The following is a 72,089-nucleotide window of genomic DNA, read 5'->3' as shown; positions in this document are numbered from 1 at the left end:
CGGCGACTAATAACGAGGATGGCGCCTTCGATCCCCGTTAACACTTCGGCCCGCTTACTCGGACTTGGCAGGTGGCGTATCGGTTTTAGTCGAAAGCCGAAAGAGAGACAAATGCAGACACGGAGAAGGTAACTGCGAAGAAACCTTGGCTATCATCAGAAATGCCTCAGATGATCGATGGCAGAAGGAGATACAAAAACGTTCATGGGAAGGTCGCGATATAACAATGTAAATCACTTACGGATGAGATAAATAATAAAAGCAGTGAAGCCGAGGTAAAATGGTTGCTGGAAAAAGTGAAGGAATAGAAAAAAAAAGGTCATCGGAAGAACTGATTAAGCGAATACAAAAGTCAAAATGACCTTCGGTAATATTAAAGAAAGCAGCAACATTAAGAGTGCAACAGGAATATGGCAAACAGCAGAGGAGAGAGCGGAAAGTAAAAAAGAGGGCATTGAAAGCCTCTGCAAAGGGGAGTATATGTCTGACGTTGTGAAAGAAGAAGAAAGGGAGGAGTACGTGAAGAAGAAGAAGAAGAAGAAGAAGAAGAAGAAGAAGGAGAAGAAGAAATGAGAGTCGATGTGGAAGACATAATACTAAAGTCAGAGTTTAATAGAACTTTGAAAGACTTGCGTCCGTGTAAGGCAGGAGGGACAAAGAACAATCATTTGGAATTCCTAAAATCATTGGCGGAAGCGGCAACCAAACGTCTATTCACGTAGGTGTGTAGAATCTGTGAGACTGGAGACATACCATCCACACAATCTCGAAAATAGCAAGGCAGATAAGTCCGACAACTGTCGCACAATCTGCTTGACAGCGCTTGCATCCAAGTTGCTGACAGGATTAATATACAAAGGTATAAGAAACTTGAGGACCTGTTAGTTGGCGATCAGTTTGAATTTTGTAAAGGTAAGGGCATCAGAGAAGCGGTTCTGACGTTGCGCTTGATACTAGAAGCTTGAGCTAAGAAAAATCAGTATACCTCCATAGGACTCGTTGACCCGTAAAAATTGTTCGACAATGTGAAGTGGTGCAAAATTTTCGTAATTCTGAGACAAATAGAAATAATTTATAAGAAAACACGGATAAAATAAAATATGTAGAAGAACCAAGAGGGAACAATGGTAATGGAAAACGAAAGACGAAATGCTCGGATTAAAGAGGATCTAAGGTAGGGATGTAGTCTTTTGACCTTAATTTTCGGTTCATACATCGAAGAAACAATGGCGGAAGTAAAAGAAAATATCAAGTGTTGGAAAGTTCAGAGTGAATGGATATCAATTGTAAGATCCAATGATGAGGTTGCTATCAGCAGTGAAAATGAGGAAGAATGACAGGACCTCCTGAATGTAATGAACAGTGTAATCCGTACACACTACGGTCTGAGAGTAAAACCCAAAAAGACGAAAGTAATGACGAGTCGTGGAAATGAGATCTGTAGTAAAGTTAACATCAAAATTTGCGACTGAGTAAGCAAAGCAGCACAACGCCTGCAAACTAAGAAGGACATAAAAAGCAGAATAGCACAGACAAAGAGGACCCTCCCGGTCTAAGAGAAGTGTACCAGTATCAAATATTGGCATAAGTTTGGGGAAGAAATTTCCGAGAATGTCTATTTGGAGCACGGTATCGTGTAGTTATGAATCAAGGGCGGTGGGAAAATCGGAAAAGTACGATTGTGAAGTATTTAAAATGCAGTGCTGTAAAAGGATGTTGAAAATCAGGTGGATTGATACGGAACGAGGTGGTGAAGAAAGGAGCGTATGGAAAGCACTGACAAGGAGAAGAGATGGGATAACAGCACGTGTGTTAAGATGTTAGGGAACCATTTAGTGTTACTAGAGGGAGCTGTAGAGGGCAAAAGACGTAGGGGAAAACAGAGAGTGGAATAACTCGTATTGCCTCGTATAGTCTTAAAACGCAAAATACGAGTAACTATCCTTTAAGTAATTCAAATTCAGAGTAATTCCAATTCAGCAAAAGGCTGGCATGGCGCAAAATACTGGACGTTAACTAATATGTGGGAAACATACATCGTTAGTAGTGTTGCTTGATCAAATATCTAGGCGTAACGTTAAAAAGCGATATGAAATGGAATGAGGACGTCAGGTTGCTAGTAGCGAAGGCGAATGCTCGACTTCGTTTTACTGAAAGAAGTTTGGGGAAGTGTAGCTATTCTATCAAGGAGACGGCGTGTAGAACGCTAATGTAAACCACTATCCCCGCCAGGACAGACTAAAGGGGTACATCGAAACAACGCAACTCAGATGCGTGCTGCTAGATATGTTACCGATATGTTCAACACGCGAGTATGATGGAGATAATTCCTGAACTGAAATGAGAAGCCATGGAAGGAAGAAGTCGCTTCTTTCGTGGGGTACTACTGCAGAAATTTAGAAAACTGTCATTTTGAGGCCGACTGCACATCGACCCTTCTGCCGTCAATGAACATTTCCTGTAAAGGCCATGACTACAAGACAAATTAGAGCTTGTGCGGAGGCACATAGACAGTCGTTTTTCCATAGCTCTGTTTGCAAGAGGAACAAGAAAGGGCATGGCTAGTATTGGTACGTGGTTCCCTACACCATACACCCACCTCGCGGTGGCTTGCCAACTATGTACGCAGGTGTAAATATAGATGGACGGACAGAGAACTTTTAAAAAAGCAAAAGAGTTCATATATACATGTGGTCATTTTTTTAATTTTCTTAGTGGCAGTCACTTTTTTGTTGTTACATGCTTGTTTTGTTTCTGCCTTTTCACTGTTGTTGCGGTGTTCAGTCCGACGATTGCTTTGATGCAGTTCTCCACGCTACTGTGTCCTGTGCAAGCCTCTTCATATCCGAATAATTACTGCAACATACATCCTTCTGAATCGGCTAACTGTATTCATCTCTTGGTCTCTCTACGATTTTTACCCTCCCCACCCCACACTTCCCTCCAGTACTAAACTGGTGATCCTTTGACGTCTCAGAATGTGTCCCATCAGCCAATTCCTTCTTCTAGTCAGGTTGTGTCACAAATTTATTTGCTCATCAATCCCGTTCAGCACCCCCTCATTAGTTTGTGATCTACCCATCTAATCTTCAACCTTCTTCTGTAGCACCACTTTCTGTGTTAAATATTTAATGTAAGATTATACCTTTTAATGAGTAGATTATGACATTTCACATTTTTAACTTGGGTAATAATAGCGAGAAATACTGAAAATCATGTTTTTATTATCGCTCACTGTCGCTAACTTGGCAACCTGCAACAAGCGCGTCACCGTTTTAGCCGTTTAATAATACAGGTAATCACGCCCCCTCCCCCCCCTCCCCACCCATCCCCCTTTTTCCCCGCACCCGAGTCTTGTCTGCGTGTGTATCGCCTCTGTTTTGGGAACTGCCTAGTGGAAGGGCCGGAATAGCATCGTTGAACAGAGTGGGATGCTGCTTGTGGCGTGTGTGGACAGGGAGAGTACTGTCTCGGCTGCCCGCCCTCCAGCTTGTGGACAGCTGGAAAGGGCGGCCTGTGTGACTGAAGCCGCGCCCGTCACGGTCGGACGCGCCGCGGCTGATTCGGCAGCCACACACTGGGGAGCCGCGTCACAGAGGAGCGCCGCGCGTGCTGTCACCAGATGACCCGCTAGACGGCGCGTAGCAACGCAACAGCTGCCCTCTGCCTTCTGCTCGCCGCCCGCTAGGTAGGCGGCGACCCCAGCCGCGGCTCTACTGTGCGCAGTGGCGCGGGACAGCCCGCGCGGCCCGCCCCGCCGCATCCACCGCACCAAAGGCACCCGCTAGCCACACACCACCTGGCGCCACTGTGTCACAGGGCGCGCGCCGCGTCCAGCACCGCCGGCCAGCGAGGGGGCGCAGCGTCACACACACACACACACACACACACACACACACACACACACACACACAGTACAGGGTTAGACAGTGAAACGGGCAGATTGGAGATGGCCTTGACAGCTGGAATGTGAGTGGTGGGGGTAATGGTGGCCGGCTCCGTTCTACCTGCATGTCCCGCCATTTAGTTGCGATGCATCGTTGGACGGGTGAACATCGTGGCTACGCGGTTAAAGCGTATTATACGAATGGTGAGAGTTTGGTGAAAATGCGACTTGCTTTTCGACGCCATTTCAACATACCGCGCAGCAGGCCCGTTCCCTCGGCTAACGCAATTCGTTCGTGGATAAACAACCTCGACAAACTGGATCGACGTCTAAAAAAAGAGGTGGGAGTGCAAAATCGTTCGAACTCATCAAAACATGGCTGCTGTTCAGCAGGCAATGCTCACAAGTCCACGCCGATCTGCGAAATAACATGCTCTACGTCTTGGAATAAGTAATACTTCGGTGAGAAGGATTCTTCGTCAAGATTTACATTTTCACCCATACAAAATACAGATTGTGCAATCTCTCAAACCAAGTGACTATCAGATACGATCATAATTTTGTGAGGAAATGGCCAGAAGACTTGAAGAAAATGACGACCAAGTAAACCACTTGTGGATGAGTGATGAGGCGAATCTCCACCTCTCTGGTTTTGTTAATAAACAAAACTTCAGCTACTGGTCAGATGAAAACCCTGGTGCACTTCATGAAATGCCTCTTCGCTCTCAAAAAGTGACAGTTTGGTGCGCAATGTCGGCAAGAGGAATCATACGCCCATTTTTCTTCGAGGATATCAATGGAAGTGCTGTGACTGTTAACTCTGCGCGTTACATTGCAATGATCCAAAACTTTCTTACGCCAGAACTCGCCCGTTTTCCAGTGAATGGACACACAATGTTCCAACGAGATGGGGCAACTAGCCACACTGCAAGAGTTGCCACGAATGCTGTGAATGCTTTGTTTCCAGACGGCGTCATTTCCCGAAGCGGGGATATCCCTCGGCCCCCTCGCTCTCTCCAGATTTGACAACCTGCGACTTTTTTCTATGGGGTTACTTAAAAACAAATGTTTTTCAGAACTATCCACCCAGAACTATCCCAGCCCTAAAACAACGAATTCGGGACGAAATTGAAGGAATACCAGTCAATATGGTGCAAAATGTCACGGGAAACTTCCAGGCCCAGCTGCAGAAGTGCATAGATTCCAATGTAGGACATTTGGCAGGTGTTATATTCAAAAAATAATTTTTTCACTTATTGTACAGTAAATGGCTACCTTTGTACTTTATATTTATAACCATTAAATTAAAAAAAAAATGTTCTTAAAGAATTAGTTACTTATTTAAATCTTCCCGTTTCACTGGCTAACCCTGTACATCGAGGCAGAGGCTGCGGCGCAATGTTCAGCGCTCCCTACGGTCACTCGCCGCACGTATTACAGTGAAGAGCCAAGGAACCTGGTACACCTGCCTAATTTCGTGTAGGACCCCCAAGAGCACGCTTAAGTGCCGCAACACGACGTGGTATTGATTCGACTAATATCTGAAGTAGTGCTGGAGGGAACTGACACTATGAATCCCCTAGGGCTCTCCATAAATCCGTAAGTGTAAGAGGGGATGGAGATCTCTTCTGACCAGCACACCGCAAGGCATCCCAGATACACTCAATAATGTTACCGTCTGGGGAGTCTGGCGGCTAGCGGAAGTGTTTAAACTCAGAAGAGTGTTCCTGGAGCCACTCTGTAGCAATTCTGGACGTGTGCGGTGTCGCATTGTCCTGCTGGAATTCCCGAAGTCCGTTGGAATGCACAATGGACATGAACGGATGCTAGTGACCAGACAGGATGCTTACGCACGTGTCACCTTTCAGAGTCGTATCTAGAGGTATACGCGGTTCGATATCACGTCAGCTCCACTCGCCTCGTATCGTTACAGAGCCTTCACCAGGTTGTCTCGATACTCTTACACGTCCATCTGTCCGATACAATTTGAAACGAGACTAGTCCGACAAGGCAGTAGGTTTCCAGCCACTAACAGTCCAGTGTCAGTGTTAATAGGCCCAGGCGAGGGAAGAGCTTTGTGTCGTGCAGCCATCAAGGGAACAGGAATGGGCCTTCGTCTCCGAAAGCCCATATCGACGACATTTCATTGAATGATTTTCACACTGACATTTGTTGACGGCGAAGCACTGAAATCTACAGAAATTTGCGGAAGGGTTCCACTTCTGTCACGTTGAACTATTCTGTTCAGTTGTCGTTGGTCCCTTTCTTGCACGATCTTTTTCCGGACGCAGCGATGTCAGAGATTTGATGTTTTACCGGATTCCAGATATTCATGGTTCACTCGTGTAATGGTCGTAAGGGAAAATCGCCACTTCATCGCTACCTCGGTGATGCTGCGACCCATAGCTCGTGCGCCGACTATAACACCACGTTCAAACGCAACTAAATCTTGTCGAAGCAGTTACCGATCTAACAACTGCCCCAGACACGTGTCTTATATAGGAGCTGCCGACCGTGGCACCGTATTCTGTCTGTTTACATATCTCTGTATTTGAATACACATCCCTATACCAGTTTCTTTGGCGCTTCAGAGTATTAGCCGCCAAGTTTCGTACGGTCATTCTGCAGTTGTTCTGGAAGCTAGTGACCTGCTCTACGGTTTTGTAAGCTACACAACTGTAGAATTTCATTCCGCAAACCAGCCGTGTGTTTATGATATAAATGCACATACGCGTCTGGAAAAGAGACTGAAGATTGCTGTACATGTTTTTTTTTAACATGTGTTCTTTAACAGTGGTGTATTTTTGGTACAATGATATAATAAAGGTTGATGTAATAAAGGTTGTGTCATTCAAGCTGTCCTTGACATAAACCTTAAGTCGAGGCCGGCCACTGCGTGGCAAACGTGACTCGTGCAACGAGTGCGGGCCACAGGCGTACCAGAACCTGGCGTACCACTCGGGTTTTCTGGGTCCTCCTTGGAAGTACCAGGAACAGCGCGACATGTGATTTAGTTTTCACTGTGGTGCGGCATTTTTCGTTCTGCACAAGACTCCAATTTCGTCAGAATCGTGTTGTCAGCGCTTTTACCCTTAGCTATTTGTTCGCGACATGGAGGACATAAGGACATTCATAGGTACAGTGGCTGTTTGCACAAAAAGAGGCAGTTTACCGACCTGTCGCCACAATCCTTTAAAACTGGATGTGAATGACAGAAGAGATGGATGAGAATTCTCAGCTCACATGAGCGATGGAGACTGGTTATTTGCTGTGAAACGAGATTACTGTACCACACAGAGAGAATTTAAAAGTTTTGATGACAATGAAACAGGAAAAAATTACATCGATCGACAGACGGGATTCATTGTTCTGTAGTCTGGGTTAAGTTTTCTGTATATCAAGAAACACTTTGCGCAAAATTTGCAGGCATAGAACGCTTGAAGAAATTGGTGGTACGAATAGTAAAATTCTTAAAGTCGCGTCCATTGTTCCAGTGGCAGATGCAACAGTTTTCAGTATAAATGAACGAAGAGTGTGGAGAGTTCATGTGTTACTGCAAAGTACGTGAGTTAAGTCAAGGGGCATGTCTGAAACGATTTTTCAGTTTTAAACTCATTATCGTTGAATTTATGAAAGAATAACGAGTGCAGGAACGAAAATTAAAATATCCGGAATGGACTGCAGACTTCACATTTTAAGTGGACTTGGCACTGCGCACAGTAAAACATTGCAAGGTAACTTCTTTCTGATTTGATAGCGATGCATTTAAAAAGAAAATAGCGTTACAGAAGAGACACATTCTAATAAAGACAGTCCAGTTCCCTAAGCTCACTGGTGTTAAATAAAGTGCGAGGTTTGAAGAATTCGTGGTGGCCTTGCAAGAATTAAAAGGATAGTATGATAAAGGTTTTGAGCGCACTGTCAGGCTTGCTTCTCGTTTTGAGATGCTTTGGAGACCGTTTGCCGTTTCAGCTGAAAGTGTGCTGTGCATGTGTAGATGTAACTGAATGAACTGCAAGGTAAATCCAGTTTCAATGAAAAATATTGAAATCTGGTTTCGCACGACACAGCGGATCAGGTTGTGGAAAGGGGCCCAAATCTGTTGCTGTTAGTTCCACAAATACACAAACTTTATTTTGCTAAATCACTTAATCACACATGCCCCTAAAAGAATTCAGAAACAATACGGCTGAAGGCCCGAACACAAGTTATCAAAATTGCCTTAAATAACACACATGGCTGAAGGCCTTAGTTACAAAATTTAAGAACTGAGGGCTTAAGGCCTGGATAAATGGAATTTCAAAAAAAAATTTTTAGAAATTTTAATATAAGATAGCTGAGGGCTTTATCTTAAAATATTTTACGTAAAACTTCGGCTGAAAGCCACACACTGAACATTAAAACAAACTACATTAATACCGGCTTAAGGCCTCGTACTGTACTAGAGACTAAAAGTAAATCACAATCCAAAACAACAGAACAGCGGTGCTCAGAAGTGTTCAAAGGCTCGACCAGGGAGGAAACTCTAACATTAGGTGAGACAGGCAGTCATGCGTAATACTAAATAATCGGATGGCAACACGTCCTAGGGACGGCTGAAGGACCAACCAACAACCTAATCAATTCCCTTCCACCTGACCAAAGGCACGACAACCGAAAATATCAGCGAAGACAAAGATACTAGGAGTACTACACCTTGACAATTGGTGTCTAAATACAGTCAAGGCACAATAGCCCCTCAGAAAGGTACGAACAACACTGCCCAACCAAGGCTGTCGAACTACACACCATGCTTGACAGCATGAACACGGTGAGGAAAATACACTGCCGGAGAACTACCCTAACGACCAGGGCAGGTAACCGGAACGTTAACGGCCACAATGCAGAAGATACCACTGGTGCACTTCACTAATAAGTTACAACAATTCAATAGTTAAACATCATACAGGGAGACGGCTGCAAAATTTTGCTGACTCCAGAACACCATACATTGCTGCCTGCTGGGACGACCCAGAAGCAACAACCGGCAATGGATGAAGAGATGTCACAGCAGTTGAGGTTTCATAACTGGTTAACTGGTTACTCAACTGCAGTAACCAGGTTCGGTGGCCGACGAACCTTGCAGCTGTCGCAGCTAGTGCCACACAGATCCGACCGTGTGTGCACGATGCCAGTGGCCCCGGCGTCGCCTCGCGCTGCGGAGACTTCCTCACTGCTGGGTCGCAGCCGACCGACTGCCTCACACACACCACCACAGGGAAATATAGCGGTCACACCTGCTGCTGCTGCTGCTGCTGCTGCTGCTGCCGCCACTGACGGAGGCAAGTCAGAAAATCGTTATGGTAATAACTCAGGGAGCAATATGATGCCACTAGAATGTGATAAAATGCCAAAGAAGTAACGGCATCAACGCGAGCCGCCCACGGCTCAAATCTTTTTACATTAAAACTGTCAATGACATCTACATTGCTTTCCTCAGGTGCGGGAGTGCTACAATATTTCGATCGACATATCTGTGTGACGTTTTCAAAATGGTTCAAATGACTCTGAGCACTATGGGACTTAACATCTATGGTCATCAGTCCCCTAGAACTTAGAACTACTTAAACCTAACTAACCTAAGGACAGCACACAACACCCAGCCATCACGAGGCAGAGTAAATCCCTGATCCCGCCGGGAATCGAACCCAGGAACCCGGGCGTGGGAAGCGAGAACGCTACCGCACGACCACGAGATGTGGGCTGTGACGTTTTCTGGATTATGATGCTAAATAAGTCACTATTACGTGACAACTTGAGTGCAAAGTTCTGTCAAATTGCCTGCCGATAGTTTGTACAAAAAAAAAAAAAAATGTTAATGTGTTCAGTGTGCCAAAAGTAATTAATTACTACTATAAACTTGATATGTTGTTGAGAAATGTGAAATATAACAACAAGTTCCATGCAGTGCGATTGAACTGCCATTTAGATGCTGCGCATTCGCTGTTCTCCTCTCTTTCCCATTCTCGTACTCAGACAGCGCGTCGTGGCGATGAGAGAATATATAGCGAGGCTGAGAGCTTTGGCACTCGGGCCCGGCCACGTCCCGCGAGCCGAAATTTTGTCCAGTCCTGCCTTAGCCCATATTATACTCCTACTTGATAAGGGCGTCGATCATATTTTGTCAACTTCACGGATATTCAGGAGCATACAATTCTATGTTTCTGTGTTGAGTGAAAAACTGCCTATTGGCTTCTGTCTTGAGTTCTTCGGCCGACGTTCGTCAGACGATTTTACTGACGTTTCGCCAGCACGAGTAGCTGGCATTCTCAGAGCTTCGCCCTCCATTGCCGGCAGTGAAATGGAGCCGAGCTCGCAGCCGCAGACTATGTGCCTGGCGCACCAACGTCCGAGGGCTTCTCCGAGGTAATTTCCGATGCGATTCTCCTCTTGCTACCTGCGACGGTCGTTCGCTGCAGCACAGGAAGCCAGGATCCATTTACCTTAAGGCTTTTTTCCTTTCTTGTTGAAGCTATTTCCGTGTTTTTGTACTGTATTTGTATAGATTGTCTGAACAGGCGGGTGTGATAGTGCTTCTCTACAGCCAGAACTTCCGTGTTGGCGAATTTTATTACGCGGTCGGTCTCTCTCAGTGCGTGCTCTGCCACGGCCGATTTCTCCACCTGCCCCAACCTGCCATGTCGCTCATGTTCTTTGATCCTGGTGTTGACTGATAGTCCAGTCATTCCGACATAAACTTTTCTGCATGTGCATGGTATGCAGTACATATCTGAGCCGTGGTGCGCCTTTTCTGGCACACCAGCTCTTTGGCACGACTATCGATTACGCGGCTGTACTACGATCTTTGCCCCTATTGTGATCTCGCGGCGAGATTGCGGTCGTGGATTTGGTCGTCGGACTGGCTACGAGGCGCTAGGACGTGGATGAGGGGACGAAGGAGCAAAACACGCAGGCTCGGCCAGCAGCGGCGCGGCCGGTCTACCTTGCAGGACGGTCGCGAGTTTGTGGTGCACCTGCCTGATGATGGCATTATTGAGATGCCGAAACTGCTTGCCTAGTAAAATGACTTCTCAAAACCTATGGCTCTTTGACAATTTTACTCGGAAAAGACGTTACAGTTGTTGCGCACCCATCATCTTCAAAAGAGTACTGGCGCATAACGCCACTCAACGACGTGGGGCACCATTCTGCTGCACTGTGCGAGCTTGTGTAGGATTTTGCTGACACCATCTGCGGAAATTCTGTTTACTGACAAGGCCACTGGTGCGAAAGCGAGCTTCGCCGACATCCACAGGCTGTTAATGGAAGCTTAGACGTTGTGCACTTCTGCTAACATGAGTTCAGCATACTGTACTTGCATCAGGACATCGTTAGGTTGAAGTAGCCGAACGACCTGCACCCTGTACGGATGGGACTCTAAATCCACTTTCAGTATTCGTTGAACTCTGACGATGCAACTGTAGAGAGACTGCGTGACGTCGAACGGCGCCCTGTGGGCCTCTTACGGAAGCTCTTCACAAATCAGATTGCTTCTTCAGTGCAGAACCCGTTTCTTCAAAATTGCGGGGCCAGCTGTCGATCGCGTGCTCTGAGGAAACACGATTTTGAAATGAAGCCTAAATTCTCGACGCGCAGCCTCCCACAGTTCCATTCTTGTAATACGCTTTTACCACAAAGGCACGCTGAATGTTTACGGTTTACTAAATGGCAAGACAGTACTAGGAGCATTGTACGTCATTCGGTGCCACCTATCTTGCAGCACTGATATAATACGTTCCAAATTTTTTCTTTATTTTGAGTCACCCTGCACCTGTGTTCATCAGACAATCTTGGTTCTGACTGACGCACAGCCTTGATGGAGTCATTGTCTTCTACCAAGATCGCAGCCATGTGTAATATTGTCCAAATGGCTCTGAGCACTGTAGGATTTAACATCTGAGGTCATCAGTCCCGTAGAACTTAGAACTACTTAAACATAAGGACATGACAGACACTGATGCCCGAGGCAGGATTCAAACCTGCGACCGTAGCGGTCGCGCGGTTCCAGACTGAAGCGCCTAGAACCGCTCGGCCACACCGGCCGGCCGTTTGTAATGAGGACCGCACCCTGCATAGTCCAAATTCACGTACAAATTTAGTTATATACTAGCTCACAAACCCCACATTGCACCGGTATTCATTGTGCCAAACAGAAACAGAAAATGAAGTGTGTTTGTAGTATAATATTGAAAAAAATTTATTTCCATGTAGTCATGAAAACACCTTTGACATTATAAAACAGTAGTACAAAGAAATATGTATATTATAAAATTGTACACACATCAAAAAAAGGTTTGCAGCATCCCACTTCCCAGGACTCCTGAAGACAGACGATGACTGTGGATGTTGCATCACAGACACAGTCCCTTTGACTGTTCAGAGTTGTCACTAAACCCGCCCAAAGATATAAACAACCATGCATGAGCAGCGCCTGTTAGACGGAGAGGGTCCGACAGCCGATCAGTTCCCGTCATTTCACCAGGAACGAGAAACCCGGCTCCTGTTGTTTGTAGTTCAACCATGCCTAGACGGTCAATACCGCGGTGCGATCGCGTCCGCATTGTTACTTTGTGCCAAGAAGGGCTCTCAACAAGGGAAGTGTCCAGGCGTCTCGTAGTGAACCAAAGCGATGTTGTTCGGACATGGAGGAGATACAGAGAGACAGGAACTGCCGATGACATGCCTCGCTCAGGCCGCCCACGGGCTACTCTGCAGTGGATGACGGCTACCTACGGATTATGGCTCGGAGAAACCCTGACAGCAACGCCACCGTGTTGAATAATGCTTTTCGTGCAGCCACAGGACGTCGTGTTACGACTCAAACCGTGTGCAATAGGCTGCATGATGGGCAACTTCACTCCCAACGTCCATGGCGAGGTCCATCTTTGCAACCACGATATGGGCACAGCGACATGCCGAATGGACCGCTCAGGATTGGCATCACGTTCTCTTCAACGATGAGTGTCGCATTTGCCTTCAACAAGACAATCGTCGGAGACGTGTTTGGAGGCAACCCGGTCAGGCTGAACGCTTACACAGTCCAGCGAGTGCAGCAAGGTGGAAGTTTCCTGCTGTTTTGGGGTGGCATTATGTGGGGCCTACGTACGCCACTGGTGGTCATGGAAGGCACCGTAACGGCTGTACGACACGTGAAAACCATCCTCCGACCGACAGTGCAACCATATCGGCAGCATATTGGCGAGGCATTCGTCTTCATGGGTGACAATTGGCATTCGTCTTCATGGGTGACAATTTGTTCCCCCGTCGTGCACATCTTGTGAATGACTTCCTTCAGGATAACGACATCGCTCGACTAGAGTGATCAGCATGTTCTCCAGACATAAACCCCTATCGTAGCATGGTTGGGATGGATTGTAAAGGGCTGTTTATGGACGACGTGACCCTCCAACAACTCTGAATGATCTACGTCGAATCGCCGTTGAGGAGTGGGACAATATGGACCAACAGTGCCTTGATGAACTTGTGGATAGTATGCCATGATGAATACAGGCATGCATCAACGCAAGAGGACGTGCTACCGGGTATTAGAGATACCGGCGTGTACAGCAGTCTGGAAAACCACCTCTGAAGGTCTCACTGCATGATGGTTCAACACGCAATGTGTGGTTTTCATGTGCAATAAAAAGGGTGCAAATAATGTTTGTGTTTGTCTCTATCCCAGTTTTCTGTACAGGTTTCGGAACTCTCGATACCGAGACGATGCTAAACTTTTTTTGATGTGTGTATTAATACAGCCTGTAGCACCTATTTTCGACATATTTTGTATCTGTATCGATATCTATGTCCGTTTGTAGTGTTGATTATGTAGAGTGTTGCATCTTTTATGGAAATTCTCTGGCTATGTATTAATATTTCAGTTATGTGAACTTTTGAACGATGTTGTTTAAACTGTGCTTGTGGATTTAAGTAACTGCTGGAATGGTTCTTACATAATTTACTGTAAATGACTTTGTCGATAGTTAGGGAACGTAGCGTTGAATGTAAAAGATGTGAGGGAGCCTCACAGCTACGGAAGTAGCCTGGAGGAGTGGAGAAGGTGTGGTTGGCGTGTAAGTGGCAACTCGACCTTCGTGACGGGTAAGGAGTCTGGGCTGAGCGGTGCTGTGGTTAACACCTCGCTAGCAGTAGCGGATCATTGTGGCTCATATTCTTGGAGTTTTGAGGCCAGAGGAGTTTAAGAGCAGTGTTTAACTGGCCTCGGATGCTGCATTTGGTGGTACTATTACCATGGCGTGGTTTTTGGTCCTGTAGAAACATTATTCCGACGCCAAGAATATCTGCAACAGAGCGAGGTCAACAGTACTTTGCCGCCAGATTAAGAGCCGCTGCAAACTGCGCCACCGGTACCACCACCCTTCCACTAAATTGTTTATATTTGGCACTCTGTAAATGGACCAGGTATTTGTGACACTTGGTTGATTTTAATAATAATCGTGATGTTGCTAAACACTCTCTTATACCTGTGGTTATCCCAAATCACAAACCTGAACACGAATCCTATTCTAGTGAATTTAATTCTGAGTGTCCTAGTTTAGTATGGAAAAACTTATTCGGCAGTTGTAAAAATGATTGTGATTGCTTTCTAATGTGTGGAGTTACAGTGTTTAAAGTCCAGTTTTATAGTTTGAGAAATACTCCACTTCCAGTGCATTTTTAAATCAATCTGCAGTCATTTTCTTAAATAATTTACCTTACTTAAAAAGCTGCCTGAAAATAGTGAAGTTGTCAGTTAAAAGAACAATAATATTCATCTGAAGTGAAAAAGATTATTAATTGTTGCAGTTGTGCACTTTGATCAGAATTACAAGCAGTGTTCATTTCATGAGAAAGTGTTTGAAGTTGAATTTAATGTTGTGTTGGCATTTGCTTGTCTCACTATATTTCGAGTACGTTAGAAGACTGCTTAAAAAAGGACATTTGTTATTTAAAGAGTTAGAGTTCGTTGTGCTTTACTTAATTAATAATCGTTGATGAGAATACTTACCATTTCTCATACATACTTGTGTAGTTTTGTTAATGAGCATGGTTCTTCAAACCATGGAAGTTTAGGGAACTTCATGCGATAGGCTAGTTAGTTAATGAAGCAAAGCAAAGGCTCCTTCAAAGTCAGTGTAGTTACTTTTGCGTTCTGTTTAATAGATTCTAACTGAGCTTAAGAAAGAAATATTTATTGTGTTAGCTATTCTACTGCAAGTTGGTTAATGCACAGGCATAGAGATCCTGTACTAAGCAATGATATTATACAGTATGATCATTGATAGAGCCCCAGATTTAATTCATTTCATGCTCTTCCCTGTTTAGTACTGCTATTAGTTTCATGTGTGTTGGTGATTGGTTCTATAAACTGCCGGACCTAGTTCATTTAAAGTACGTGTTGTTGAGAGGCATACGTCACTGCTTGCTACCTCATTGGCCATTTCTTTATCTGACTTCCAAGTTAGTAGTACATTTATCTGCAAGGTTAGGTAACTGTGTTGTAGTGTGAACGGATATAAAGAAAGAGTTTAGTGTGTATGTCAAGGAAGGTTAGGTTAGCCGTAGCAGTGTCTTGTGCTTTGTTACATTGCTTGACCAAAGAATGCCTAATTAGGCTGGCGACCGATATTAATACGTAATATTACAACTTACTTTTGTGCTGGGAGAACGTGTGTTCCTGACCCACCTGTTTACTGTCGGTCATACTCTGCTGTAGTGTTTCGGAAACGAATCCCAGTCTGATTGTCCTGTTCCCATTAGATTACCTCATGGTTACAAATTTCTCCAAAGTTCCTCGGCGAGGTTTAACGTTAGCACTGATTGCCGTTTAACGTGGTCGGTGTTACAGTTACAAGCTGCTTCGCGTGTCTACTACGCGATTTTGTAAACATCTCTATGGCAACGCCTCTTCATAGCTCTACAGACGGCTGTTGTTTTCGCCTGCAGCCGTTTGCATCTTGCAGTTGGAAGCTGTCAAAAGCGCTGCTAGGTGTCATGTATTTCCTTAAGCAGACTCCACTGAGAGGTAAAGAATAAATATGTTAAAACTTCACACATGATGCGGTATTTTTTTCACCCACCTAAGTGTTTATGACGTCATATCTCTTGAACTATGGGTCGTACAATGATGTATTTGTGTAAGTTCATTCAGCAGCACATGTGGTTTCTGTCTGAGAAATTTATTGCGAATAGAGGTAGTAGCACAGAGGTAATAATAAATTTAAACGTCGTGCATGATGTGCACCTACTTTTTATAACGTCACATCTCCTGAACTGTGATAAGTAGGTGGTTCTTACCCAAACAGCGACTGTTGTCCGACTGTAAGGGATGGTTTAGGAGGACATGTGGAAAACACACACACACACACACACACACACACACACACACACACACACACACACATCCATTTTCATAATTTTTATGGAACCCTTCTACTGCAGTGTATACGCACAACAAGTACTGGGAAAGAAAGGAATGGGGGAAAGAAATACAGTAGAAGAAGAATGGGTAGCTCTGAGGGATGAAGTAGTGAAGACAGCAGACGATCAAGTAGGTAAAAAGACGAGGGCTAATAGAAATCCTTGGGTAACAGAAGAATTATTGAATTTAATTGATGAAAGGAGAAAATATAAAAATGCAATAAATGAAGCAGGCAAAAAGGAATACAAACGTCTCAAAAATGAGGTTGACAGGAAGTGCAAAATGGCTAAGCAGGGATGGCTAGAGTACAAATGTAAGGATGTAGAGGCTTGTCTCACTAGGGGTAAGATAGATACTGCCTACAGGAAAATTAAAGAGGCCTTTTGAGGGAAGAGAACCACTTGTATGAATATCAAGAGCTCAGATGGCAACCCAGTTCTAAGCAAAGAAAGGAAGGCAGAAAGATGGAAGGAGTATATAGAGGGTTTATACAAGGGCGATGTACTTGAGGACAATATTATGGAAATGGAAGAGGATGTAGATGAAGATGAAATGGGAGATAAGATACTGCGTGAAGAGTTTGACAGAGCACTGAAAGACCTGAGTCGAAACAAGGCCCCGGGAGTAGACAACATTCCATTAGAACTACTGATGGCCTTGGGAGAGCCAGTCATGACAAAACTCTACCATCTGGTGAGCAAGATGTATGAGACAGGTGAAATACCCACAGACTTCAAGAGGAATATAATAATTCCAATCCCAAAGAAAGCAGGTGTTGACAGATGTGAAAATTACCGAACTATCAGTTTAATAAGTCACAGCTGCAAAATACTAACGCGAATTCTTTACAGACGAATGGAAAAACTGGTAGAAGCGGACCTCGAGGAGGATCAGTTTGGATTCTGTAGAAATGTTGGAACACGTGAGGCAATACTAACCTTACGACTTATCTTAGAAGAAAGATTAAGAAAAGGCAAACCTACGTTTCTAGCATTTGTAGACTTAGAGAAAGCTTTTGACAACGTTAACTGGAATACTCTCTTTCAAATTCTGAAGGTGGCAGGGGTAAAATACAGGGAGCGAAAGGCTATTTACAACTTGTACAGAAAGCAGATGGCAGTTATAAGAGTCGAGAGACATGAAAGGGAAGCAGTGGTTGGGAAAGGAGTGAGACAGGGTTGTAGCCTCTCCCCGATGTTATTCAATCTGTATATTGAGCAAGCAGTAAAAGAAACAAAAGAAAAATTCGGAGTAGGTATTAAAATCCATGGAGAAGAAATAAAAACTTTGAGGTTCGCCGATGACATTGTAATTCTGTCAGAGACAGCAAAGGACTTGGAAGAGCAGTTGAACGGAATGGACAGTGTCTTGAAAGGAGGATATAAGATGAACATCAACAAAAGCAAAACGAGGATAATGGAATGTAGTCAAATTAAATCGGGTGATGCTGAGGGGATTAGATTAGGAAATGAGACACTTAAAGTAGTAAAGGAGTTTTGCTAGTTAGGGAGTAAAATAACTGATGATGGTCGAAGTAGAGAGGATATAAAATGTAGACTGGCAATGGCAAGGAAATCGTTTCTGAAGAAGAGAAATTTGTTAACATCGAGTATAGATTTAAGTGTCAGGAAGTCGTTTCTGAAAGTATATGTATGGAGTGTAACCATGTATGGAAGCGAAACATGGACGATAACCAGTTTGGACAAGAAGAGAATAGAAGCTTTCGAAATGTGGTGCTACAGAAGAATGCTGAAGATAAGGTGGGTAGATCACGTAACTAATGAGGAGATATTGAATAGGATTGGGGAGAAGAGAAGTTTGTGGCACAACTTGACTAGAAGAAGGGATCGGTTGGTAGGACATGTTTTGAGGCATCAAGGGATCACAAATTTAGCATTGGAGGGCAGCGTGGAGGGTAAAAATCGTAGAGGGAGACCAAGAGATGAATACACTAAGCAGATTCAGAAGGATGTAGGTTGCAGTAGGTACTGGGAGATGAAGAAGCTTGCACAGGATAGAGTAGCATGGAGAGCTGCATCAGACCAGTCTCAGGACTGAAGACCACAACACAACGACAAGTACTGTACATTGGGCAAAAATTTTCATTGTGATCAACCAACTACTCTAAAGCGTCAAACTGACTCATGTAACGTTCGTCCCACAAATTAATAAACACGCTCATTGTATAAAACTAAATGTTATCTTCCTTCTCATTATCATTGTATGCAATAACTGACATAATGTCCTCTGAGATGATCTAGTCACTAGCTCTGAAACAGATTTTTTTTGTCCGTCTTGATTGCTTCGACTGCTTAAAAGGGCTAGTTCCGGTTCAACACGAACATCCTCATATCCGATTATACGATTACAAGAATAACCCACCTACCTTGTGAACGATATTCACGTGATACGTCACAGGACTTTTTTTTACTGTTTCTGTGACGCAGCATATAAATTTTGCTGATAAATTGGGCGGGTTACTCTTGGAACTAATACAATCAGATCTACGCATGATTCAAGTTGCAAAGAACCCGGTAATTTAAAAAAATTGAAACTATTAAGAAGGACAATAAAAAGTCTGTTTAACTACTTCGACTTTTTTTCGAAAAGGAAGCGGGAAGTGTGGAACCTCTGCACTGGTACGCTGAAATGTTTTTTAAATTATAAATTACTATAGAACTTTGAAACTACCAGTGAAAATTTTCCACGTCAGTGAACTCATTTTGTCTGAAGACTACATAAAATGGTCGCAGGAGTTGAATTATCTGCGCTACAGAAGGTAATGAATAGTTACGCTGTGCAGCAGAACTAATTATCAGGGGTAAATGTCAGCTAATTAAAGAGTTGCCATTAATTGGAGAGTGACGCGTTTGCAAGCAGAAAGTTTTTCGCAGCTCGCTATGGAACGACAGGAACTGCCCGGGTCGCTGTTTCAATTTTTACAATTTCAAAAAGCAGTTACGTTTACAGAGTGTGACGTGCAGTGCTTGGATCAAGTGATTTAGTTTTATGCAACTTCGCAATAATTCATTTATTTACTTTTTTACTTTGGGACTGACATCGTATGAACTTTAAGTCAACATCAACTGTCTGTGTTTGCTCCTCAAACAGAAGACGACGTTTTCCTTCTTCGAAAGCTAGAAGGTTTCTTTTCAAGCATGTAAATTTATTTTTGAAATTGGTTTTGTTTTCTTGGTTACTGAACTGGTTATGTTTTGGAATACCTTGTAATTGCCCCTATACAAAAAAAGCCATTTTAACTGGCCGGATAAGGCATTTCGTAAGCCGGAGGAAGGTGTGGGCTTAGCATCTTTCAGGTTCGCGCCAGAATCTGCATTACCAAATGGCAAAAGTGGTCACTCAGTCACATGGTTCCAGTTGCAGGTTACTTATCTAACGGCTTCCAGAGAAAACAAAAATTTGATTCTCAGTATTTCATATAATTATTGACGGAAATTAAGAGACTAAAATGCTGTCATAATCCACCCATTAAGAGGTATAACCTTACGTTACAACAGGTTTAACATAAGAAGACAAGAATTAAAGTTAGAAACTATGTACGATGCAACTTGAGGCAGTTCGACTCGCAACACGTCAGTATTTGACAATGATAGGACTTTACAAATAATTTAAAACCTTTCCTAAACCTTTTCTGGACTACATCTCTCACATAATAAAGAAATGAAATGTTTGTTTACTACACAGGGTATACCGGTATAAGCGCAGGTATTTCTGTTCGTCACTAAGGACGGTGTACTGATCAATATTATATATTAGTATTTACGTCATTCACAGCCTAAGAATTATAGCTCTTACAAGACATATGTTTTTAGGTTGGTTAGTACCTCCAGGTACATGTGGCACAAGCAACCTATTAATGCTTATTTTCTCCTGGGCAGCAGGTTGGTTGGTTAGTTTGGGGAAGGAGACCAGACAGCGTGGTCATCGGTCTCATCGGAATAGGGAAGGATGGGGAAGGAAGTCGGCCGTGCCCTTTCAGAGGAACCATCCCGGCATTTGCCTGGAGTGATTTAGGGAAATCACGGAAAACCTAAATCAGGATGGCCGGACGCGGGTCAGGTATTGAAGTGTGGACGGATTAACGCAAAACGGATTATCTGTACTGATACGTGTAGTCCATTTAGTGGCGCAGTTAACGACCATGCAGAAAACGTCAGCTCGTAAAGTTTTTGATGTGTTGTTCGTTGGAAGAGAGTTAGACGCAGAGAAAAAACAGCCAACACAATGATCTGTGTGCATATTAAAGTACCACATGTATATGCACATACACCCGTTCCTCCCAATATTTCCGCTGTTCATGCAGAAAACTTTATCATCTGGTATGACTTTTTAATTTACTTCTTCTTTACTGCTAAATATATTCGGAACACGTTTTGCAAACAGTATCCACGTGTATCGCTGAATGTACCTGCAAAATTATGACGATACAACCGCTGAGACGAGTGAAGAGCTGCTTTCTCTGAAAATGGAGCGCAAATTACAGAGACTTTACTCACCCAGTGTCTGCTGATGAAAGCACATTAACTTATTTGCAAAGTAATCAGACGTTTGAAGGCATTTTATACATGAGAGTCTGATTCCTTAAAAAAATCAGGAGTGCGGGTTGAGTTAGGCCCTACTGGTTGTTTATCTAAGACCCTACTTTAGATTTCAAGTGTGCCTGCTTATTAAGAATCAGTCCGAATTCCTATCTAGGCGTTTTATCAAACTTCATTTCGCGATTTCTTCGGTTATTTAAACTGTTTTAATTTAAAAACTTCGCCAATGAGAGAAAGAGTAAGATACGAAGATGATGATAGTCCTTTTTGGCGGGAAATGTATTTCTTTGCCACATACATGAAACTGACATTGAACCCAGTTGGCTTAATATATAAGACAACTTTTAAGTACTATATCGAAAAATCAGACTGTAACACGAGGTAACAGGTTTATTGCTTCTGTGAAACGAGCATCCTTGTAACTATTTTGCCACTGTCAGCACAGCACGAACGATTGAAATGACGTGCGAATGCGACCTCATGAAGCCTTTGGATGAAATTAATAGTCATACAGCATTTCTCTCGAATTTACTATCTTTGACGACACTACTTCTTGAAATCGACGTAGCTGATTCCTTGGTGCTCATCTGCTATTCAGAATAAAACGACAACGTTGGGAGGTGGGTCATCAATCGTCTGGTCTCATGCAGCCCACGTTACGTATTTTAATCTCCCGCTAATCGCTTCATTTCGCAGTAGCAATCACACCCATCATCCTCAATTACATGTTCTGTAAATTCTAATCCCTACCTTTGTCCACAATTTTTGTCCTCTACGTCTCCCCGTAGTACCATGAAAGTTATTACCCAATGTCTAAACCCGAGTCGTACTGACCTAGCCACTCTTCTAGTCAATGTTTTCGACATATTCCTTTTCCTCATCCATTCCACGAAGACCCTCCTCGTTTCTTATCTCATCAGCCTACTTAATTTTCAACATTCTTGTGTGACATATCAAACACGTCGATTCTCATTTCTGGTTTTCCCACAGTCGACCACCTCGATCAATGCTGCCGTCGAGATGCATTTTCTCAGAAATTTGTTCCTCAAATTACAGCCTATGTTTGGTGCTAGTTGACTCCTTACAGTGAGGCATACTTCGTCTGCCTCTGCGTCTTAAATTTTTCTTGCTACGACCGTCAAACGTTTTGTATCCATGTCAGGAGAATTCCTTCGCCTCCTTACAATATGATTCCCAATTTTCATGCTAAGGTTCTCGCTAATCTCGTTTCTGCCATTTCTTAACATTTTAATCTTTCTTTGATGTACTCTCAATCCATATTCTATACTCAACAGACTGTTCACCCCATGCAACAGATTCTGTGATACTGATGTTATTTTTCGACAGGGAATTTTAATCCCATTTCTGAATGTATCGCTTATTTCTTTCATTTTTTCTGCGATATACTGGCTAAACAGCAGATGACAAACACCACATTCTTATGTTACGTCCGTTTTAATCGGAACATTTCTCTCTTGGGTTTCTACTCTTATTGCACCACTCTCGTATATATTTTACATCGCTGGACATTCTCTACAGCTTAGACGTGGTTTCCTGTGATTTCAAATTGCTGTGTCTTCCGAACAAGACGCAGCCAGGGCAAAAACACCACATGCGCAAAGATGCGAGCTGGTGCCAGTGCCATAAAGACTCGCCTCTTGCGCGAGTACCACCAGCGCCACTGGCGGCGCTGAGAATGAAGATATCGACTTCAAATGGCTCTGAGCAATATGGGACTTAACATCTATGGTCCGAGGCGGAGAAAGATATCGACTTCGCCTCGGCCAGTTGCCGGCCAAGTACAGTCAGCTAATGACTGGACGACAACGGACAGAAAGCCTACTCGGAAGACAGAAGAACAGCTCTCGCCAGTTGGTTATAGATAATCGTCCAGGGCTGAACGTCCTTCAGTGAGCTATTAAAATTGAATAGATAGTTATTGTAATTTCATTTGGTATGTACTGTGAAGTTTACCTATGATTATTTGCACTTAGCCGTAGAGGGCCCTTTTTGAATGATATTACAAACAGTGTTGCAGACTTCAACACTTAACTAGTCACAAAAACAAGTAAATCTTTTAACTCATTTGTATAACTTTGTTATTAACTTGTTGGAGTGGTGTAAAACCTTCGTTCTCCTATACTGTTACCTAACACTGGGGCATAGATGTGTGATAGTGGCAGAGACAAATTGTCTTAGCGGTGTACTGAACCAGAAACCGTTTCACGAACTCACAATCTCGGCCTACCGTAATAACAGTGCTTCGGTAGCAGTAGCGACTAGCCCTGGCGACGACGATGTACAGAACAAATAAATTGCATCACTTCACATAGTCGAACGATATTTTAAGGTCAAGAAATCCTATGAAAGTGTGATGACTTTCTTAAATGATACTGTTATAACGTCGTCTCATAGTCGTCGTTGTCTTGAATCCGAACACTGGTTTCATGGAACTGTCCACGCTACTCTACCCTGTGCGAGCCTTTTCTTCTCTACCTAATTACCGCAACTGACATCTATCGGAAATTGCTTTCTGTATTGAAGCCTTGATCTCTCTGCACAGGTTTAATTTCACATTTCCCTCCGTTGCTGAAGTGACTGTTCCCTGATTCCTCAGAATTTATACTAAGAGGGGGCTTCGAAAAATAAGTTACACATTTTTATGGCAGGCCAAGTGACTTCTACTGAATGCTGCACTACACTGTCTTCAAACTAACACAGTCACATGACATTATTTTTCAATGTACTTATCAAGCCTCGGCGAACAATGATCGGAATGTTCTGCTAACGGTTCCGTCCCTCGACTGTAGAAATCCACTCCTTAATCACGGAACCCCTCCTACAGCGCTGTGCGAACGTCCTCATAGCTGGAAAATCTCCCCCTCGCATCTGTTCTCCCAACTTACTGGAAAGATTGCCCGGACATTGTCTTCTGTGGGCGATGTCGCTGGCCTTCGATCCCGATCGGCATCACCCACGACTATGTCCCCTCGGTTAAACTTTTGACAGTTCGTCCGTAAACTATCCGAATGTTACGGTGAATCTGTCCGCAATTTAGACATCATGTCCACAAGAACCGTACTGTCTCGCGCGCTTCAAGTTTCGAGTACGTTTTCAGTTGCCGCGCAACTTCAATCGCACGCTGTGAACCGCAGTAGAAATGTGTCTACGCGGAACGTGTACTCCCTGCTCACAATGCAACGCTCTTGCTGTGCAGTGCTGTAACACGCTTTCTGAAGTTCTTACGTAGCAACCGCTCCCTTCCTCAAGTTGCACCATAAATTCCTTTTCCTCCAATTCGACTGAGTACCTCCTCATTAGTTATTCGATTTACCCATATAATCTTCATTATTCTTCTGCACCGCGACGTTTCTAAAGCGTCCGCTCTTTTCTTGTATGAACTGTTTTCCATCCACATATCGCTTTTGTACGTGCGTACACTCCAGAGAAATACCTTCCGAAGAGACTTCCTAACACTTTAATTAATGTTAGATATTAACGGATTGGTCTTTTCAACCGAAATGCTTTTTTTGTTATTGCCAGTCTGCGTTTTATATACGCTCTAATTCCTTCATTGTCAAATACTTGGTTTTAGAAATAGAAAAGCCCATCGACTCCTTTTAGAGGGTCACTTGCTAGTCCAATTACCTCCGAAGCGCCAAAGAAACTGGTATAAGTATGCGTATTCAAATACAGAGAGATGTAAACAGGCAAAATACGGAGCTGCGGTCGGCAACGCCTATATATGACAACAAGTGTCTGGCGCAGTTGTTAGACCGGTTAGTGCTGCTAGAATGGCAGATTATCAAGATTTAAGAGTTTGAACGTGGTATTATAGTCAGAGCACGAGCGATGGGACATAGCATCTCCGAGGCAGCGATGAAGTGTGGATTTTCCCGTACAGCCATTTCACGAAGATACCGTGAATATCAGGAATCTGGTGAAACATCAAATTCCCGACATCTCTGCGACCGGAAAAAGTCCTGCAAGGACGGGACCAACGGTGAATGAAGAAAATTGTTCAACGTGACAGACTAGTGCAACCCTTCCGCAAATTGCTGCAGATTTCAATGCTAGGCCATCAAAAAGTGTCAGCGTGCGTATCATTCAAAGAGACACCATTTATACGGGCTTTCGGAGCCAAAGGCCCACTCGTGTACCCTTGATGACTGAACGACACAAAGCTTTACGCCTCACCTAGACTCGTTAAACCGACATTGATGACTGGAAACATATTTCCTGGTCAAACGAGTCTCGTTTCGAATTGTATGCAGCTGACATGTACGGATATGGAGACAACCTCATGATTCCATGGACCCTGCATGTCAGCAGGGTTCAGTCCAAGCTGATGGAGGCTGTGTAATGGTGTGGAGCGTCTGCAGTTGGAGTGATGTGGGACCCCTTACACGTCTGGACACGACTCAGGTGACACATACGTAAGCATCCATTCATGTCCATTGAGCGTTCCGACGGACAAAGGCAATTCGAGCAGGACAATGCGACATCCCACACGTCCAGAATTCCTGCAGAGTTTCTCCAGGCACACTCTTCTTAGTTATAACAGTTCCGCTGGCCACCAAACTGCAGGATTCACGGTGTCAGTTCCCTTCAGCATTACATCAGACATTATTCGAGTCCGTGCAACATCGTGTTGCGTACACCTCCTTTCAAGACTGTGTCCAATGCGTTCACGTCGTATATTCGCTGTCATCAGGTCCTCGAAACATCAGAGTGAATAATAAAAATTACGCTCTCCTTAGGGGCGAGCGTAGCGACGGCCGCCTTGTGCCTCGGGCGCGGCTTCCGGCGCACCTCGACATTACGTGGTGCACCGAGGTAGTGGAGACGGTCCCGCAGCACGGCAGCAGCAGCCTTTGAAGGCAGGCGGTACGAGCCAAGAGCGAGGCAGCGGGGCAGGGAGGTCCAGCCGGCACGCCGGACACACGGCAGCCGGACAGTGGCGGCCTGGCCTTTCAGTGGGACTGGCGCCGCCGTGTTATCTCGGGCCGCGCTACGAGAACCCAAGGCGCCGAGCAGGGCCATACAGGCCCGTCTGCTCTCCGCCAGCGGTGGGCGCTTGTAACTACACTAGTGGCCAGTGTCAGGCGTTCCCCAAGGCTCAGTACTAGGTCCCATACTCTTCTCTCTGTATGTAAATGATGTGTCATCGGTTCTGACTTATTGCAAATATCATATGTATGCTGATGACCTTCAGTTGTATCTAAGTGCGAAACCAAGCAAACTTAAGAAAGCTATTGAAAATTTCAATAATGATCTCGATGCACTGACAAAATGGGCACAGGACATAGGACTAAAACTAAACCCATCTAAAACCCAAGCGGTACTTGTTGGTCACTCTAAAACATTGAGAATCCGTACCATCTCTTATCCTAAATGGAACAAATATTAACTTCTCTCCCTCAGCAAAGAGTTTGGAAATAATAATAGATGCAAATCTAAATTGGACAGAGCACGTAACTGCAGTGTGCAAAAAGCATCAGCATCGCTTCATGTCCTACAAAAATATAAAAACCTCTTCCCTTTCGATCTGAAAAAGAAATCAGTACAAACGCTTATACTCCCAGCCATTGACTACAGCGATATTATCCTACAAGGCCTCTCTCAGGAAAACTCGCGACGTCTGGAACTGGTCATGAATTCCTGAGTCCGATATATCTGTGACGTTCGACTTTTTGATCACATTTCACCAGCATACGCAATATTGTCCTGGCTGCGTGCGGACAAACGCAGAGATTCCCATACACTCTGTCTCATCTACTGCCTTATAAATGTACACTGTCCCTCATATCTCTCCTCGTCCTTAACGCTTATGTCGGAACAACATGATAGAAACACACGTTCCCATCATAATAAAATCCTCTCTGTTCCACTGCATCGCTCAGTCACCTTCTCCAAGTTCTTTACAGTAGCGGGAACCCGACTCTGGAATAACCTCCTTCGTTATGTTAGAGAACTTAAAAACATGTCCGTCTTCAAAAAACAGTTAATCACGTATCTACTTAAGCAACAGTAATGCCTTCCTCTGTAAACGGATGCACTTCACCTCATTACTTCCCTCTTTCCCCCTCCTTAAATCTCCCTCCCCCAAAACTCGCAATACTAGTAATCATCTACTTTACACACCAAGATATTAATGTACATCTGCACAAATCTTCATTACTATTGCCAATTTTTCTCATGTTTATCATTATTACTTGATTTTTTTACTGTTTCTGTTATTGCTTTGATCATAATTTGTATGTACAGCACCTGTTGTAAAAATACTGCCAGTGCTTACTTTATTAGGTCTTAGTCATTACTATTTATTCATATTGTGACTACAGTAATCTAATTTTCTTATTTAAAGTATTGTCATGATGTAACTCTGATGTGTGAAATGCTGCATGTGTGAAAAACTGGTCCAATGTAAGAGAGGGCCTGATGGCCCTAATCTGATCAGGTTAAATAAATACATAAAATTGCTACACAACGAAGATGGCGTGTTACGGACGCGAAATTTAACCGACAGGAAGAAGATGCTGTGATATGCAAATATTTAGCTTTTCAGAGCATTCACACAATGTTGGCGCCGGTGGCGACACCTACAACGTGCTGACGTGTGGAAAGTTTCCAACCGATTTCTCATACACAACCAGCAGTTGACCGGCGTTGCCTGGGGAAACGTTGTTGTGATGCCTCTTGTAAGGAGGAGAAATGCGTACCATCACGTTTCCGACTTTGATAAAGGTCGGATTGTAACCTATCACGATTGCGGTTTATCGTATCTCGACATTGCTGCTCGCGTTGGTCGAGACCAATGACTCTTAGCAGAATATGGAATCGGTGGGTTCAGGAGGGTAATAAGAAACGCCGTGCTGTCTAGCAGTCGAATGACAGGCATCTTATCCGCATGGCTGTAACAGATCATGCAACCACGTCTCGATCCCTGAGTGAACAGATGGGGAAGTTTGCAAGACAACAACCATCTGCATGAACAGTTCGACGACATTTGCTGCACCATGGACTATCAGCTCGGAGACCGTGGCTGCGGTCACCACTGACGCTGCATCACAGGCAGGAGCGCCTGCGATGGTGTACTCAACAACGAACCTGGGTGCACGAATAGCAAAACGTCATTTTTTCGGACGAATCCAGGTTCTGTTTACAGCATCATGGTGGTCGCATAAGTGTTTGGCGACATCGCGGTGAACGCACATTGGAAGCGTGTATTCGTCATCGCCATACTGACGTATCACTCGGCGTGATGGTGTGGGGTGCCATTGGTTACACGTCTCGGTCACCTCTTGTTCACATTGACGGCACTTTGAACAGTGGACGTTAAATTTGAGATGTGTTACGCCCCGTGGCTCTACCCTTCATTCGATCCCTGCGAAACCCTACACTTCGGCGGGCTAATGCACGACCGCATGTTGCAGGTCCTATACGGGCCTTTCCGGATACAGAAAATGTTCGACTGATGCCCTGACCAGCACATTCTCCAAATTTCTCACCAATTGAAAACGTCTGGTCAATGGTGGCCGAGCAACTGGCTCGTCACAATACGCCAGTCACTACTCTTAATGAACTGTGGTATCGTGTTGAAGCTGCATGGGCAGCTGTACCTGTACACGCCATCCAAGCTCATTTTGACTCAATGCCCAGGCGTATTAAGGCCGTTATTACGACGAGAGGTGGTTATTCTGGGTACTGATTTCTCAGGATCTATGCACCCAAATTGCGTGAAAATGTTATCACATGTCAGTTCTAGTATAATATATTTTTCCAATGTATATCCGTTTATCATCTGAATTTCTTGTTGGTGTAGCAATTTTAATGGCCAGTAGTGTATGAGTCGATTCACTGGCCTTTCAGGTTATATTATTCTATTCTAATTGTATTCTAATAGTCTACTACTGATTGTCATGTCTTTATTTTTAGGTCTGTAATGCGTTAACCTAAAATTTTGTTTTTACGGTAAAAATAGATTTATTGAAAAGAAGATAAAGCGATGCTATCCACTCTTTCTTTCTTTTACTGTAACTAACAATAGTTGCTCATGAGAAGGGTTTATGGAGACCGCTATCAGTCACAAAATTTGACGACTTACTTAAACTTTTTCATGAAATAACATGTTTCGAGTTATGAGGATCTTCATGGAACAATGCCTGTACAGAAACGTGTAACAAAAGTGAATACAGGTATTAAAGTTAAGCCGCAGTGTCTCGGCATGTGCTTTGGCCGTCCTACGCTGAAAGAGGGGGCACACCTAAAACGAGGCAATAATCACTTCGTTTGTCGGTCTGCTGTTCACATACACTCACAGTTGCTCAGTTTTACGAAACAAATGAAACTAAACTAAATCCCGCCCGAACAGGTCATGAAGGCGCAACGGTACGGACCGGCTGCCGTCTCATCTTCAGCTCACGCGCGTCACTGGATGCAGTTATGGAGGGACACGTGGTCAGGGCACAGCACTCCCGGCGGAGTGCGGCACTGCTCAGTCAAGCAGCTCCTCAGTCTGCCTCACAAGGGCTGAGGGCACCCCGCTTGCCAACAGCTTTCGGCCGACAGGACGGTCACCCATGCAAGTTCTAGCCGAGCGCCGGCAGCGCTTAACTTCGGTGAGCTGACGGGGTCTGGTGTTACCATTGAGGCCAGGCCGTTGGCCCTTCTCAAATAAATAGTTATAATTTTTTAAATTTTCAACAGAATTGTATACCTATTTACTTGTAAAGCTTATTAACATGGTTGTTCTTAACGCATATACGATTACAACAACTAATACGTTACAGGAAAGAGATCCGACTAACAGTAATTTACTTAATCTTTCCCCACTGAGCCTCGCACGGCAAGCTGTTGTTGCGTCCGCAGGGATCAGCCTGTCATAGGGAACAGGTCAAATGGTTCAAAATGGCTCTGAGCACTATGGGCCTTAACATCTGAAGTCGTCAGTCCCCTAGAACTTAGAACTACTTAAACCTAACTAACGTAAGGACATCACACACATCCATGCCCGAGGCAGGATTCGAACCTGCGACCGTAGTGGTCGCGCGGTTCCAGACTGAAGCGCCTTTAACCGCGCGGCCACACTGGCCGGCGGGGGGTGGGGGGGGGGGGTGGGGGGGGGGGGGGTGGGGGAGAACAGGTCAGGCTGCTACTTACGAACTACATTATACACAACAGAATAAAATGTTCCGTTGTCCTTCCACAGTTACCATTATAATTTACGACTTAATGCGAAATAACTTTTATAGAATATTATGACACTACTTGGAAGAACACAGACATATTAAAAACTGAAATACACGGTACTGAAATTCGAGGGCAGTATCTGTTTTCCAGTTCCTTGTGAATTGGCTTACGGCTTTCTAGTCCATACTAGGAAAACTGAGAACGGCCTACAAAGCCGAATACCAGTTCATAACGAACTAGGAAACAAATACTACTCTCGAATGTCTGTATCATGTATTTCAGTTATTAATAATTATAAATAGGCTACCGGAGTATTTAAGTGATTGTGTTTTAGAGACGCTTATTTACTTTTCCATTGATTCATTTGATCTGTCGCCTTTCCAAACATTTCATGGTTTTGAAACAGGGATTACATTCACATAAACATTTACCACCTTTCTCAAAACATTTCAATACTACATTTGAATTTTGTCTTGCCATGATTTTATCTGAGCACGAGTCGACATACGATAACTTGGAAAGTGCACACAAGAATTTTGCTTCATTACAGACGGCAACCCTGCTGACTCATACACGGGCGGAGAGCAGGGGAAGAGAAGAATGACTGCCGCCGTGAGGGACGCGAAAGGGGCAATTTTTACTACACTTTGCACGCCTCGTACATCGTGAAACTACGAGAAAAGTAGCAAGGTGTGGTGAAAGTACATCACAGAGACATTCATGTTGAAGTGTAATTATTAAGCCATTTACTTCTCAACTGACCCCCCCCCCGTCCACACACACACACACACACACACACACACACACACACACACACACACACTCACACACACATTACACTTTTCTGCTTGGGAACCACTGCTGACATTGGCAGCTATCTTAGACACAAAACAGTCAACTTGAAATGTTGCGACTTCTGCTGACGTTACACGACGAGTACTAGCGGACAGCCGAAGTTCTTTCCAAAATGAAGCTATAGTCAGCATGCCTATACTCAACGGGCTCTAACACAAAGCAGGAAAAATTGAAATAATTAATCGTAAGAATAATCGATTGTGTAAAATGAATTGACGTGAAAGAAATATCGTTATATTCACAATTGATTACCACAAAAATTACGATTAATTGCAATCAATTGTCAACTCCTGCTCTCCGTGTGTCCCAGCGCACGTCCTCTCGTCTTCCAAAGTGTCAACAGCCGGAAGCTCATAACGTGTCAATTTCCTGTACAGCATTAACAGAAAACAGAACTCTAAAATCACTAAAGGCGTTACATTAATGAAAAAACTATCTGCAACAAGGACTGACAGGAACCAGTGGAGGCGACATTCGAAGCCCCATCGTGTGGACCATTACGAAACACGAGTGGAACGCGGAAAAACTGAAATTAGAACAAACTGGTGTTACCGAAAGTGTGGTTCGTCAGTTTGATCATCGCGCTGGATTATAAATATTTTAAATACGCCATGACAGCGTCGAGGAGCACGAACCGCAGAATTAATGGCTGGTCATTTCGAAGTATGCACAATGTCTTATCATGTCTCCACTGCATGTGCTTAGTAAGCGAGCTGTACTTTATAATAACAAATAGCGATAATAATAAATGAGATACGGCCATGAAAGCAAATACCATAGTAATGTTAGTCTTATTAACAGTGTGTTAAATAAATTTATCGTAGCATAGCTTTGCTATCAAATCGGAGCAATGATATTCTGTCAGAAACGTACAAAAATGGTTCAAATGGCTCTGAGCACTATGGGACTCAACTTCTGAGGTCGTTAGTCCACTAGAACTTAGAACTAGTTAAACCTAACTAACCTAAGGACATCACAAACATCCATGCCCGATGCAGGATTCGAACCTGCGACCGTAGCGGTCTTGCGGTTCCAGACTGCAGCGCCTTTAACCGCACGGTCAGAAACGTACAGCATCAGTATAGAATGAATAGTAAGTGTCTGTAGAAGTAGTCCGCTGGTCGAGGGAATGACAAGAAATAATGTAGAGGAGTTCGCATATAGGAAAAAAATGAGAGTGTTCACAACGAAATACATATCCTGATTCAGTTTTGAATAGGAGCACTGGTGTAACGGGCGACAGAAGCCCAGACCTCAGTACCTCTAGTTTAGCGCTCTATCCGCTGGATCACGACTACCACATTCTATTATCTACGATACAAAAATGCAAAAAAAGAAACAAAAAATGGAGCAGGGCAAAGGGATCACAGTTCTAAAAAATGAGTGACAGAAACTCCAAAACTGGGAAGCAAGAATGGTTAGAGGAAAAATGCCAGGCTTGAATGGTTATGGGAAAGATAGATGCTGCCTACAGGAAAATTAAACAGATCTTTGGAGAAAAGAGGAGCAAATGAATGAAGATCAAGAGATCCTACGCCAAACCAGTACTAAGTAACGAAGAGAAAGGTAAAAAGTGGTAGGAATATGCAGGGTGTTAGAAAAAGGTACGGCCAAACTTTCAGGAAACATTCCTCACACACAAAGAAAGAAAATATGTTATGTGGACATGTGTCCGGAAACGCTTACTTTCCATTTTGGAGCTCATTTTATTACTTCTCTTCAAATCACATTAATCATGAATGAAAACACACAGCAACAGAACGTACCAGGGTGACTTCAAACACTTTGTTACAGGAAATGTTCAAAATGTCCTCCGTTAGCGAGGATACATGCATCCACCCTCCGTCGCATGGAATCCCTGATGCGCTGATGCAGCCCTGGAGAATGGCGTATTGTATCACAGCCGTCCACAATACGAGCACGAAGAGTCTCTAAATTTGGTACAGGGGCTGCGTAGACAAGAGCTTTCAAATGCCCCCATAAATGAAAGTCAAGAGGGTTGGGGTAAGGAGAGCGTGGAGGCCATGGAATTGGTGCGTCTCTACCAATCCATCGGTCACCGAATCTGTTGTTGAGAAGCGTACGAACACTTCGACTGAAATGTGCAGGAGCTCCATCGTGCATGAACTACATGTAGTGTCGTATTTGTAAAGGCACATGTTCTAGCAGCACAGCAGGATGAACCATTCGGAGAAGTGTACCCGTGGAGGCCAATCAGCTGCTGATAGTGCCTGCACACGCTGTACATGGTACGGAAACAACTGGTTCTCCCGTAACACTCTCCATACAGTGACGTGGTCAGCGTTACCTTGTACAGCAGCAACTTCTCTGACGCTGACATTAGGGTTATCGCCAACTGAAGGAAGAATTGCCTCGTCCATTGCAGGTGTCCTCGTCGTTCTAGGTCTTCCCCAGTCGCGAGTCATAGGCTGGAATGTTCTGTGCTCCCTAAGACGCCGATCAATTGCTTCGAACGTCTTCCTGTCGGGACACCTTCGTTCTGGAAATCTGTCTCGATACAAACGTACCGCGCCACGGCTATTGCCCCGTGCTAATCCATACATCAAATGGGCATCTGCCAACTCCGCATTTGTAAACATTGCACTGACTGCAAAACCACGTTCGTGATGAACACTAACCTGTTGATGCTACGTACTGATGTGCTTGATGCTAGCACTGTAGAACAATGAGTCGCATGTAACACAAGCACCGAAGTCAACATTACCTTCCTTCAACTGGGCCAACTGGCGGTGAATCGAGGAAGTACAGTACATACTGACGAAACTAAAATGAGCTCTAACATGGGAATCAAGCGTTTCCGGACACATGTCCACATAACATCTTTTCTTTATTTGTGTGTGAGGAATGTTTCCTGAAAATTTGGCCGTGCCTTTTGTAACACCCTGTATAGACGGTCATACAAGGGAAACAAACTTGAATACATTATTATAGAAAGAGAAGAGGAAGTTGGTGAAGATGAGAGACGAGATATGATAGTGCGAGAAGAATTTGACAGAGCAGTGAAAGACCTATGTCGAAACAAGGTATCTGGAGCACACGATTTACACTCACAATTACTGAGATCTTATGCGCGATAAACAGGCAAGCGAAATACTCTCACACTTCAAGAATATAACAATTCCAGTTCCAGGCAAGGGCTATTACTGAAATACTATTTTAATGAGTCATGGTTGTAAATAATGACACAATTATTTATATAGGAATGGAAAAACTGGTAAAGTCCTACCTCGGGGAAGATGTGTGGATTTTAGCAGATAACTGGGGTTTAACGTCGACCGGATTAAACTCAAAGTCTGGTGATGGAACGGATGAAGCTAAAGGTTATTTAAAACTTTAACAGAAACCAGACTATCAACAGTCGAAGGACTTGGAAAGGGAACGAGTAGTTGAGAAAGGAGTGAAACAGGGTTGTAGCCTATCCCCAATGTTATTCGATCTGTACACCGAACAAGGGGTGAAAACCAATGAGAAATTTGGAAAGAGAAGTAAATTTCACGGAGTAGTACTTAAAACCTTGAGATTTACTAACAAAGTTGTGTTCCTCTCATAGACGGCAGAGGATGTGGGAGAGCAGATGTCGGAGTGGACAGTGTTTTGAAACGAGGTTATTAAATGAACGTCAACAAATGTGATAGAAGGTTAATAGAATGTATTCGAACCAAAGTAGGTTTTACTGAAGGAACTAGTTTACAAGATGACACCGTAAAAGCGTTACACAAATTTTGCTCTTTGGATAGGAAATAAATGATGATGGGCGAAAGAGGAATGGTTCAAATGGCTCTGAGCACTATGGGACTTAACAGCTGAGGTCATCAGTCCCCTAGAACTTAGAACTAATTAACCCTAACGAACCTAAGGACATCACACACACCCATGCCCGAGGCAGGATTCGAACCTGCGACCGTAGCGGTCGCGCGGTTACAGACTGAAGCGCCTGGAACCGCTCGGCCACACCGGCCGGCGGCGAAAGAGAGGAGACATAAAACGTAGACTGGCAATAGGAAGAAAATTATTTCTTAAAAAAAAAATTGTTAATATCGAATATAAATTTAATAATTAGGAATATATTTGCCTTGAGTGTAGCTTTCTACGCAAGTTCAGACAAAAAGATATCAGAAGCTTTCGAAATGTGGTGCTACAGGAGAAAGAACAGCTGTTTGAAGACAGTCGTCAAACTATACCACGAGAGCCTGCGTGCAAAGCTTCTAGAAGCGGTATCATGTGACGAGCTCGGGAATCTTTTTCAGCTCCCAATATATCGTTCCTGTAAGAGGCACGCAGACAACATTAGGCTGATTAGTGAGTGCTGGGAGACATCGCGACGGTCACCCTTCCTGCGCTCCATATGACAAGGGAACAATTCCTGACAAACACACAGGATACGGAATTATTCTCCCCCTCCCGTCACGATAACACATCATACCACCTCCAGCCGTGATGATGGCCCGAATAGGGCGGAATAGAGAGTTCGCAAATCTCTTCAAGTAGCAAGCCATGTGCTGATCAGTAATTAGCTTGCATTTGGCTACAAAAATGCGGTGATGTCGACTGCTACGTTTCACGCGTTCCAAACATTTTATATGAGACTAATAGCTGATGATTTGGCGGCCCAGTCGAGGTACGGTAAGGTGTCTGATCAAACCAGCCATTTATGCGTGTACGCCTGTGAACACGCCTGTTGTATGCTGCGTGACCGACAGCACACAGCACAGTTATCATGAAGAAGTAGAAGAAATGGCAAGCACTGGTCACCAATAATGTTGATATAAAGATGCTGGTTAGTGTTTACAGTAACTTGAATGAGTATGCAAGAGTCACGCTGCGAAAAACTCACCCAAAGCATCACAGACTCACCTCCGACCTGAACTGCACACTCTGCACACGACAGGTCAGGCCCCTCAGAAAGAGGAAAAATCGTATCTCGTAGGACAACTCTACACGTGTCCGTTCAACTATTGTCCATTTTCTGTGTTATTCTGCCCACTGGAGGCGTGGAGCTTTACGTATCGGTACAAGCTGTGAACGTTTGCACGATACTCGACTTCACACGTCCACTGCATGCATGTAGGGTCCGTTCGGAAACTGACTGAGGGGGACGTAAATTCATTGACAGCACCGATTCCTGCCGCGTTTTAAACGAGTGTCGTTGACAAGGGCTGGCATCCCCGGCTCCTGCAGGTCCTCCTGTTTCTAGAGCGTGTCACACGGCTTTGCCTGGTACGCCACCTTTTTATACACATTAGGCAGTTGAAAATAGCCTTTGCTATGCCCTTGTTAGTGGTGTGCTGAGTACGGACGGAGAAATAGATGTAGAGATATTCAGTACCCGAAACATGCTTGCCGCGTGTTACAGCACAGTATACAACCATGGAGAGACACTATGTGATCAACATCCGGACACCTGGCTGAAAATTTCTTACAAGTTCGTGGCGTCCTCCATCGGTAATGCTGGAACTCAATATCGTGGTATGTGTGATTACTGTATGCAAAATGTGTCAAGAACAAATTTAGAAGTAAAGAAGTAATGGACTAAAACTTCATGCTTGATTGGGCAGGTTTGAAATTACGTGCTAAGTTTATTACAGCTTACCTCGTGCTCTTATTTTCAAGTACTGTATGAATAAAGTTTGCGAGTTCGCTCGTCGTCAGCTACGCTTTTCTTTCATCGCCACCCCTTTTATACGTATGTGGCTCTTACCCCCACAACCACTCGTCCCAGTCAGTAAATGACAAATGCGCGACGTTTGATTCAAATGGGTCCGGGGGGTTCAGGAGGAGATATGAAACATACATATGTACATACAAACCTACGTACTCGACCATACAAATAGATACACTATGTGATCAAAAGTATCCGGACACCTGGCTGAAAATGACTTACAAGTTCGTGGCGCCCTCCATCGGTATTGCTGGAATTTAATATGGTGTTGGCCCACCGTTAGCCTTGATGATAGCTTCCACTCTCGCAGGCATACGTTCACTTAGGTCCCAGAAGGTTTCTTTGGGAATGACAGCCCATACTTCACGGGCTGCTGCACTGAGAAAAGGTATCGATGTCGGTCGGTGAGGCCCGGCGTTCCAAAACATCCCAAAGGTGTTCTACAGGATTCAGGTCAGGACTCTGTGCAGGCCAGTCCATTATAGGGATGTGGTTGTGGTGTAACCACTCTACCACAGGACGTGCTTTATGAATAGGTGCTCGATCGTGTTGAAAGATGCAAACGCCATCCCCGAATTGCTCTTTAACAGTGGGAGGCAAGAAGGTGCTTAAAACATCGGTGTAGGCCTGTGCCACACAAAACAACAAGGGGTGCAACCCCCTCCATGATAAACACGGCCACACCCTAACACCAACGCCTCCGAATTTTACTGTTGGCACTACACACGCTGGCAGATGACGTTCACAGGGCATTCGCCAAACCCACACCCACCCATCGGATCGCCACATTGTGTACCATTATTCGTCACTCCACACAACCCGTTTTTCCACTGTTTAGGCGTCCAAATGTTTACGCTCCTTACAAGCGAGGCTTCGTTCGGCATTTAGCGACGTGATGTGTGGAATATGAGCAGCCGCTCGACCATGAAATCCAAGTTTTCTCACCTCCCGCCTAACTTTCATAGTACTTGCAGTGGATACTGATGCAGTTTGCAATTCTTGTGTGATGGTCTGTACAGATGTCTGCCTATTAGACATTACGACTCTCTTCAACTGTCGGCGGTCTCTGTTAGTCAAGAGACGGGGTCGGCCTGTACGCTTTTGCGCTGTACGTGTCCCTTCACGTTTCCACTTCACTATCACATCGGAAACAGTGGACCTAGGGATGTTTAGGAGTGTGAAAATATCGTATACAGACGTATGACACAAGTGACATCCAATCACCTGACCACGTTCGAAGTCCGTGACATCCGCGGAGCGCCCCATTCTGCTCTCTCATGATGTCTAATGACTGCTGAGGTCGCTGGTGTGGAGTACCTGGTAGTTGGTGGCAGCACAAGGCACCTAATATGAAAAATGTATGTTTTTGGAATGTCCAGATACTTTTGATCATACAGCGTAACTGGACCCAAGCTCATGAGTCAAACCATTATGACCGTGTGGTTAACCGTGTTCATCTTTGGACGCAATACACGAGCAATTTTGCGTGGTACCGATGTGTGAATTATTTACTAGGTTTCCGGAGCTATCTGGCACCAGATACGCACAGGTCCAATAATTCCAGTCATTTATGCCCGCCGATTTGCAGGCACTGGCGCCCTATATCCCCGCAGGTGCGTTCCATTGGTTAGTCATTAGGCCAGTTTGGTGGCAAGATATCGACGTGATCCCACTTTTACGTTCACCAAACCACTGTAGTATGACTCCAGTCTTGTGACACGGACAGTTATCATCGTTTAAGATGGAATCGCCGTCGGGGAGACGACAGGGATGAAGGAGTCCACTGGTCCGCAATAATGTTCACGTAGCGCACAGCTGTAATGCGGCTTCGATCACCTACACAGATCTCGCGGAAGGCCTGGCGAATGGCCCTCGCAGGATGGCAATGTCCTCGGCCCGCGTCCTTCGCGCAGTGCGTACTTCGAGCAGCTGTTCGTCTCGATGACAGCGTACCCGTACCCAACCGCCAGATTGTTGTAAGAAGAAACGGGATTCAGCCCAGCAGGTGACGCTGCTGCACTGACCCAGAGCCCAGTCTTTGTGATACCGTGCCGACTGCAATTGTACGATGACGTCGCTGGATAACCTTCAGGAACACACAGCGGTCGTTTCCTGAGGAGCGCCACGTTCACCGATGTGGGCTGAAGCGTGTTCTCCGAACCATTCGTCTGCACCGAAACTGCTCTCTATCACATCTGCCACAGACTACTGTCTGTCTTCTTACTCGAGCTGCGATAGGGGCTGCGCGTCCAGCACCTTATCCCCTTTTCGTGGTCTCATCGTTCTTCAGCCACTTTGCATAGTTATTAGCGACAGCAGTACGCAAACAGCAGACGAGCTTCGCTGCTTCCAAGACGCCGGGCCTTAAAAATTTGTACTTTTTGAAGTCCTCCTATCAGTGATTTCCCCATTTGCGGCCAGGATCGTCGATAGAATAATTCCCGTTCATCTCTGCTGCTCTTGTATACTTGCTTTACCACGTCACTTGCCTGCCACTCCGCCAGGCGAGATTGTCTCGTGTACTGTTCTGCCTCATCGTGCGTAAATAAGCTGCTATGACAGATAAGGACCGACTCTTTGTGGATTGCATCCCTCGTTATTACGATCTCGGAAGCTAGTGACGGGGACTTTACGGAGATTCGAAGGCGGGACCAGGCCGGGCGAGCAGCAGAGGCGGTCCGCGAACTCTGCGGCGCCGCCCGCCGGCGCCTGAATTACATTTCGCGCGGCGGCCGAATCGGGCGGTGCATCTCCGCGGCGCAGCGCGAACCAAACTTTAAATTGTTTCGTCCCGACCGGGCCGGGGCGAGTTCGCGTGTAGCGGCCGAGCCGAGGCGCCAGGATTTCTGCCCGCGGAAAGAACGGAGGAAGACGCAGAAGGGCGGGCGAAGAAAATAAAAGGGACGTAGGGGGTGGCTGGCGGAAGAAACGGGAAGCAGGGGGAGGGCGCGCCACGGCTGCTCGTGTCCCGGTGGCAATCTGGAAAATCTGTTTCTTAATTTCCTGCCCGTGAGAGCGCGCGTGCGTCCCGCCGCGGCCCTAATTATTCTTCCCGAGAGGCGGCCCCACCAATCGCGCGGCGAGCCGCCACGCCCCCTACCGCCGCCGCCGCCGCCGCCGCCGCCGCCGCCGCCCCCGCTGTCGCAATTAGGGCGGCTTCCTTATTAATGCGGGGCGGTGCCGCCGCCTCCGTCTGGCGCCCCCGGCGCCCCCCGCACCTCGCCTCCTTTCCTTTCCTTTCCTTTCCTTCGCTTCGAGCCCCGGAAGCGGCGGCCGCCGCGCTTATCCCTAATGGAAATCTTTAATCTGTCCCGAGCGGCGGCGCATTTGTTGATTTGCTTACCGCCGCCTGCCTCTCAGGGGCGGCGCAGCGCGGCGCGCGCCAATATCTATCGGCATTAAGCGCCGTATTACTTTTTATAAGCAATTTTCCGAAATGGGACGCCCGGCGATCGGGATTATCGCCGCCTCCGCCTGCGCCTTAAATCTCCAGCTACTCCTGCGCTACGTGCGAGAGGTTCGGGGCGTCGCCAGGAAGCAGTTCCCCGCGCGGCTCGATCCTCAAACCGAGCGCAGGGAACGTTTTCGTATCCGAGAGGAGGCGGCTTTGTAACAGGTGGAAGGACCGACTCGCCCTACACCCTCATCACCACTCACTCCTCTCCCTGTCCTGATTGAAATCTTTTCAACCCTTGAACTGGAGCCATTTAAAATATACTGTAGGGACCAAAGTTACCACAGACCGTTCCTAGTAGTCACCTTGTGACATCAGGCTCCTTATCCGCAAGTAATCTCAGTGGAAGAAATGTTAATCACTTCCTTAACTCTTTCACTACAGTGAGTTGCGGGTTGAACTGTTTAGAGTACTCTGAAGCTGGTACATGTCCGATCCCCGGTGACCTACAGACAAGGTTCAAATGGCTCTAAGCACTATGGGACTTAACTGCTGTGGTCTCCAGTCCCCTAGACTTAGAACTACTTAAACCTAACTAACCTAAGGTCATCACACACATCCATGCCCGAGGCAGGATTCGAACCTGCGACCACAGCAGCAGCGCAGTTCCGGGCTGAAGCACCTAGAACCGCTCGGCCACAGCGGCCGGCTACAGACAGGGGAAGATCCTCGTAAGATTACGCAAATTTAGGAGTAACAACGTTGCACAACGGATAACGTCCTTTTGAGTGAAAGCTACTAGGTGTGGTCCAGTTAAGTGTGAATGTATGGGTACCACACTCCACACGGAAATATTAATGGATGGGCTCATCTAACTATAAAAGGAAATAAAGGATCACTGTAACAATTTGGTTTTATTACCATCACATCAAACAATGATTTACCCACTAGATCAAACATATCAATATTTAACTTGTGGACAAAGGGTTGTAATTATGAACCATAGCCTTACCAATGGTGGGTGGACACACAAAAGCTGTATCACGGGTATGGCCAATGACTGCAAACATGGTTAGTCATTTAAAGAATGGAATCTGGAAGATCAAGTACAAACACCAACAGATTCGCTCAAGTGCATGACCGTACAACTAGCTGCATGCAAACGTTAAAACTGCACATTTAAACCTCGCTGTAAATTAACTACCGTCACGTCACCTTCGACTCGGTGATTGCACTGCTGTCTCATGCTTGCCACTGCATGGTGAGAGTGTGAAAGACGGCGGCACCAGTTTCTGGAAATTCTGGGTCCAACTCGACCTCCGTACTCTGCTTTATGTAGGATACACCCCTGTCTGCAAGTGTTCTCTTCAGCCTCTCTATTGCATTCCCTTGTCCATTCTCTGTGAACAAAGTGCTTTCTGACTTTACTAAACATGGATAGTTCTGCCACCGTAGCAGTCTTGCTGACCAACTGCAGCAGACCCTGTGAGCTCTAACCAACAATACTTTTATAAACAAGTCCAACAAATTTCTACTCTAACAGATTTTATCACGGTTAACCAACAATGGAGTGGCATGTGGAGGAAGGTAGACGATGTCTTTTGCTACATGACAGGTTTCTAACTCCAGCCAAACAAAAGGCTTGCATGTAGACACGTATAGAAAAACACACCTTTTTTCAAAGTAATTATTGTGAACCAATTACAGTTCCTGATGCATTTAAGTGAACCTTCCACTGTGGTGTGGCTACGAACGTTGGCTGATCCCCCGGTTTCAAGTTCTGAGTACTACACCTCGCTTCCAGATGTTTGTCTCACCATAAAGGATTCCTTATAGCATCTCCCACAAGTTTTATGGACGCACGCCCTCCTTCTATGTATCCGCTGTGTGATGACTTTCCTTTCCTACACCAGCTTGGGTGCAGCCTTCAGTGCCAAACAAGTCTGCGATGTTCTGGTCCTGGTAAGTTAACTTCCCTGTCATGAGCCTGCTAAAGAAATCTCCTAAGGCTGCAGAAAATAACAGGTCACTTTCGCCGTAATGGAAGACAATGAGAAGGAGAAACAGGCGGCACAATTATTGGCAGTAGTAAATACTGTCAGCAGTTTTCATGCAGCGTTAAAGAATCGACTGACTGATTATTGGGATGCACATATTAGATTATCAAACAGATTGCGTGATAATTTGAGCTTAAACTGACACATAACACTACGATTGGGGCACGTATGTGTAAGAATTTGCTGCAGCTTACCATGAAACACGTTTTAAACTGTTTTGTGCAAAAAGTGTTTCACACTATATCGCGTGAAGGAGGATCGCTGTGACTGTCAAATGAGACGAAATGCTTCAATTGGAATAATCTGCCAAAATGTCAAATATTTTTCATCAAAAACAAGTGCTTTTCTGAAAATATGTATCATAAATAAAGTATGATCATTCATTTATCCGTTTCAGACCCACTGCCTACAAATGCGTACATTAATATTTGGTGGCTATATTTTTCCTGAAAGGAAACCTCATGTACATATCTGTGAATGTTCAGTCTGTTTAACAAGCTCAAGTACTCTCTCCTGTTGGGCATCGCGGTAAAAGTAGCAGAAAGTGAATGTAGCAGAGCGCAGCAGCCTGTGACCGCCAGAATTTATCGAAGTTGTTGATTAGGTGTACTCCATTGTATAACTGAATATTATTATTGTTATTTTGCATGGTAACTATTGAATCATCAGTTTACTTATTACAACAGTGAATTATTTATTTTACTGTATATGGTTCAAATGGCTCTGAGCACTATGGGGCTTAACTTCTGAGGTCATCAGTCCCCTAGATCTTAGAACTACTTAAACCTAACTAACCTAAGGACATCACACACATCCATGCCCGAGGCAGGATTCGAACCTGCGACCGTTGCGGTCACTCGGTTCCAAACTGAAGCGCCTAGAACCGCTCGGTCACGCCGGCCGGCCTTTTAGTGTATAAAGAGAAATCAAATGTTCAAAGTACGTACTGAAAACGGGTACATCTGTTTGTATAAATTACGCATTTAAAATAAGTAAAAAGTTACTTAAGAGTATTAAAGCGTAAAGAAAAAATTTTCTTCCTCCAGAAAAAATTCAGGTCTGAAAGGATTAGTTAATACTGGGGCGCACAGCCGGCCGGAGTGGCCGAGCGATTCTCAGATGTTAAGTCCCATAGTGCTCAGAGCCATTTCAACCATTTTTTTCGGACATACAGGTTCCACGTCAAAATATCATTGGGATACTTGGGTCCCCACCACTTCCTCCATTGGAAAACGAAATGGTGGCGAATATTTTTTCATGTTGTTACTTCTACTAACCATATAATTAAAATAACGATACATTACTGTCCTTTACACCAAAAAATTTGTAATGAGTCTTAAATTAAGTGGTCTGGAAAAATGTAGATGTTTTAGAAGTTGTACCAGGCAGTCCTGTGCTCCTGCACTGCTGACGTATGTCATGCCAAAGAAATGATTGTCTGAAATCACCGAAGTAAGGTTGATCCAGGTGGAGACATGATATAAAGGCATAGATTAGTGTGAGTGGAGTAGCCCACTTGTTGGTGTATATGCGTGGACTGTTCAGTGCAGCTGCAGGCAGTGCCTCGCTGTTTGCAGCAACGTAACACGGCCTAAGAGCAGTGATCATATAAGGACTCATACCGACAAGGGCCGCAGACGGGGCGCCACCACTGTCAATGATAATCGTTTTGAAACGTCACACAAAATGCTGCTGCCATCTCATCCAGTTTACCCTTAGGGAACTGTGTGCATAGGACGTTATGAGTCGTGTACCTCGAAAACGGCCACTGGTCACAGCAGCACATAACTCTGCCTTTCGTCTTCAGTGGGCTAAATAACACGTAAGCTGGCCATTCGCTGGCTGGAGGCCTGTAGTGAAGGGCGGCGAGTCGCCCTTTTGAAATTACGGGCAGCAGCGAGTGCGCCGGCGGACCAGTGACGGGCTTAACACAGTGTGTGTGTGTGTGTGTGTGTGTGTGTGTGTGTGTGTGTGTGTGTGGAGGGTGGGGTTCAGAACGGAGGTGGTTCTGTGGCATTTTTCGTACAATTCAGATTGCTGTGCACATCAATGAGGATGTTTATTTTAACGTTCTCAGAAATAATGCGTCGCCCTTTTTTTTACACCTCCGTGACGAGTTTCCTGCGCACATTCCCGTTGGTGATCTGCAGAAAATAATTCTGATTGAACGTAAAATTTCTGAAGAAGGTCAAGCCGAAGAACTGGAAAGTCACAGCTATGACACCACAGTACGGTGTAAGGCGCCGATAGGCTTAGAAAACGGGGCCAAATTCGCTCATCCCCACATCTCGAGAACGTCATTGGAACGAGCTAACCAGCATAAATACGACGACTTCTGAAGCACACGTTCTATTCTAATCCTTTCCCAATAGTCGGTAGTCCGTCAGTGTGATGGTCTTGCAAGTTACGACGGATCAGCGTCGTTACAGTTCTGTGATGTGCTGCCTAATATTCGTCCGCATATTTCTTTGTATTTATACAGTGATCTCCAACAATATAAGCACGTACATCAATGTACACCTGAGGATGGACAAAAGCCCAAAACTGGTCGTGTGATGAATAAATAATCTTTTATTGTGACTGGTAGCGGAAATTTTCTACATCCTATAAAGGAACAGCATCCACAACGGATAAAATTTACTTATTGTTCATTAATCTGGCTTAGTAACACAAATGCCTGCCTCGATAAGTCGACGTTCGAGCTTTTTACTCATCAGAAGATAGAAGACATATTTCCTGACTCCTCTCCCTTTACCCACCATTTCAACTCTTTTTGCTCACTGTAAAAGTAAACAAAGAGAATATCGCGAAGTTCACTACTTTCAAAGATGTCATTCGGAGTGGCGACGTTTTTGATGCTTGCAGACCATGCGCGTGTCCAGAGTAGCCTCATTACGGAATTCAGTGCCACAACCGTAAGTCCTTCCTCTTCTCTCCACGTTCCCTGCGTACATTCTTCAGAGAGAAGGTCGGTAATTGCTATCTGACGTAGAACAGACTCCTTCATTTCTCTTAAATGACACTGAACATACGGATGATTTCAGATGCGCGTTATTGTCGATATCTTAAAACCAACCCTTTACCTGCACACTACACTCACGTCATCCCTGAAGAGTGCTTTATACCAGAGTAACGTTACGACAAAAAACTTGTGTGTTTTCCGCGAAATATTTTACAGTGCGTAACACACATGAATCTGTAACAAAAACGGCTCTTCCAAAATCTTTGTAATCTGCACTTTATGATTTCCCTACTGTCCAAGGTTAAAGTCGAAGCCAACGAGGTGTGTCTTAATGCAGGCAAAGTTGATGATACGAACACTGTCTCGGTTACGGAATTTTCTTTTGCCTCCATGTTTACGCTCTCCCTACTCTGAACTGATGCATCAACTAAATACGAAGAAAACACACGCTGCACGTAACTCGGAAACATTCGTACGTCCAGAAAGGAAAAGCGAAGATGGGCCCATTGTATCAGCGCAAAAGTTCTCAGCGTTCCAGGGGTGAAATCTTCCAACTGTTTGTAGACACAATAGTGGCTTCAGACTAATTTTTTTAATTCAAGCAGTGCTTAATAGATTCGTGATCATAGTTTTAAGTAAACATTAAAAATTAATTTTTCTGCTCTCTCCTTTCTTATTGGCCTTGCGCCTGTAAGGCACCTGGTATAATTAGTAAGGCTAACTATAGTGAAAGTTCTAAAGCACTTTTCCAGAATGATGCGCTCTGAGGTTCAGACTTGGGTATGAAACTCAAGTACTATTTCTGGTACGGTCCTTCTCCATATCTACCACGAGGAAGTAAGCCTACTTGAGAGCACTGTGACCGTGTGCTCGACAACGATCCAGACGTACACTGGCAGTTTAAAATTTGTTGGAGGAACAGGAGCTGCATACTTGTGTCCCGCCATGGAAACCGGAGCTACGGAGGGGCCTCCCCGTCAAATGAGCAGCTTGGCGGCTGAGCTTCTAGCGATAAGAGAGGCACTCAGATACTCAGTGTATAATATAGACGATATTCTGGTAATAACGGATTCGCGGAATGCCCGCGAAGAATCACAACGTTCATCCTGGAGTTTTAAAAAGAAATGTTATCTCTTTGCTGTAGACGATCCAGTATATCACCGTATCAAACAGTATAAAAGACTGCAGTTTCTCAGTATCAAAGCGCAACCGGGGATAATATACAATGTAGTAGTTAACGAATTAGCAAGAAGTAGTACCACAGAAGGAATACCTTTCATTGAAGGGTACCTTGCACAGACTTTAAAATTACTGCAACGATAGTTGCGTCTGATGATTGGTATCGATTCTGGGAATCATCCCTGATAACGAGAGGACAAAACTATGATAGTATTCAACCATTCATTACTAAAAGAGCATGGTGTTCAGGTTAAACTTCCAAGACGTCATATAACATCAATAATAAAACAAAATCCAAGATAGAATAATGTTTGACAGTCTTTCTGTTGTGCCTATCTGCGACTCGGAATTTCCGCTATAGGCCGAGTACCAATCTATCCTTTGCATAATATTGTTAATAATAATAATAATGCGAAAAGGAGACGGATATTACACTGGATATCGCTACGGAATCAAAGCCTTAACCTCTCGAAACAGCGAAGATCATCTTTCAGAACTAGCACATGTAAATCTCTTCCTGCTGTGTCAAATCACTTTCTGCCAAACTGGCAATTTCCTTAGACTACTCACAAGCGACCAAAACCTCGCCCGACAGTCGAAGATCTGTGTCCACATGTCAAGATACTTTGAGAAGACATTCATATCTGAACATGTACACACCGAGCCACAGCGAACGCATTACTTGACTACTGACTACACAGATGCACACCAGCAACTGATGCTATATGGAGTAATCGCCGGCAGCCATTTTTGTAACTCGTTATTTGTGCACAGTGTTAATATCCAGCGCTGTTAGTTATTTATGTCGATAGGTGAACCCCAGTGAACTCACTACGAGTGAAATACTACTGTAGAGTAGTAGCATCGTTAGCGTCAGACTAGTGCATCTCATAAAAAGAAAACAATAATGGCAAGAATAAGAAAGACTGTATGTTTGTGTTATTTGGAGTGATAATGCGTAGTCAGATGAGATGTACCGAAACTTCACTTGTTAAATGATAGTGTAATTGGCTGACTAGCTGGAAGGGTAAACTCCGTCCGAATAGGCCTTGGGAGGCCCAACGGTACCGACCGGCCGCCGTGTCATTCGTAGCCCACAGCCGTCACTGGATGCGGACATGGAGGAGCATGTGGTCAACACACAGCTCGCCCGGCCTTATGTCGGTTTCCAAGAGCGGAGCCGCTACTTCTCCATCAAGTAGCTCCTCAGTTTGCCTCACAAGGGCTGAGTGCACCCCGCTTGCCAACAGCGCTCGGCAGACTGGATGGTCACCCATGCAAGTGCTAGCCCAGCCCGACAGCGCTTAACTTCGGTGATCTGAAGGGAACCGGTGTTACCACTGCGGCAGTGCCCTTGGCACTGGGAAGGAAAGTGACAAAATAAATAAAAATGTACGCTTTGACCATAACCCACAGCAGTAAACCGAAACCGATGGGAGATACCGGGTGATCAAAAAGTCAGTATGAATTTGAAAACTTAATAAACCACGGAATAATGTAGATACAGATGTAGAAATTGACACACATGCGTGGAATGACATGGGGTTTTATTAGAACCAAAAAAAAAAAAAGTATTGCTAGACGCATGAAAGATCTCTTGCGCTTGTCGTTTGGTGGTGATCGTGTGCTCAGCCGCCACTTTCGTCATGCTTGGCCTCCCAGGTCCCCAGACCTCAGTCCGTGCTATTATCGGCTTTGGAGTTACCTGAAGTCACAAGTGTATCGTGATCGACCGACATCTCTAGGGATGCTGAAAGACAACATCCGACGCTAATGCCTCACCATAAGTCCGGACATGCTTTACAGTGCTGTTCACAACATTATTCCTCGACTACAGCTATTGTTGAGGAATGATGGTGGACATATTGAGCATTTCCTGTAAAGAACATCATCTGTGGTTTGTCTTACTTTGTTATGATAATTATTGCTATTCTGATCAGGTGAAGTGCCATCTGTAGGACATTTTTGAACTTTCTTTGTTCTAATAAAACCCCATGTCATTCCAAGCATGTGTGTCAATTTGTACCTCTCTATCTACATTATTCCGTGATTTATTCAGTTTTCAAATTTGTACTGACTTTTTGATCACCCGGTACAACTCGGGCGGTTACATCGCGCCCTTCAACAAAGTGTCACGAGCGCACCGGTTAAACAGTAGTGCGACATTTTCCTCGCCACAAATAAAACGTGAACTGTAGAAAAGTGTATAAAAAACGAACTAGTGCAGTTTCGATCAGTTTACGCGTACCTCTTCTGGTATCGGTTGACTTTTACCTGAGGGGAGGCTGTGGTCCGGCGCTGGCGCCCTGGACAGCGCCGCCCCTGAGCCCACCTGGTAGGGCGAAGCGGCACCGGAAAGCAGCGGCGGGTGCTCCGTCGTACTCACCTGCAACACACGGGAAAAAACACACGGTCGCTGTATTACACAGCTGGCTCACACAAGACAAAGCCTGCCACAGGCTGAGTAAATAACAACTACTCATATCACAAAATATTAACCAACGTGTAACTTATATTTGTAAGTAAGTATGTTAACCTGTTTGTCGGTGCAGTAAAGATAATTGTTGTGAAGGTACACCAGCCTAATAAAAGGCTTTCGAACTGACACCTCCTCGGCAGCTGGCGTGTCAATTTCGTTGTTTATCCTATCAATTGGCATCCCATTTATGTTCACGAGAGTGTCAAATGGAACCCGTTACAGCCCATTCCACCACAGAAAAATCTGCGGTGGTCATCGGCAATCGAATCTGTTGCCTTCGCATTAGTACAGAGCGACGCTGAACTATTTTGGTCAGGCAGATTTTTCAGTAGCACACGATGGATCGAAATTCTTTATTTCTGACTTTACATTGAACAACGGTCCTTGAAAACTAAAAAGAACCTCTTCTTCAAACAACGCTCTTCCTGAAAACAAATCTTGGTAAAACTAAAAAACCTCTTTTTGGAAAACTTAAACACTTTTCTCCGAAAAACAGAGGAACTGTTCTCCGTAAAGCAAACTCCTGTTCGAGAAACTAATGACTCCTGTGTTAGAAATTAATAAACCTTTTTAAAATTATTAAAACTCTTCTATGAAAAATTTAAATTGTTCTTCAAAAAATCAACACATTTCTTCTTAAAAATTAGAAGCTGTTCGCAAAACTTATACTCTTCTTCAGAAGAGACTAAAGTTGTTGTTGAGAAAAAGCTACGGAAGACCACGAATGCAGTCATTTCAGCACAAAGAAGAACATGAGGATACACAATCGTCTTCAGTGCCTCGCATTGACTGCTTATAGAAGATGGAATATTACTCGATATAGAATGCTTCAAACGTGAATTTAATGTTCCTTGCAGTAGCTTGTCGTGGTCGTAAAACCGAAAGAATATACAAGGAAGAACTTAAATGGCGTCGTCCTAAATGGAAGAAACTCGTTGCCGTGGATAAGAGCTATTACGAGAAACTTGACTCCTCTGGTCGCAGAGTACTGGCCGATGCTCATGATACCTGCAGAGCAGACTCTCAAGAGACCGTTGGTTGGTCGGTCGGTCGGTCGGTCGGTCGGTCGGTCGATTAGAGGGACCAAACCTGTCCTTTTCTTCAGCGAACAGACAAGTCTACATGAGTGTTTGATAGATTGGCCTAACGCGCGAAACCCGGGCTAAGAAAACCCGAACGTCCACGAATGGTCAACAAAACCTACATATGGGACAAAAAAGAAGAAAGGGAGACGCAGGAAGAAAGACAGGCGAGGTGCCCCACCTAGGGAGAAGCCGGAAGCCCACAAAGGCAGAGTGCAATGAGGGGCGTAAGCCCCCACCCCCCGCCGTTTACAAGAAGCCATTGACTAGGAAAAACTAGCAACACGAAAAGGGCAGGAGAAACACAGATAACAAAAGACGAATAAGTCGAACAGATTACTGGAGAGGGGGTGGACGAGGAGTACAAGGGCAAGTAGGGTGACGGCTGCAGTTGGCCACCAATCCCAGACAACCGCAGCCCGGTCTGGTCAAAGGCGGCAGTGGAGTGTTCTGCCAACCCCTCAATGCGCCTATAAGCTTAAGTGGCCGTCCCTTAATGGAGAGTGGTGAAAGCCCTCTACACGAATGAAACGTAAAACTAATCCAGCCGCTGAGGCGGCGTCTGAGGATACGTCGTTGGAACCTACGACAGAAGCCAGATGCGTAAGCGTACGCTTTGCACGTGAAAGGCACACATTGAAAATCGTGGGCAGAGGCGCAGCCGTTACACCTCTATCATAGAAATCAGAAAGCGGAGAGTATTTGAAACCCACAGTTTAGATCTTTGAATCGATTACGTTGTACTGCACGCGTTGATACTATTGGTTGTCAAGAATAGACCGAAAGCAACAAGAGTCTGAAAGGCTGTTTCTTCAAGTTTTTGCTACAACTGCTCTGAGTGGGCTTCCCCATAGCGATGACATCCGTTTGTACGAAAACAAAAAGCTTCATTACACATGTCGGTGCGACTCTGCGATCATAGGCAGTGGTGTGATTATCAGAACCTGGCCGTTTCGGTTTGTTTTACTACTGTTATCTTTCACAACTTCTGATCATGTCTCCAGAAATGGGAGACAAAATATTACGCATATATGCTGTGGTATCGATAGCTACGATGCCACAGCGTAGATGTCCGTTCTTAGGTCGGCTCTACGAGAGCGGAAGATCTTCGCCGACGACAGCGCCCTCTAGCCGGCGCTGTGCAGCTCTACGAGCGCCGCTCCAGATTCAGCCCATTTGATGCCGAGCAGACGACCAACAAACATTGTTTCATTTTCATAGTGGGCGAGCCACTACAGAATTTGCCTGTGTAACTTCTGTTAGCTTCGATACATCCGGCTACGCACCTACGTGCTCCTCAGTACACAATTATGTATTCACGCTATTATTGTGTTGAGATATAATAAAACCACTTTTGCTTTAATTGCAGTACCGAGAGTTCTACCTCACCTGGTCGTCCTAGCTTCCTACATTCGGCCTACCCTCTAAATTACAGGAGCAGACCCACGCGCCGCCTTCCAGGCGGGATACAAAATATATCTTGCACCACGGCGAATTGTCTATATAAAAAAAAACGAGTCCGGCACGAGTTCCGGGCAAGCTTTGTAAGTACATTTTGTATAATCCAGTATAACAAACTCAGTGGAGGACCCTTGATACGGTCCAGCTTGAAATGGCTGCCTCATGATTTTCTGGAGGGCAGAATGCTTCTGCTGAAATCCAAACTGTAATTTCGACAAAATTTGCTATCTTCTTACGTTTATGGTCCTAAATATAAACCAGCATGGGCGTCCGCAGGAATTTCTTCATGGAAGGAAAGGGAAAGGGCAAGACTATAAAAGAACTGTGTGGGAATTCTATAGTGAATATTATGAGTAAAATAGTATCTGTGCTCAAGCTTCCATCCCTCCCCGTTCCCCTCCGCTCTCTCTCTCTCTCTCTCTCTCTCTCTCTCTCTCTCTCTCTCTCTTGCGGTTGCTTATGGCTTGCCACTAGGAGGCGCTCGTGTAGTTTACTGAGGGTAAGCAATAGGGTGATTGGCCAGAGTAATGCGGCAACAACTTGTGTTGTACTGGTTTCGGGATCGCGACCACTTGCGCATGTTTCCACTGATCACGAAACTGTGATTTCGTTAAAGACAGCCACGAGATGGGAGATAGCCAATTCCAGGATTGGTTGTAATATTGTAAATCTGTTCACGTGGGCGTGGCCTGGGGCCTCTTTTGCTGACAGTGACTAGATGATTTGTGCAACATCTTCAGGGGTGAAGAAATGCACCCATTTGCCTGCGGATAGTTTCGACAGTAGTGATAACGCCATCAGTAGTATTTATTGGTTTTATTCACATGTAACAGGTTTCGATGATACATCACGCCATCTTAAGGCCCCTCTGTCCCTCTGGTTGATCACGAAGACATCGGAATTCATCACCATATTTTCAGGAGATAAAAAAAAATCTGTCTGTGGTGCGTATGACAACAGCACATCAACGCAACTACTGTATCCATCACAGTGGATAAGAAGCTTTGCTCGTCATCGGGGCTCAGTTCGAAGTGGGACGCATCATTGAAGACAATTCTACTCCAGTCACTTACATTACATACCGAACACGTGTTTGGAGACGCCCTGGACAATTCTGGGATACCAACGTAACTGTCGCCCGCCATACGGCCCGACAAACAGCAACCAGGAATGATGGAATGCCATTTCATTTCATTGGACCCCTTTGGTGGTCATACGAGACACCGTACAGCGGTACGTCGATGATATTGTACTCCCCGTTTTGTTGCCCTTCATGGCAAGCAATCCTGGGCTTACATTTCTACAAGATAACGTCCCCCCCCCCCCCCCCCCCCCCCGTACACGGCATGAGTTTCTACGGCTTGTCTTCACGCTTGCCAAACCCTATCTCGGCCAGCAAGATCGCCGGATCTCTCCTCAATTGAGAACGTTTGGAGTATGGAGAGGACCCTCCAACCAGCTCTGGATTCTGGCGTGTTACGATTCTGACGATCTAACAAACCAATTGGACGGAATTTCGCATGGTTTCCCTGAGGACGACATCCAACAACTGCTTGGATAAGGACCCAGTTAGAAGAGAAAGCCAGTGGATTACTACAAACAATTACTCAGTGGTGTCACAACAACAAACTCAGGATAGCCGAAAACGAAACAACATACACTTTACTGAAAGGATCACTCCAAAGGAATCCTTCGGTTAAAATTGGGGACACAAACATCAAACGAGCACGCGTTACGCGCTATCTTGGTGTACACATAGATGAAAAATTGAATTTCCACGAACACATAAGGCTAACAACAGACAAAGCAGAAAAAATACTCCACAAACTGGTGAGGTTAAATTCAAAACAGTACAGACTACCTCTACCAGTCATACGTACATACCACTGTGCGCTCTTCGAATCAGTACTCAGCTTTGCAGCTAGTACGTGGGCACATAGACTGAACGTGGTCACCAACAAAGCATCCGTCAGACGAGGGCAGAGAAGTGTCCTACTTAGGCTATCTGGAGCCTTCGGCATTACCTCAGCGGATGCACTGTGTGTGGTGCTCGGAATATGCCCCATAGATATCACGTTCAAATACAGAGCTGCAGGGTACTGGTTATGGGTGGGGAGACTAGATAAGGTACACACAATAACCGGTGTGCCCATAGAGACGATACGTCACCTTAAAAGTTGCCGTTTGGATACATGGCAAAGTGAGTGGGATGTAAGTGATAAGGGACGTAGACTGCACGACTTCCTCCCTGACATAAGGGAGCCGTTGAGAATGAGACATATCGATCCCAGCCGCGGTATGGTACATTTCTTAACCGGGCACGGACCTTATCCCACGCACTTAAACCGCGTGAGTCTGAGGCAGACACCTACATGCACATGCGGGCAAGAAGGTTCCCCAGAACACACTGTCTTTTTCTGCGGTCAATACGCGAACAACAGACATACACTACACTTAGATTACACAGATACAGACATAGATATATACACAGCAATAAGAGACGAAGAACAATGGGCATAATTAAACACGCTGACAAACAGTATTTCAAAAACAACACATGAAGAGTATATGCGGACACGACATCACAGACATGCCTATGTGCAGCGTAACAGAAATCTCCAGAGGATGGACAGCGATACCCACAGTGACAACGAAAATAGTGACAATGAGGAGGAACAGGAGGAGGAAGCTGAGATGTGACAGTAAATAAGCAAATTGCTGGCAATAAAACACCAAATGCTGTACATGGATTGGCACCTAAAGTAGTTAATACATAGGATTAGTAACAAATAGGATAAGCAACATTATTTCTCTACTAATAACCACTTGTGTGTGTGTGTGTGTGTGTGTGTGTGGTGTGTGTGTGTGTGTGTGTGAGAGAGAGAGAGAGAGAGAGAGAGAGAGAGAGAGAGACTAGCGGTCAACGGCTCGAAGAAACCATTCCGAGGTATTCACCGTCAGTCACACTCGGTGATGGTACAAACAAATCTCTCATCTAGCCTATCTTCTTTTTATATTCTTCTTAAAAAACAACAAAATTTTATTTATATTTCAACCTTAAATTATTGTTATTTTGAAAAGTATCATTCTTTGTAAATGTTGTAGATAAAACAAAAGGAAAGAAAACTGTAAAAAGATGAAAAACGAAAATTGTAAGATGTACGACCTGTCTTAAACATCAGGTAACAGGTCTATAATTTGGCAATAAATAAAAAACAAATAAAAAATAAGGACCAGAGGTGTACCAACGCGTTACTGACTTGTTCAATTGGTGAACCCCTTCTCTTGAATAAATCATCCAATCTTTCTGAAACTGTACTCACTTGTTTGTCTGTACATATAAATCGCGTCGACCGATTTCCGTCTTATTCGGATAATTCCCTTGTGATGAGTCTGTTTTTTTTTTCTTAGAGCGTACGTCTGACGGTCCTATCGTTCCCAGATGTGAGATACAGTAGCAGCGTTTGTCCCAGAGTCGAGGTGCTCTCGGCGCTCCTGCTGCGGCTCGCTGGCGCGCGCTACGCGCTGGACTCCCCTGCCCTGCTTTCGCCCATAGCTGGCAGTAGCGACCTCGGCGCGGCCCCCGGAAGCTGGCGGCGGCTCTCGCTGCGGAGGACGTCTTGATCGCGGCCTGCAGGGGGCTATCCCCGCCTGCTGGCGGCTTATCTGGCGCCGACACGCCACGGGCCGCGGTTTAAAACGGCGCCGCTCGATGCCGCCCCCGGGGGCGGCTATCCATATTCATGGCGGAGATAAACGTCGGCCGGTGCCGGGGCCGGTAGCCGCTGATTTACAGGTCTGTTTTTCTGGCGCTAACTACCGCCTCCTCCAGACGCCCGGACAACAAAAATCGCATTTCCTCGCGCTCCTCTGCTCTTCCTCCATTACCCATTCATCGTGGCGTGAGTTATGCCGTGGTCTTAATTACGGCGGGTCACGCGACGTGCGGGGGCGGCGGCGGTGGAGGGCAGTAATCCGTGAAGAATGCCCAGCGCCACCCCCGGCTCAAGCACCGGCTCTAGACTCCACGGCCTCGGCCACTCCAGCCCCAGGCCCAGGCGGCCGGGGCGATGGCCGAAGAGCTCACAGCGCCTGAGCTCGAGCCAGTATACATGTGCGATGCTTTCGCATAAGAATACAGCGCTCAAGTTGATTAGAGGAAGAAGACATATGATCAGCACCCAGCCTGAATGTCTACCGCCTTACTCTCTCTATATCCGTGTGCTGCAACCATATAAATACATGGCGTTCCAAATTTTTGGGTCATTATTACATAAAAACATATGGACTGCAATTATAAGACTCGAGGGACACGGAAGAGAAACAGCAGGGATGAAGACAGGTTTGTAACCTATCCTCGATAATATTCGACATGTATATTAAGCAGTAAAGGAAACAGAGGAGGAACTTGGAAGGGCAATAAGGTTAAGAGAGAAGAAATAAATAATTCGCGGTTTCTCATCGACACTGTAATTCTGTCAGAGACGGCAAAGGACTTGGAAGAACAGTTCAAAGGAACGTACAGTGTCTTGAAAAAAAGATATTATAATCTGAATGTGAATACAAGTACCACTAGGATAATGGAGTTACTCGAATTAAATCAGGCGATGCTGGGTCAATTAGATTACGATATGCTATACTGAAAGTAGTACATGATTTTTACTATTTCGTTAGCAATAACTGATGAAGGGCGAAATAGATGACATAAAATGTAGACTGGCTACGGCAAGAAAAACTTTTCTGAGAAAGAGAAATTTGTTTACATTAAATATAAATTTAAGCGTTAAGAAGTTTTTTTAAAGTTTCTGTTTGGAATGCATTCTTTTGCAGATGTTAAACGTGGTCGATAAACAATTGGGAAGGTGTGTGTGTGGAGTGTAACCTTGTACGGAAAACAAAGGTGGCTGATAAACGGTTTAGCCACGAAGACAATACAAACTGATGAAACGTGATGATTCAGAGGAATGTTGAAGATTAAATGGATAGACTTAGTAGATAATGTGGAGGTACTGAATCCAAAAGTGGAGGGAGGGGGGGGAATTCATGTCACTACTTGCCTAAAAGAACAGATCAGTTGATATGATATATCCGGAGTTCTGTAATGTATGGAAGTGTGGGGGGGGGGGGGGGGGGAGGTAAAAATACTACAGGGTGACCAACGCTGGAATACAGGTTCGAATGGCTGTAGGCTGCTACAGAAACGATGAGTCTTTTACAGCATGGACTTGCTTGGAGAGCTGCATCAAAACAGTCTTCGCACCGGAAACCACCACAATAGAGCAATACAAATAATACTGGACATGGAACGGTAGTAAGGAGCGAACCCGAGCCAAAGGCCGAGCAGCTTCTTGCGCTGTCATTTAAGCTATGAGAACACCAGACAGTGACTGTATCTGGCGGGCCGCTTGAATTTGCACGAGCAACGGCCTGATTGGCTAACTTCAATGCTTATTAACTTGGAAACGGCGCACGTATTAGATTTTTTTCTTAACAATTATTTCTCAGCGCTAATTATCCTGCAACACCCTTACAGGCCTTTCGGGCTGTTTCTGACCTCCCTGTATATCTATCGAAAGGCTCAAATAAGATTTTTGTTTTGTTTTTATAGTATATTGCATTCCGAAGAACTTTCAATTGCTTTTTCTTTGGTGCCACTGCACGTATTTTCAAATTTTGTTTTGTAATGCTTACGTGCACTCAGTCCCAACTGCTCTTGCAGCGACATAGTTTTGATTCTCATTAAGAACAAAATGTTGTCAAATACTAATTTCATATGACTAACAGACAGGGTAAGTTGGTAAGCCCGGTATTATGTTTGGTCCCAAAAATATTTGGACAGTAGTAGTTCCAGCAGGAACTGGGAAGTTTCTGCGCTGTCATCTCCAGTCGCACCACACTGCTGCCAGCATCGGTAAACATCCTCCAAGTTAGTATTGCAGCGCACTACTTTGAAGCCATACTTTATGCATACAAAATTAGAATTTGGATAATATTTTGTTTACAGTGAGAAGTAGAAGAACTCCCCTCGAGTGGGCAATGGACTCTGAGCTGAAATCTGTATGAACAGTATGGGTTGACGATACCTAGGAACCACACAAACAATATTCAAAGTAGGTATATATATGTACAGAGAGAGAGAGAGGGGGAGAGAGAGAGAGAGAGAGAGAGAGAGAGAGAGAGAGAGAGAGAGAGAGAGAGAGAGAGATATGTAGTGCTTATAATCAGCCTATTTTCAATCGAAATGACGGTGTTGATAATTAACGGTACACAAATTGTCGAGCAGTGTGTTGCTGTGATAAGTGGTCGTAACGTCGTCTACATTAGTACAGATGTAATTTTATTATTTCTATTATTTCTAAATGGGGCTCTGCACTGTTTAAGAGTGAAGATGATCGTGAAGGTGACTGTAGGTTATACTACGATCGAAGTCGGTGTGTCTAGCAGTTTTATAACGGACAGGATTTTTTACAAAACATTACAGGGACATGTTCCTAAAAGTTTTCAACAAAAATTTACGTGAAACGACGCTAACTGTATTAAACAAAAAAAGCCGCGCAAGTGCAATTTTTGTCCAGGTATGCAACATCAACGTGTCAATTGAGGTGAAACTGTGTTGCGTTTGTTGTCTTAATATTTCTAGTTAACATATTGCTCGACTCACGTGCGACAAATTTCTGTGGAAATCTTAATATCTTAATATCTTATATAATTATAATCTTTTTTTGAAAAAAGTTTCAATTTCTCGGGAGATGAGAAAGTCAATGGTTACATCACTAGGCAAATTAATAGATACTTTTGAGAAATATTACATGCAGGAAATGCTTTTTTTATATATCTTTTGAAAACGTTTGAGATTTGCAGCTTATCTGACTTTCACTGTAGTAAGAAGATGAAGCTACAACGAAGCACGTTGAGTCAGATGTACCCCGTATTATGAAGGAAATCGGCTGTGTCCGTTACAAAGGAGCCATGTCCGAAGTTGCCATAAGCGATTTAGGAGCACCACTAAAAAACTGAATCTGCATGATCGTACGGAGATTTGGATCGTCATGCTCCCGAACACGAGTCGTGTCTTGGCCACTGCACTAGTTGGCTCGCACAAAATTCACAGCACTGGTGAGGAAACATTATTTCATGCAGGTTACATCTGGGGTGATGTCACGACGGTAATTGTAGATGAATTCACGCTTACGCAGAGCGAGGTCGACAATCATTCTTGTGCGCATTATCTTCCAATGGAATAAGAAAGCCCCTAAGCGAACACAAGCAAATGCGTTTCCGCAGGCAGTTCGCCAGTGTTGACTATCTTTCGCCTGTATTTATGAACATGCGTTTACATTTTAGTGAACGGAACAGAACGCGAGTTGACGAACGCTGCGTTATTGTCTTCTGATGTAAACAATCGGCACACAGAATACAGCGTTATAGGAAAAAGCCACGATGCTAAACTTTGATATTCAGAGAGGATTATTTCGCACGGCGACTGAACTGCTTTGGACGAAGTAAGCAAAAATAATTACCAAAGGAAGAATTTAGGTGATCCAGTTTGTACGAAAGCATGAAATACGTTGAGATAGTTCACTTAACTCTGAACTGCACCTCCAGCTTTGCTTAGCGTTACTCCAAAACTTTGCACAAATCTCGGTTGACGCTTTTCGCTGGGTTCTCAGTACAACTGAGGAGGAAATTTAGAAGGGGAACACTAATAAACGGCGGCGAACACAACCTGAAGGAAGGCTAGAATTTACACTCTTGTTATTAGTAACCGGAGACATTTAGTGATTGTTTCGCATTTCAGTAGCTAATATACAGGGTGCCCCACGAGATGTGGTCAGTATTCAGGGATGTGACAGGAACGATCATTTGAAGCAAAGAAGTCCAATAAATACGGGCTCTAAAAGTGCGCACCTTAAGAGCTACGAATATTACATCTTCGATACTGTGAAACAAATTTATTTTACTGAAAACTCTTTACTTTTCATATTTTGCGTGGAGCTGGTATGAACCAACATACAAAGAAAAACTGTCCAGTAAGTATGCGCTTTAAAATGTCTACCTCATGAGCTGTGAGCAATTGTTCATGTTCACTACTGTGAAACACTTCTCTTCTATTCCCCAAGGGGCTGGCTCTGAGCACTATGGGACTTAACATCTGTGGTCATCAGTCCCCTAGAACTCAGAACTACTTAAACCTAACTAACCTAAGGACATCACACACATCCATGCCCGAGGCAGGATTCGAACCTGCGACCGTAGCAGTTATTCCTCAAGTGCTCAGATCTTTATGAGCTATGGATTTTATATCCTATGTTTACAAGACTTGTTTGTTTTGAATGCTCTCTCTGAAAATTAAACTTCTTTAACCACAAGATTATGTTTTTCATTGACCATTCCTCCTGGGATCAGATATTTTCTGATGTCTGCAGTGATATATGCAAAGCACTTCATCGATTTTTATTAAAGTACGTCTAAAGAAATTAATATCAATAAAATATGACTAGTTAAATGTGAAATATACATGCAACCTGTTTCATAGACTACTTGATAAAATCTGCTACACAGTTTGTTAGTGAGGAGACAGCGCGATCACGGGTAAACTATTTTTATTTGTCGTCGAAAGCATCCAACATAGTAATGAGCCGTCAGCCACGTAATTCGAGATACCATGAACGTACGAAAGGAGAAGAGTCATGTCTTTCGGATATTTTAATTAGCATAGTAGATACATATTCGCACTTTTTTACTTTCAAGGTAATTTAATGTACTTTTACCTCTTTGTAAATAAAATGCTAACACCGGTTCCCGTCGGTTCACCGAAGTTATGGGCAGTTGGGCTTGGCTAGCACATGGATAGGTGACCGTCCGGGTCTGTCGATCGCTGTTGGCAGCGGGGTGCTCTCAGCACTTGTGAGGCAAACTGAGGAGCTACTTGACTGATAAGTAGCGGCTACGGTCACGAGAACTGACAACGGCCGGGAGAGCGATGTGCTGACCACATGCCCCTTCATATCGGCATCCAGTGAACTTAGCGTCTAAGGACGACACGGCGGTCGGTCGGTACCGTCGGGCCTTCCGAGGGCTGTTGGCACCGAACTTTTGAAGAAAATTATAAAGCTCGTTCTCATTTACACCGATCCCACCTGATGCAAGTCTCTAATGAATTTATAGTCGTCCTCACGCCAACAGCATGATTTTTGAGTGGTCACTTTGCTACTAGTCATATTTCTTTCCCTTGAGCACCTGTGCTGTGGACCCCTTGGATCCCAGAAGTATCTGTGACATCTATATTCTGCTATTAGCAACTGTACGTTGTCTTCGGACCATTTCACCGTTTACGCAACTCCACGAACAAGAAAAGTAAACAGACAAGCCAGTACACGAAAATGAACTTCCCTTGATTCTCCCGTTTTTACTTTCTTTATCCTCTGTGCTGATGACTTTTAAGTCTTAAATCTGGATATAAGGATAGCTTTTCCAGAAGATCGTCTTTCTGTCCTTCGCACGTTAAACAGTCTCGACGAAAGTTTCAAACAAAACTTGCTTTTCTTACTGCAACATACAAACCATAGAACAAGTAAAACAACTTACCAACACCCGAACTGGGTATTTGAAAATTTTTACTGCGTAAAAAATTATTCTCGCATTGCCATCAAGAACCCCTTGAATTTGTTTCTAGTCTAAGGTGTTACGTATGCGGATCTTAAAGCCTGATCTATCGGTTTAATAGATGCTGGAAATTAGCAACTTTCGGCCATATTAGCCAGTTGACGCGTTACACAAGTGTTACCAACTTGTGCAAAAAGTATTTGCAAGTAATAAATAGAGTTCTACTTCCTGGATAATGTACCGCTAATTTATCATTAAAACCTTCACCAACGTACGAGCGCAGCATCAGGACCTTTTCTGGTGGTTTTCTTTTTTTAGGTATGCAGAAGAGCACCGAAGAGAAAACAGTGCCTATAGAAGATAATAAGGACGTAACGGATATGTTGATGGAAGTCCTACCGACGATGAAGCGCCACTACTGTCCATATCAGAAAGTTTCTGTCTGCGTGATTATGACTACGACAGAAGACACAACATTGTGAAAGTAATAAATACTTAAGCTTTAGATTGAACGCAGAAATATTTCAAGAAAGCTAATTCATAGACACCGCCAGTAGCAACGAATTATGTCTGGATGTTAGCCTTTCGCCCATTCAATACGGGTATGTACATCTTTCCAGGAGTTTCTTTACATTAGTAAGCTGACACGCAACAAACCAGGAACATTGAAACAATGGAAGTATGGCTTTTCAATCCTGGAATACGCAGTAAAGGAAAAAGACATATATTTTTTTAACTTTTATGCATTCCTGCACTTGTGCCCTCTGCTAGACGTAAACAGTGTTGCATAATTAACAGGAAAAACCTACTCAGTTGAAAGTAAATGACAATAGAAGCAAAAACGTTCCTAAACATGTGTCCAAAACGAGTTGTTTGCAAGACTGCGAACGTCTGGTTGCGTGCCACCATTAAATTTCTATGAAATATTGTCCTAGTTTGTACAAAAGCATTTGAAATGGAAAGGTCTAACACAGCCCAAGTTTGAGGAATCTGGTACGTGCATAACACGACACCGCCACAATTCACTGCTGTTGCAATACTGTATCTAACGCGTGAATCAGGTCGAGGGAAGTCTGTGGTCTGGTCTCCAAGATCAAATGACCTCAACCCTACGGATTTTTGTGTGTTTAGTCATCTCGAAAGCGGAGTGTACAGCACTCCCGTTGATACGGTTGATGAACTGGGGAGTAGCACAATTCTGCTAAGATTTGCGAGATGATCTGGGGGTGCATGAAAGAAGTTTTAAATATGGTTCAAATGGCTCTGAGCACTATGGGACTTAACATCTATGGTCATCAGTCCCCTGGAACTTAGAACTACTTAAACCTAACCAACCTAAGGACAGCACACCAGTCATCACGAGGCAGAGAAAATACCTGACCCCGCCGGGAATCGAACCCGGGAACCCGGGCGTGGGAAGCGAGAACGCTACCGCAAAGAAGTTTTAACTCAGAGCAGAAACTAGAGAAGTATTGTATCCAAATGCGAGGACGACATGTGGAGCACGTCCTTTGACAAGTACCAGTGTAGAGTAAACTGGAACGTGCAGCGTACTGAACGGTACTTTATGTCTTAGGCCATAGGTGAAATTCCAGCCCAGTTATATGGAGACTTAAATATCAAATACATTTCTACTAACTGCGTCGATATTTCATATTTGTTATCACACTTTTCCAGTTATATCACTAGTTGCTCATTTGAGTACCTATGGCCAGCCGGTGTGGCCGAGCGGTTCTAGGCGCTACAGTCTGGAACCGTGCGATCGCTACGGTCGCAGGTTCGAATCCTGCCTCGGGCATGGATGTGTGTGATGTCCTTAGATTAGTTAGGTTTAAGTAGTTCTATGTTCTAGGGGACTGATGTCCTCAGAAGTTAAGTCCCATGGTGCGCAGAGCCATTTGAACCAACCACTGATAATGATAGGCTTACACTGCGCATAAATAAAAAAAATGTTCAAATGTGTGTGAAATCTTATGGGACTTAACTGCTAAGGTCATCAGTCCCTAAGCTTACACACTACTTAACCTAAATTATCCTAAGAACAAATACACACACCCATGGCTGAGGGAGGACTCGAACCTCCGCCGGGACTAGCGGCACAGTCCATGACTGCAGCGCCTTAGGCGCATAAATAAGAACGTGAACAGATTTTTTAAAAAATCTTATGAAACTTGTATGGACAATCAGCTCCCTGGAGGAATAAAATAGTCTTGGTTTTTATTCGGCTTTTAGAAAAAAAAAAACAAGACAAAGGATAAAGTAAAAAGGAGATGAATCCCGTGTCTTCTAAATATTCTTCGATATAATTAAATAAATGTCGATGCTCTGGCGTGTTTGCAGGCCACTTTGACTATAGTTTAAATTCTCGGTTCTCAGCTTGTGCAGAATTTACCTGACTACATCTGTGAAGAGCGTCCGTTATGGATTACGCTTTGGCCGTTAGCAGACCGCACTGTCTGCACCACAAAACACCGGGTCACATAGTCCCAGTCCCACATGCAGTTCGCCAGACTAAAAGCTCAGAGGGGCCATAAAACAATTTCACTGTGTCATATAATTATTGAGAGAATTCGAAATTTTAAAATGCTGTGATAATCTACTCATTAAGAGGTGTAATTTTGTCTTAAAGGTTCAACACAATAAGTCAAGGATTAAAATTAGCAACTATGGGTATACAGGGTGTTAGTTTTCAGACAACTAAAAATCTCGAAAACTATGCAACGTACGAAGAAAATGTTCTAGGTGAAGATTTAATATCAGTAAAGGGGCATCCGCATGTTCTACCACTGGCCACCTCCTAACCACCACTCCTGCGTCGGCGGGGACAGCTTTGCATTTTCAAATAGAAACCCTCCATTTTTATTGCATATTCGGATTCTACGTCGTATGCAAAGTATGATAGTGGCAAGACGCAATCAATGCCTTCTCTGTGCAATAGCGATGGAACTACTGTCGATAACAGTGGTGCTAAAACACACTTACTACACACAGCCTTCTAAAATTCCTTCACCAAGAAGACGAAGTGAATATCGCAAAATTCGAATCAAGAATAGCTGCCAACATGAGAAACTTAGAAGTAGATATCCTCGGAGTACCGAAGCAATATAAATCACTTAATAAAATCAAGTCTTCCGGTTCAGACTGTATACCAATTAGGTCCGTTTAGAGTATGCTGATGCAATACCTACATACATAACAATCATGTGCAACCGCTAACTCGTCGAGAGATCCGTACCCAGAGACTGGAAAGCTGCACAGGTCACACCAATATTCAAGAAAGGCAATAGGAGTAATACACTAAATTACAAGCCCATATCATCAACGTCGATATACAGCAGGGTTTTGGAAGATATATTATGTTCAAACATTATAAATTACCTCGAAGAGAACGGTCTATTGACACACAGTCAACACGGATTTACAAAATACCGTTCTTGTGAAAAACAACTAGCTCTTTACACACACGAACTCGTGAGTGCTGTTGACAAGGGATTTCAGACTGATGGCGTATTTCTAGATTTCCAGAGGGCTTCTGACGCTGTAGCTCACAAGCGACTTGTAATCAAATTGCGTTCATGTGGAATATAGTCTCAGTTACGTGACTGGATTAACGATTTCATGTCAGAGAAACAGAAGTGAATTCTGGCTTTCCCAATGGTAGTGTTAAGGGCACTTTAGTGTTCATATCCATATAAACGATTTAGAAGAATCTGAACAGCTGTCTTAGGTTGTTTGCAGATGATGCTATCATTTATTATTTAGTACAGTCGTCAGAAGAATTGCAAAACGATTTAAGAAAGGTATCCGTATGACGTGAAAAGCCCAAGTAATGAAAAGTGTGATGTCACCCACGTGAGTGCTAAAATGAATCTGTTACACTTCGGTTACACGAGAAATCAATCAGATCTAAAGGCCATAAATTCAATTAAATATGTAGGAACTACAGTTAGGAACAATTTAAACTGGAAAGAACACACACAAAATGTTGTAAGGAAGGCGAATCAAAGACTACGTTTTATTGGCAAAACGCTTAGTAGATGCAACAGATCTACTAAATTGACTGCCTACACTACGCTTGACCGTTCTGTTTTGGAGCACTGCTGCGTGGTGTGGGATTCTTACGAGATAGGCTTAACGGAGTACATCGAGAAAGTTCAAAGAAGGGCAGCAGTTTTTGTAGTATCGTCGCGAAATAGGGGAGAATGTGTCACGCACATGTGACGGGATCTGGGGCACGCATAATTAAAACAAAGGCGTTTCTCGTTGCGGCGGGATCTTCTCAAGAAATTTCACGTCCGAAAGCGAAAATACTTTGTTGACGCCGACCTTCGTACGGAGAAACGATCGGGCTGCTAGATTTGTTAGTGGTAGGTTTGGTCATCACACGAGTGTTACGGAAATGCTTCAGGAACTCGGTTGGGAGTCTCTAGAGGAAAGAAGGCGTTCTTTTCGTGAATTGCTGGTCAGGAAATTTAGAGAACGAGCATTTGAGGCTGACTGCAGTACAATTTTACTGCCGCCAACTTATATTTCGCGGAAAGAGCACAAAGATGAGAGATTAGGGCTCGTACAGAGGCATATAGGCAGTCATTTTTCCCTCGTTCTGTTTGGGAGTGGAACAGGGAGAGAAGATGCTAGTTGTGGTACTAGGTACCCTGCGCCACGCACCGTATGGTGGATTGCGGAGTACGTATGTAGATGTAGATGTAGATCGCAAGAAAATAAGGGAAATCAGAGCTCGCACGGAAAGATATAGGTGTTAATTTTTGCAAAAACAGACATAATGTCTGATGGGGTAGCGGCAATCAGTGGTTTTACAATGTTACTTATAATCCGTCTTGATTGCAAAATGTTTATTCATATGACCGGTTGCTCTAGAACAGGGGTCTCCAAACGTTTTAGTCCGTGGGCCACATTGACTCCTCCACGAAGTCATAAGGGCCAAGATCTACCAAGTGCGATTAAGGCACCCTAGCACTCCATGCCCACCGTAATGTAAGGCTAAAGCAAAGATGAAATAGCAAAAATCTAAGGTTGTGGGAATAGCTAGGACTGAAACGAACTACGATTTTTATTTAATTACATAATTTTGATTGGTGGACGTACCTGACCGAAATTCTGGCGTATTTTATTCTGGCGAATTTCACCGACGAAAAAGTATGTCATTGCACATTCTTCGGGAAAGCGGCCTGCAAAGTTAACGAAATCTCAAAATCATTGTTAGCAACACTATTACTGAAAGACGTAACCGAGGTAGAGTATGTCAATGCATTGTTATTTCAAGCGGTGCAACAATAAATTTAGTTATGTAGTCTTGTAGCGAGTAGCAGAGCCAGAGCATATATTTGATAGTTCTGTTGCGTGATTGTGTCTATGTTGCGAGTGTCTCACGATTTTTTTAGTGTTTTATGCACTGTACTAGTAAGTGAGACGACGAAGTGTGGGACAATTCGAAGTTTGAATTCGAAGAGACAAGGAAAATCTGAAAATCGAAATACGTGTAGCAAGACTTGAGTATTTTTTCATTATATTCTTTAGTGGAACTAGAGTGTAATTGCGAGTGTATAATTTAGTAATAAAAGTACCTTAAAAATAAATTCATTGCATTTTGTTTAGGCAGACTACTCCCTAGTTTTATTAGTATTAAGTAGCACAATTTTATTTTCAGGTTACAATCTTTTGTGAAGTTCTGTATAAATATGGAAAAGAAACGAAAGGTTGGCAGTGAATGTAGAATTTTTAAAGGGTAGTGGGGATGTCAATATTTCGTGATGGAGTCAAGCAACAAACCAATGTGTATTATTTGCAATGAAGCAGTATCAGTCTTCAATATAGAATACAAAACGTCATTATGAGACTAAGCACTCAGAATTACTCCAAGTTTAAAGGTTGCGAACGATTAGAAATGCATGAGTCTCTGAAACGCCAGCTAAAAACCCAGCAGTCGCTGTTTAAGAAAGTAAATGTTGGCAGTATAGGTACCACCTCAAATATTTGGCGGGCCGGATACCGGGGATGTTCGGGCCAGCTACCGCGGGCCGGTTTGCCGGTTTCGGCCAGCGGGCCGTAGTTTGGAGACCCCTGCTCTAGAACCATCTTCAGATCTGATATTTCGGTTACAGGATCAACCCGTACACACACAGCACATGCTGCGTCACATGATGGTTCTAGAGGAACCGAAACATTTTGCAATCAAGACGGTTTATAAGTAATATAGGTGTTAGCTTTTTCCGCGCTCTGTTCGAGAGAGGTGTACCAGAGAACTACCGTGAAGGCGGTTCGATGGACCCTCTGCCAGGCAGAAGGTAAGTGTGGTTCGCAGACTAGCCGTGCAACGCAAGCTGTGCACGGGCAGTCGACTGACACGAGCGGGTGGCTCGGCGGCAGCTGACGTACCTGGTGCGTGCGCCTCCTTCGCGGCCAGCATGGCCTCAGCGCGACGCTCCACTGGCCCGGCGGCCGCTGCGTGGGAGGCGACCCTGGCCAGTCGGCTCGTCAGCAGACGCCGCCACAGGCAGGCATCCGCAGCGTCAGCGGTGCGTCGCACGCGTGTCGCGTATCGCGCCCACCTAGCCACTGACTTAACTACCCCACCAGCCACCGTACCCGCAATCGCTACTCAGCTAGACTTCCATCCGCGGTTAACCGGCCCGAAGGCTTCCGCTGCTGGGGGAGTGTTTCGTGTAACCGCATCGAACAAACCGCACTGCCTGACAAAAAAAAGTACACAGAAGAGGAACGAATCGAAACTTCACAGCTTCAGAGGGTGTCTGATGTTGTTTCAGTGGTTGCAATATCGAGTCAAATTTACAAAGAACCTGGCACTGTGACTTCACTTGTCAGCATGACGCCGTACTCCGTCTGGGCTGGATGCGTGCACTGATTCGGTTGGGAAGGGAATCACACCGCAGTTGTATCCTCTCCAGAGCACAGCCCTTATACAGGGTGACAATTACTGAACTAATATATATATATATATATATATATATATATATATATATATATATATATATATATATAGGTATATATATATATATGGTGTTACAAAAAGGTACGGCCAAACTTTCAGGAAACATTCCTCACACACAAAGAAAGAAAATATGTTATGTGGACATGTGTCTGGAAACGCTTACTTTCCAAGTTAGAGCTCATTTTATTACTTCTCTTCAAATCACATTAATCATGGAATGGAAACACACAGCAACAGAACGTACCAGCGTGACTTCAAACACTTTGCCACAGGAAGTGTTCAAAATGTCCTCCGTTAGCGAGGATACATGCATCCACCCTCCATCGCATGGAATCCCTGATGCGCTGATGCAGCCCTGGAGAATGGCGTATTGTATCACAGCCGTCCACAATACGAGCACGAAGAGTCTCTACATTTGCGTAGACAAGAGCTTTCAAATGCCTCCATAAATGAAAGTCAAGAGGGTTGAGGTCAGGAGAGCGTGGAGGCCATGGAATTGGTCCGCCTCTACCAATCCATCGGTCACCGAATCTGTTGTTGAGAAGCGTACGAACACTTCGACTGAAATGTGCAGGAGCTCCATCGTGCATGAACCACATGTGTCGTACTTGTAAAGCCACATGTTCTAGCAGCACAGGTAGAGTATCCCGTATGAAATCATGATAACGTGCTACATTGAGCGTAGGTGGAAGAACATGGGGCCCAATCAAGACATCACTAACAATGCCTGCCCAAAAGTTCACAGAAAATCTGTGTTGATGACGTGATTGCACAATTGCGTGCGGATTCTCGTCAGCCCACACATGTCGAGTGTGAAAATTTACAATTTGATCACGTTGGAATGAAGCCTCATCCGAAAAGAGAACATTTGCACTGAAATGAGGATTGACACATTGTTGGATGAACCATTCGCAGAAGTGTACCCGTGGAGGCCAATCAGCTGCTGATAGTGCCTGCACACGCTGTACATGGTACGGAAACAACCGGTTCTCCCGTAGCACTCTCCATACAGTGACGTGGTCAACGTTACCTTGTACAGCAGCAACTTCTCTGACGCTGACATTAGGGTTATCGTCAACTGAAGGAAGAATTGCCTCGTCCATTGCAGGTGTCCTCGTCGTTCTAGGTCTTCCCCAGTCGCGAGTCATAGGCTGGAATGTTCCGTGCTCCCTAACACGCCGATTAATTGCTTCGAACGTCTTCCTGTCGGGACACCTTCGTTCTGGAAATCTGTCTCGATACAAACGTACCGCGCTACGGCTATTGCCCCGTGCTAATCCATACATCAAATGGGCATCTGCCAACTCCGCGTTTGTAAACATTGCACTGACTGCAAAACCACGTTCGTGATGAACACTAACCTGTTGATGCTACGTACTGATGTGCTTGATGCTAGTACTGTAGAACAATGAGTCGCATGTCAAAACAAGCACCGAAGTCAACATTACCTTCCTTCAATTGGGCCAACTGGCGGTGAATCGAGGAACTACAGTACATACTGACGAAACTAAAACGAGCTCTAACATGGAAATCAAGCGTTTCCGGACACATGTCCACATAACATCTTTTCTTTATTTGTTTGTGACGAATGTTTCCTGGAAGTTTGGCCGTACCTTTTCGTAACACCCTATATATACGAGGCGTTTAATTAAGTAAGTAGCGTTTCGAAATTAAAAACAGACGTGCAAACTTATCTCAATAATTTTACTCTTACATGGAAGCCTGTACCTTAATCTACTTTTCTACATAATTTCCGTCAACATTGAGGCACTGGTCATAACGTTGTACCAGTTTTTGAATACTCTCCTCATAGAAGTCTGCCGCCCGACTTGTTAACGACTGCATCACCACTGTTTTGACTTTGTCATCGTCTTGAAGACGCTGACCGCCCAGGTGTTTCTTCAAGATGAAAAATGGGTGGCCTACGTAACACCAGAATAAAATCAACAGTCCACGGAATGGCCGCATTCAGATTCACCCAGAAAAGTGAAGTTTAAGCAAAACAATTTCTGCCCGGAAAATCGTGTGCACAGATTGTGGGACAAAAAAGGAGTGTTGCTGTTGGAATTTATGCCTCGTAATGAGACAATCAATGCAGCAGCTTACTGTAAGACATTCTACAATTTGCGCCGTTGAATTCAGAACAAAAGACATGGCAAGTTGAGCAAGGGCATCGTTTTGCTGCAAGACAATGCCCGTCCGCATGTGGCGAATCAGACCAAAGATCTCATCACATCTTTTCGATGGTAAACTCTAGATCATCCTCCGAACAGCCCCGATCTTGCGCCCAGTGACTACCATCTGTTCCTGCACTTGAAGAAACACCTGGGCGGTCAGCGTCTTCATGACGAAGTCAAAACATCGGTGAGGCAGTGGTTAACAAGTCAGGCGGCAGACTTCTATGAGGAGGGTATTCAAAAACTGGTACAACGTTATGACAAGTGCCTCAAAATTGACGGAAATTATGTAGAATAGTAGATTAAGGTACAGGCTTACATGTAAAAAAAGAATTATTGAGATATCTTAGCACGTCTTTTTTTAATTTCAAAACGGTACTTACTTAAAAAAACACGCATCGTATATGTATAAACTACGGCGTGCACAGACTTTAATCAGCACGTACCTGCCGCTGCGTATGTTCGGATTTAGGTTATGACATGTTCGATATGCCTGCCATCATTGGCGATGATGCGGCGCAAACGAATAGCGAAACTCTGCACGACCCGCTGAACTGTCGGAACATCGATGCTGTCAGTGAACTCCTCAACGGCTGTTTTCAGCTCAGCAATGGTTTTGGGGTTATTGCCGTACACCTTGTCTTTAATACAGCCCCACAAATAGGAGCCGCAAGTGTTCGGATCCGGAGAGTATGGTGGCCAAGGTAGGCACATGTCAGTGGCCACTGGGTATCCCAGGACATGGAACTCTCTCCTGCTTCGGTGCGGTCAAGCTCCGTCTAGCATGGACCACATCTTGTCGAATTCAGGGTCACTTTGGATAATGGGAATGGAATCATCTTCCGAAACCTTCACGTACCGCGCCATCAAGGTATATCGCACCGATTATTCCGTGACTGGACTAAACACCACGCAAGAGAGTTCATTCAAAAGAAAATGGGTTTCGTCGCTAAACCAAACCATACTAATTCTCATCACGGCCTACGGCCAACCGTGCAGTTTGGACATCCTAACGCAAACCGTTCAGAAGTTATGACGATTTTATTTCATATAGTTGAATAATTGTCAACATGTACCTGGTCCGTCATATCCAGGATATTGGCAACGGGACGGAGTTGACACCAGAGCTGGCCCCACACATCCTGTCCGGAACAGATCTGGGGGGTCTTTCTCGCAACAACAGTAGCTCAGTAACATGCAGGCATATCACAGACACACGTGCCCTGTGCTGGCTAGAACATCGCTGGCCATATCGCCTGCAACTCGTCGCTCTCTTCGGTCGCGCCATACAGACGCGATTTGCCAGGCAATTTCAACCATACAAAAGCGATATACCGAGCCGCTTTCAATCAGTATTTCGAACACCATTGTGCGGAGAGGTTTTACAATGGGAAATGAACGGCTACACTTACAAGAGGTGGTATCTAATCTCCTTATGTGAAACAAAACATGCATTATATTACATACACTATACAGACAACAATAAGAACCACCTACCTACTGTAGTTAAGTTCATAAACAATGCGATGCGTAAGAACCACCTCCCTAACGTAGTTAAGAAGATACGACTTTATAAACAATGCGCTGCGTGAAAAACTGACGCATCATCCATGATATTTACACTTATTATTTTTGTGTTACAAACTCTATTCGCAGGACATTTCGCGGACAGTATCTACATAAGTTGCTAAATGCACATTCAAAATTAGATCATGGTAACGTACATAGTTCAGGAGTACAATGTCTAAAACACTAAGATAAGTGGAAAAATGCCGCATCATGCATGAAGTTTTAGTACAATAAAAGACACTACTAAAGTGAGTCGACTTAAGTATTTCCTTGGCACCTGACAGCGCTTTTGACAGCTTTCAATTGCGAATCGCAAAGGACAGTAGGCGAAAACGACAGCTGTCTTCAAAGGTATGAAGGGATGTTCCCATACAGACGTTTACAAGATCGGGTTGTAGACACGCGAGGCAGCTGCACCCAGAGTAGACAAAGTGTCCGGGACACTTTCCTTAATATGGGCACTGCAATCATACACGTCTACATTATGTATATTTCTTTGTACGACTGTTTCATGTTTTGAGTGG

General features: G+C 44.4%; 1 protein-coding gene and 1 pseudogene across 1 annotated transcript; both read right to left on the bottom strand.

Annotated features, from left to right (window-relative positions):
* Positions 1-39,182: 39,182 nt before the first annotated feature.
* On the bottom strand, positions 39,183-67,276 carry LOC126413277 (putative uncharacterized protein ENSP00000383309). The gene is made up of 5 exons (XM_050083178.1): positions 67,246-67,276; positions 54,697-54,974; positions 48,496-48,607; positions 39,730-39,917; positions 39,183-39,632 (listed from the first exon to the last, which is right to left on the bottom strand). The coding sequence occupies exons 1-5, from the start codon at positions 67,274-67,276 to the stop codon at positions 39,183-39,185; spliced, it is 1,059 nt and encodes a 352-aa protein (XP_049939135.1).
* Positions 47,463-47,580, bottom strand: LOC126413674 (5S ribosomal RNA; annotated as a pseudogene).
* Positions 67,277-72,089: the final 4,813 nt, after the last annotated feature.

Source organism: Schistocerca serialis, chromosome 7 (genome assembly GCF_023864345.2).
Source record: "Schistocerca serialis cubense isolate TAMUIC-IGC-003099 chromosome 7, iqSchSeri2.2, whole genome shotgun sequence".
Taxonomy (NCBI): domain Eukaryota; kingdom Metazoa; phylum Arthropoda; class Insecta; order Orthoptera; family Acrididae; genus Schistocerca; species Schistocerca serialis.
The sequence above is the reverse complement of the archived record's forward strand: the minus strand, read 5'-3'. Positions and strand labels throughout refer to the sequence as shown.

What these genes read in the sequence shown, in the direction of transcription:
- LOC126413277 (XM_050083178.1), bottom strand. Translation starts at nt 67,276, where the DNA reads ATGCTGGCCGCGAAGGAGGCGCACGCACCAG. An exon ending in GAAGGAGGCGCACGCACCAG is followed by an intron (nt 54,975 to 67,245) that starts GTACGTCAGCTG and finishes GAATATGGATAG; the next exon opens with CCGCCCCCGGGGGCGGCATC. An exon ending in GGACCACAGCCTCCCCTCAG is followed by an intron (nt 39,918 to 48,495) that starts GTAAAAGTCAAC and finishes GATTTCCATTAG; the next exon opens with GGATAAGCGCGGCGGCCGCC.